The 72,089-nt window shown below is 37.8% G+C and overlaps 1 protein-coding gene across 1 annotated transcript; it reads right to left on the bottom strand.

Moving 5' to 3' along the window:
* Nucleotides 1-22,542: 22,542 nt before the first annotated feature.
* SLC10A2 (solute carrier family 10 member 2) lies at nucleotides 22,543-42,626 on the bottom strand. Its single transcript, XM_004458377.3, has 6 exons — nucleotides 42,091-42,626; nucleotides 35,337-35,455; nucleotides 30,047-30,135; nucleotides 28,792-28,967; nucleotides 27,736-27,893; nucleotides 22,543-25,002 (listed from the first exon to the last, which is right to left on the bottom strand). The coding sequence occupies exons 1-6, from the start codon at nucleotides 42,465-42,467 to the stop codon at nucleotides 24,941-24,943; spliced, it is 981 nt and encodes a 326-aa protein (XP_004458434.2). The 5' UTR covers nucleotides 42,468-42,626; the 3' UTR covers nucleotides 22,543-24,940.
* Nucleotides 42,627-72,089: the final 29,463 nt, after the last annotated feature.

The raw sequence follows: 72,089 nt of genomic DNA, 5'->3' as shown, positions 1-72,089 counted from the left end.
GAAGCAGGATGAATCAGATTGCTTTCAGTTTGGCTTACAAACAAACCAGCCAAAAGTCAGAGTGAAGGGTATATGCAGCAGTCAGGACATGAATGAGTGGGACCAGATCTCTGCTGTCACTCCCTTGCTCCCCAGAGAGGCCCACAAAAATCGGACACCTCTGCGAACATGCAAGGCGAGGAATCCCACCTTTTACCTAGGCTGGCAGCGGGAGGGGGTTACTTGGAAATGCTGTTTTTAGTCTTGGTCCTTTAGCTCTTTTTTGGCATACTTTTCAAATGCTTTTTAATTTCATCTTCTCCCTATTAGATGTTAGGGTTGCTCCATTCCCTCTCTGTGATCGTCCTTGAATGAACTTACACCATTTGACGAGTTCAGTGTTTCTTCCACCTATATATGACAAATACTCAAATCTATCTCTAGACTATATCTATAGCCTAGATGTCCTGGAGGACACCTCTACTTGAATATCCCATAGGAAATCTGAATTCTTCCAGTTCAGACTTAATCACTAAACTCAATACTCCTTAAGCATATTCTGTTTTAATGAATGTAACCATCATCTCCTCATTCTCTGAAGCCGGAAGTTTGGAAATCATTCAAGATTTTAAACTCTCCTTCCCCCACATATTTCTATTCAGTAATTAACTGAGTTCTCAGTATCTTATTTTCATAAATATCTTTCAAATATATCCACTCATTTCCAATTCTCACTGCCTCCTTAGTTCACCCTCTCTCTTTGCTTCTTGACAAGTCTTACTCTAATTTATCTTATATTGCTGCTGCAGTGGTTTTTGTAATATTCAAATTAAATTATGTGATCTCATTGTGTAAAATGCTACCATGACTCTCCATACCCTAAAGATAAGTCCAGATTTCTTTGTAGGACATCCTAGACCCTCCAGGGTAGGACTGCTATCTTCTCTATGCTTCATCATTCCCTGTAGCCCTCATATGCAACAAATGCTCCATCCAGGACAAATGAATCCCAGGTCCCTGGATGCAATATTTTTATCCTCACTTTCTAAGCTGTTTTTTCTTCTCTCTGTCTGAAATGTTCTTCTCCCTTTTCCCCCCTGGCAATCTTTCTCTTGTCTTTAAGACTCATCTCAGACAAGAAGCTTTTCCAGACCCCTCTAGGCTGGCATTTGTTTTCCCTCAGCACTCTTGAAATACTTCTTTCAAAGCATTGGTCCCCATATACTACAGGTGCTTGTTAATTTTTCTGTCTCCCTGGCTAGACTTTAATTGAGCTGCTGGAGAACAGGGATTGCTCTTTCAACTATTCATCCCTAGCCTTAAGTGTATTGTTTTGCACAAAGTAGGAGGAAAATAATGCTTTTTGAAAAGTGAGTTTATCTAATAAAATGTCATCCTGAGATATCATTTGCTGTTTTGCAACTGTGCCATTATTTAACATTTTGTTTTGTGATAAGGTTGTGTATCCAATTACATCAAAAGTCCATGTTAAAAATAATCAGTCATACTTCTTCCTGTTGTAAGTAAAGCAGCACTTGAATTTTCTTTCTGATGAATGCATGAATGTTAGGGGTGACAGAGAAAGAAGCAACTAGACAAAATCGAGAGCTAGCCTGAAGCCTCAGTGAGCCATTGACAGTTTCCTCTCCCATTCTCCCTGCAAATGAGGCTATGATAGAGGGAATTTTACCTCTATTTACTGTCCAGTCCATCTAGTGCTGATGCTGCGGATGAGTTACTAAGGCACTAAAAAGGTAGGCAACAAATGTAGGAGGGGGAGAAACAAAAGGACAGGCTAATAGATGCCTTGAATAATCAGGTATTGATTACAAAGAACACATATGAAGCAGTATAATTTCAGTAGAAGGAGTTGAACACAGATGAGGAGAGAGAGAGGGGTCTTCCTGCGGTATGTCAATCAGGCGTTATTTGGCTCAGTTTGAGCAAGTTGTTGAGAAGACTGTGGTGTTAAGAGGACAGGCTGCCTGTTGAGAAGGCTCCTGCAGGAAGCAATTGAAGCCATTTCCCAGAGCTCAGCCAACGCATATAACCCACATGGTGGGGACTATTCTCATAGAGCTTTCCAAATACAATTAGATGGGTCTGAAATAGAACTTCAAGCTCTCACAACACCCTGACATCAGGAAAGCATGAATAAATAAAACTACAAAATCAAAACACAATTCAAAAGGACTCCATGTGATAAAGCTTTTTTCAATAAACGCTGCTGAAAGAAAACTGTGTGATAAACTGTATCATTTCCATTTTCTTCTCAGGGATTTCATATCCATATAATTTTATGTAGAAAAATGTGATTAGTACTAAGCTCTTGCCATCATGACTCCTGAACTCCTGGTGGGTATTCACGGTGTTTCAAGCCATGGAAGGCTGCAGGGCATCCCATGCCAGGCTGTTTACATTTCCTGATTACCTTTGGTGGGCCAAGAAAGACTGCCACTCACCATCTTTGTCAGGGGACTGTCGTTTATATAAATTCTCTCTACATGGACTGGTTCCCTTGGGTTAAGATGTATTTCTAAGTTCAAGTTAAATTACAAATACAGTATCAGGGACAAACAGCACATTATTCCAATCACAGGTATAAGGCCTGTATTAAACATGCAAAATACCAGAAATCTGTTGGCTTTTATTTATTTATCCCCCCCCCACCCACCAGGTTGTCTGCTCTCTGTGTCCATTCGCTGTGTGTTCTTCTGTGACGGCTTCTATCCTTATCAGTGGCACCAGGAATCTGTGTTTCTTTTTGTTGCGTCATCTTGTTGGATCAACTCTCCGTGTGTGCGGCGCCATTCCTGGGCAGGCTGCATTTTCTTTTGTGCTGGACGGCTCTCCTTATGGGGCGCACTCCTTGTGTGTGGGGCTCCCCTATGTGGGGGACACCCCTGCGTGGCAGGGCACTCCTTGCGCACATCAGCACTGCGCATGGGCCAGCTCCACATGGGTCAAGGAGGCCAGGGATTTGAACTGTGAACCTCCCATGAGGTAGGCAGACACCCTATCCATTGGGCAAAGTCCGCTTCCCTGTTGGCTTTTATAAAGGGTATTTATTTGGGGTAAAAGCTTATAGTTACAAGGCCCAAAAGAGTCCAACTCAAGGTTTCTTTCTCACCAAAGAGGGTTGTTGATATCTGCAAGGGTTCAGGCTTCCTCTTCCTCTTAAGGCTCTGTGGTTCCAGCTTCTTCCAATTGCAGCTGTAGGCTGGAGAGCTCATTGCTTTCTGGACCTTCTTGGGGCTCTGGTCTCTTTAGCTGCAAACTATCAGGCGAATGACTTTGCTCTCAGCATCAAAACTAAGTTCTCTCCTCTGCCCCGCGTTTTAGTGTGTGTTCTCCTTGAGTGAGTGTCCATTTATATAGCCTACCAAGGGGACAGGGACTCAACCCTGAGTCACCCTAATGATATGGTCAAATCAAAGCCCTAATCTTGATTTAATCAAGTAAATGTAAAACCTTTGAATTTAATACAATCAAAAGATATCATGCTCAGGGGAACAGACTAGTTTACAAACATCCTTATCTTTTTGTGTTTATCAATGATCTTAAACTGCCACAAGACTTTAATGCAACTTTTCCTAAAATTTCTTTTACTGAATATTATTTCTGAGCATTGTTATGTAAACAAAAGCTTCTACGATTAAGTTGGCAAATATTAGGTAAAATAGAAACATTCTTCTTCTTGGCCTCTTCCTCTCCTTCCTCACTTTCTCCTTCGCCTTTTTTCTTTTTTTCTATTTTTTAAGCATAAAATTCCCCAAAGTGTTTGTAGAGTGAATTTCCAAGATGGGACTATAGGCAACAAAGTTTCCGTAGCTTATTTGAACATGAAAGCCTTTTTATTTGTGGGTTTGGAGAAACACTTTGGAAAATTCTTTTTCACATTTAGATTGTCACACTTGGCTATTGAGAAAGGAGCCTTTCAGAAGCCAAGGTTTTGATTTTGAGTGAGGCAGAGGTGCGGAGTGCCTGGCGGACTGGAGAAGGTATAGCTGAAGAGCTGGCTACAGCACGAAGGCAAGGGGAGTAGGGGAATCACAGAACAAATGCTGGAGGGCAAGTAAGGCAAGACTTCCTTAGCTCCCAAAAGCCAGAGGAAGGGGGAGGTGGGAGGAAACCAGCGTTTCAGCTTTGGTCTTGAGCGTAGCTCTGCAACTGCATGAGGAATCTGATCTGGAAATACCTTGGTAGGTAGGAGTTTGGGTGTTCTCCAAATCAAGTGGCCCCTTTGGAGAGTCATTTTGCCTTAAATTTGTTGAATGGTTTTAGGTCCAGAGTAGCCTTGCCTAGTTCACTTGGGATGGTTCCGGGTTCATAAGGTTGTTCCCAGGATTCTGGGCTGTGAAGACAAGCAGCACAACATAATGAAAAGATCATGTGCTTTCGAGTTAGAAAGGACAGAGCCTGAATCTTAGACATGCACTTAAATATGAGTTCTGCTACATACCTGATGGATGACGTTGTCTAAATTACTTTATCTCTCTGCCTTAGTGTTTTCCTTCTGTGAAATGTGAGTATATAAAATTCTCTATTGTTTCATCTGCCAGATAAAAGTGATATATACTAGATGACCTAAAAATTATTTCTACTTCTAAAATTCTGAGTTAGATGATTGGGTATATACATTTATATATATATGTGGGTGTGTGTGTATGATCAGTTCATCAAATATGATTTTTTAGTTATGAAGAAATACCTAAATAATTTTTTTTGGTCTGATGAATACAATATTTTCTTTTGCTTACCTTTCAGGCATATTTTGAGGGACTGTAGACATAAAAACACATACGGCCAAAAGGAAAGAAGGTCATTTATAAATTTGAGATCATCTCTATTAAAACATTTGAATAAATATGGGAAACTTTAAAATTTAAATACCTAAATTTTAAGTTTATTCTTTTAAGAACTAATTATATGGCCCAATGATGAAACTCTAGTTATGATTCCTGAAGTTCCTGATGGAAAATGTTTAGTTTGTCAAAGTCAGTTGTTCAACTGATCCTGAATGCTTATTAATAACAGATGTGTGTCTGGGCATATTAATTCTTATGCTGAAATGGCAATTTTATTTTTTTGCAGTGCTCCAGCCATTCACAAATGTTGTTTCATATACTCACACCAAACTTATGAGAGAAGTAAGGGAGTGTTTTGCAATTTATTCCTGTTTTGCTCCATGTGAAAGCAAGGGTGTAGAGCAGCAATTCTCTTGGAAACTGATGTTAGAGATAGGACTCAGATTTAAACCAAAACTGAACAGCTTTCTTCAGATTTCCTAATCTTCGATGGGCTAATCCATGAGTGCTCTATATTAATTATGAAGAAGATGATGATTATAATAATCATGTTTGCGCTTTTTTGAGAAATTTAATCTGCTTACTCCAGGTTCTCCTCTGTTTTTGTTTTGTTTTTTGTTTGTTTTAATAGATGAATTGAGAACCATATTTTGGGATATTGGTCACTCTTCCCTTTATTCTCAATCACTGGATACGGTTGTTTGAGCCTTAGAAATACCCATTAGATTCACCCTCTCCTCTCCACTGCCATTGTCATGTTTCTCATCATTGCCTTCACTGAATTAGGTATGGATGGTAGAAAGTGCTTCCCACCATGCTTCTTTGCTCTCAGCCTCATTCCCTTTTATTTCACCCTGCACTCCATTACCATTAAGATAATATTCCAAAGACACCCTTTCATTTTGCCACTTTCTTGAGGAGCCCCTTGCTGACTGCGTTCAGCCCACATCCCTCTGTCTGGCTTTTGAGGCTCTCAATATTTGGAGCTCCTTCGAGCTCCACAATCTCATTTCTGTTGCTCCTTGATGTGCACCCTCATCTCTAGTTTTCTCACTGTCGACATCCCTGATACTTTATCCAGTACTTTCTATCCGTATACTTTTTTTTAAGATTTTAAAATTTAATTATTTATTTATTTATCCCCCCCTTGCCGCTCGCTTGCTGTCTGCTCTCTGTGTCCACTTGCTGAGCACTCCTCTATGTCCGCTTATCTCCCTTTGCTGCACCATCCTGCTGTGCCAGTGCTCTGTGGGCGCAGGCTGTCAGCTCTCTGCAGGTGCGGGCCAGCCTGCCCTCATAAGTAGACCCCAGAAAGTGAACCCAGGGCCTCCCATATGGTAGATGGGAGCCCAATTGATTGAGCCACATCTGTTTCCCTACCCATATACTTTTATATCTGCCACCCAATGTCTCCCAATTCCTTACCTGTTTCTCCTGCTTCATGAATTTCCATGAAGTAGTGGAGAGCTTAATGCAATCCTCTTTCTTTATACTTAATCATAAACTAGGTAATTATGCAATAAATTATAGTCTATCCATTTAATAAATGGAGAAATTGAAATAAGAACTTAATTTCTGCATTCCATCTACCAGAATAGGCAATTCCTCTATATTTTTTTTCCAAGTATAAAGTGTTAATGAAAAGCTCTTGGCAAAGATAATACATTTGTTTGACAAAGCAGTATATCAGTTTTGTTTCGTGGTAACTGCAATGCATTGAACTTCTCCAGTGCTTGATCTTAGAATAGTTTGACCTCCCACACAGAAGATGAACTTTGAGGTTGCAGTCATAGGTGGGGGCAAAAGGGGTGTGAAATAATTTAATAGTGGAAACCCACCAAACACACCTGACCCCGATCAATCCAGACATTAGTACAAAGAAACCACTTACAAATTCTTTTAGAGTGATACCAAATCAGAAACATTTAATGTGCACTGAAAAAGTCACATTAAGAATCAAGTTCAGACAAGTAGAGGTGTGATATCTACAACCAGTGCCAAGTTAGAAAAGGGTTAGCTCTTTTAATGGCCAAATTAAACAAGACACAATTGAGATTAATTCATCCCTCTAGGTCCTTATAAACCTACACGTGAGAACTTTAGAAAACGAAGTTAGGATTGATTGTGTCTTATTTTGCTTGGCCATTTAATGGGCTAAACCTTTAGGAATTTGGCTGTAACTGGAGATATCACACTTTTAGTGTCTGACCTCCCCCCTCAACTTTTCTTATTTGTGTGTGTATATGTAGAATTAAAAAAAAAAAAAAGCTATGGTGTTACATTATTAAGTTTAATAAGAGTGAAACACAAAACCAAAATATGAAATGTGTTGAAATAAAAATGTAATTAGACTACTGGGGACATATTGCTTTCTTTCTGGTCTACTTTACATTCAAGGGTTAGATAGTACTGGGTAAGATCACTGATGAAGCTGCTTGGGGGAATTTCCAACCAAGCCTAACTGGCTGCTGACTCACATTCATAAGCAAGCATGCCTGCAAGGGGACATCTGAGTATTTGTGCATAATAAGGCACGTGTTGAAAGGGGCACAGTAGACAGAAAATGTAGTTACTGTAGTTAAGCCCAAAGAGGGCTTCTGTTCAATATCCTCAGTATTAATTCTATTGATGCTAATAGATTGTCAGTACCGAAGAGCTGGCAGTTCCTGAGGCTGTGTGCTTAGGTGGGAAAGAGGATGTTGAGAACATGATGAAAAAATTGCTTTCAAGAATGTTTTCCTACTAAGATGATCTGTGTCACCTGTCAGCAAGTTTCCTCTGCTTTGAATCTATAAATTTAAGTACCTACTCGCCAATGCAGTGCTGGCTGCATATATTATCAAGAAAAAAAAAAGGTTCGTGGCATTTAATTACTTGTAAATCTTTATTGCAATTCAGTAAAGAGGGCACCTCTACTCTCCTCACTAAAACTGAAGCCCCTTAAGCACCTAATTCTGAACCACTTATCTCAAGTGATCTCTTATTGAGATCCATTTATATAGAAAACTGTATTTTGGGGCCAGTAACCAAGTAATTCTACTTAAGCATTCCTTTAACAAGACATTCAGTTGAAAGGGACATGAAGCTTAATAAGCAAAGATGTATATTTACCCTTATATTTTTTGAATTTAGGTTCTGTACATTGCTGTCCTTTCCTTTTAAAATTTATGTTTCTCAGTATTGCTGTGCATATGTGGGAAATAGCCTTAATAGTTTTTCAAGGTCTGACTTAAGGTCTAATCCTGGGGATGATTATGACAAAAAAGTAATGAAAGAATATTTTCTACTATCAAGAATCAGGCAAGACTTGATGCACTGAACTCAGAAAGGGCACTATAAGTATATATATTTTAATTCTTACTCAGTTCTTCTCTTACTCTTATAGCTAATGGTAATTCTCTCAAAAATTTGTTGGCACTTTTTATTTGGCCGTTTCATGCTGAAGTAAATGTTGGCAGATGAACAAACAGCTTCTGTTCCAGCTTCCCTATGGTTCTGTTCCAGGTAAATCCCAGGATACTGGCATAATTTGAAAAGTTTATGCCCAGTTTCTACCATTTCTGGCCCAGGAGGCCTCTAGGAGAAGGCTGAGGACTGTAATTACTTGGATGGTCCATGCCCATTGGATGACTGACCTGGAAGTCACCTCTGTACAAACTTCCTGGATCTGTCTATTGCTGATGTTCCTTGTCAATGATTTGACCACTCTTTTTTGTTTTTTTCTTATGAAAGTGAGGCTTGCTTTGCTAAGCATCTGTTCTGTTAGTCCATATTCCTTTGTAAATGGCTCATGCTATTACATGACTAAGCCTTTGCTTTTCTCTTTCTGAGAACCCCACACAATTTTTCTTAGCATTGCTAATGGTGTTTATAACTTTGTAACTGACTTCTATTCATAACAACATTTGGTGGGCCAAAATTTACACTAATAGAGAATGATAATATATTGGAAAGACTCTTCATGTAGAGAAATTAGAAGCTAAAGGAAATTTTATGCAATCACCAAATTTTAATTATATAGATGCTCTATGCAAGGTGCATAATAAATGAATATTTATTGAGGGCATTCATATTTTAGAATAACATAGATCTTTTATGAGACTGGTTGGGATGCTCTTTATTAGAGTGGTCATCATGACTGAAATTATGTGTAAGAAGATTTTTTGGGGGGAGAAACAAGTCTATTTCTTGAATTTGTAAAGGGGACATGATTTAGTAGAGAAAGTGGAAAGAACATTCTAAGGAGGGATGTTTTAGTTTGCCAAAGGGCTGTGGGTGCAAGGTACCTGAAATGGATTGGCTTTTATAAAGGGGATTTATTTGGAGTAAAAGCCTACAGTTCCAAGGCCATGAAAAGTCTAAACCAAGGCACCATTAGGGATGTTTTCTCACCAAAGCCAGCTGCCACATGGCAAAGATGGCTGCTGATCTCTGCCGAGGTCTCTGCCTTCCCCTTCAGAATCTACCATCTCTTGGAGCCCAACTTTTGGAGCTCAGCTGTCAGCTATCAGGCATAGAGTTTGTCTCTTCTTGAGCTCCCTATATCATTCTCATCTCTTCTGCTTCCTTCCTGAGGTCAGCTGCAAGCTTTCAGGCATAAAGCAGGGCTCTTTCCTCTTGAGCTGCTTTGTGGGTCCAGTCTCTTCGAGGTTTCATGTTTAACTCCTCTCTCACATGGCAGGATCAAAAATGGCAGCTTCCTATTCCTGTGTCTGACTGTCTTTCTCGGTGTCTCCATTTTTATCAGACCCAACAAGAGGGCAGAAAATGAACATGAATCATGTCCCACTAATGTAGCCCAATCAAAAGCCCTAAAGTGATCTCCTCAAGTAATCTAATCAAAGAGCCCCCAACTGAATTTGATGCAATCAAAGGGTATGACATCCACAAGAATAGATTAGTTTAAAAACAAAATCTTTCTCTTTTTGGGAGTCATAAAATAATCTCAAACTGCCACATGGCAGGAAGATGACAAAAATAGTCAAATAGAAGTTAAAAAAGGAATAAATCATTTATGTATTTATAGCATAGAGGCTTGACTAGCTGATGTTAGCTAAGATAATATATTTGAGGTCTTGAAAAATGGGGAGTATTAAATAATGACTCTGAGGAGACACTGTTATTTCATACCTTTAAAGATCATGGCCAAAGAGTTAATTTGATCATATCAAATTGGTGAGATATTGATTTTAACCTCTTTCCTTTATGTTCAGACCAATTTTCTGGAGTGGCAAATGCTTCCCTTCTCTGATATGCTAATGAGATCCTTTAAATTAAGAATCATAATATAAAAGGCAGTCTACTGTACCCTAAAAGAAGACAAGCGATCTACTTCCAATTTTGAGAGCAGTGTTTGTTTGGTAAATAAATAATGTTTAGATGCATGGAGGTCCAGAGTCAGTTCACCTCCTGGCTATGAACACTTAATGTCCATACTCATAGTTGGTCATGACTTCCTCTTTCACTAAATATTCACTACTCTTTACATTTTGAAATTTCACTCTTAATCAATTCATAGAAGCTCAGAAGATTTTCTAAATAGAAACACTCCATCTGAACAGTGGTAAACAAAATGTTCAAGTCTGCATAATGGAAAACAAATTATGCATAGGAACTGCTTGCAATGACTTAAAAAGAAAAAAGAATTGACAATTTTAAACTTACTCCTGCTTCTTTAATTCTTTTTGGCATGTGAGAATCAGATAGTCACTCAAGCATGCAAATTTTAGCATACAAAAAACTTGACACTTGGCTGCTTAAGTAACTTTTTGGTAGACCTCTAAACTGCAGAATAGACTCAAAATCCCAAAAAACAAGAAATGTTGTTAGATTTGAAATAACTGAAGGTGGTTTTGCAATTTTTTACTAAAGCAAGTGTCATGAGGTTAAAGACTTTGACCAGGACTGCAATGAACCATAAAATCATCTCCAGAGCTCAGCATATTGTTCATAACGGAGGCTGTATGCCCATCAATTATAAAGTGATATTTGACAGTAAAGATCTTTGTGGTATCATTTATTTAGTTATTTTTATTTTTTTTAATGCTACATTAAAAAAAAATGAGGTCCCCACATACCCCCCAAGCCCCCTCACCCCACTCCTCCCATAACAACAACCTCCTCCATCATCATGGGACTTTCATTGCACTTGGTGAATACATCTCTGAGCACTGCTGCACCACATGGTCAAAGGTCCACATTTAGTTTACACTCTCCCCCAATCCACCCAGTGGGCCATGGGAGGACATACAATGTCCAGTAACTGTCCCTGCAGTACCACCCAGGACAACTCCAGGTCCTGACAATATTTGGGTTTTTAAGAGCAAACATAGATATTATAAATGTTGCACCTTTCCTTTGATTTTATTGCCTTCCCATATACTTTTCTTTTTATGAGTTTAGAATATCAACATCAGTACAGCGATAAGAGTCAGTACGTTTTATGCATTGAGTTAATACCACAGTTAAAATTTCCTAAAGAATTATCTTTCACCTGGTTTACAGCCGTTCCTCCAGTTACAGGAGCTAGGAGACTGTCTAGCACAGCCTCCACCACTGCCAACAGCACAACTCCTAACAGCAGATGATACCCACGTCTTACAGATGCAGTATCTGAGTCTGGTGGAGAGTAAATAACAAAGATAAGGTCACACTGTTACTGCTAGTCAGTGGCAAATCCATGATTTGGTCCCAGTTTTCTCTAAGTCTCTTTACCGCTGTGTTGTATTTATTAAACAGATATTTATTGAGTTTCCAGTTATTTCTTTCACTATGTATGATACTGCTAGTCTTGATGTTTGAGCCATAGAATCTAAGACATGGCCCTGCTCTTAAGTGGCTCATACCCTTGTCAGGGAGATGAGAGATGTTTGAACAAAAATTAAGCAAAACATAAGGCAGCAAATAAGATGTGAAGAACTTATCAGGCACTCTACACAGAAAAGTGAAAGAAGAAGTTAAAGGGATTGCTAGTCATTTTCATTAAGGTTTTGGCGCAAGTTATTTGTGGTTGAAATATAAACATGGGGTCAATCTACCCGGCAATACAAATCTATTTGAGGAGAGAGGACCTAGTATTTGCATGAATATTATCACCCCGTAGAGTTTCAGAAAAGACTGGTGAGACCCTCGAAGATTCCAAAGAGGAGGTGGGACTTGAGTGGGACCTTAAATGTTGGGTACAATATGGATAGGTCGAGAGGCAAGGGGAAGATGTTCCAGGACACAGACGTGGTTCACGTAAAGACATGGAATGGAGTATGCCTGAGGAGTGACTGTAAAATATCGAGTGGATTGGCTTTACTGGAGAATAGGTTTTCTGGGGAAGTTGTAGGAGATAAGACTGGAACCATATAATGACCCACAGTGAGCACCTGTCAGGGAAAGGAGGCGGAGTGCAGGGGAGGGAGAGGGCTCAAAGAATTCACTCACAGTACTTCCCGGGGCTGACTCTGCACGCATTTTAATGGTTTAGTCTAGAATCTTTCCGCATGCTCTTATTTCAATACTAAGCAACAAAATCAATTGAATACTGAAATAATTATCTGAAAAAACAGACACTAAAGACTGAGGAATTATTTCCGTAAACAGCGGCATATTTCCTGAGGAGAAAAATGTGAGTTATTTCCTTTATTATTTTTAATACTTTACTAAATGCCTGCCAGTCTTTGGAGGGTCAAAAATAAACTCTTATCTTCAGTCATTCCTCTTATCTTTGAAACTTATCCGATAAGAGCATTTTCAACTTTTGAGTTGCAGGAACAAGCATCCTTAATAAAATTATATGGTGCTTTCTTTGATATCTGATTTCTATCTGTGTTTATTGTCATTCTTTTGACATTACTATTACTAGATTTTAAAAAAAAACAGGTTGTGCAGATTTGTTATCCTTAAGTACACAGAAAACCTTCAAATGAAATAGATTTCTCTAGACATTTATTATATAAGAACAGGAGTTAGTGTGTATATATATTTTCCACATTCAACTGGGCTGCTAAAAAGCAGAGCTAGTAAGTGAATTTTGCACATTACAGGAAGTAATAATAAAAAATTAAAACATTCTCTTTCTAATTCTGATTTTTTACTTTTGTTCTATTTCATGGCTATAAACATAAACATTTAAGGAGCACTACTGATAAAGGTCCCCTTGAGTATATGATTCATGTTAATAAATAAATTGGTTTTATTAATTGGTTTGCTCTCCTTTAAAAGCCTATCATGTGTAGATTTTGTTCTATTTTAAGGTTTGTTTCCTTTTTTTCTTCACAGCAAGTCTAGAGAAGCATAAAGAGTTAGAGAAATAACTAGTCACTTAAATCACCATAGTCAGACAAGCTAACACCTTAAGACATGGTCTTTGTCCTCTAGGATTATGTAAATATAGCAGAAAAAAGATATGTGCAAAAATTAGTGAAGTGACATTGCAGGTTAGAATGCCAAAATTTATTATTATTGTGTAGGGACTATTATAGGAATTTAGAGAAGATGGGAGTTAATGAGGGACACATGTCATTCAAGATGTCTGTTCATGAAAGTAATGGGCAAATGCTGTGTGTGTGAAAAAGAGGGAGTGCTGCTTTTAGAGCTAGAGATACTGGCCTGGTTACAAGAAACTAGCCAGGAAAGAAGCTACTTGGGAAATAGTGGGTAAAAGTTGGAGTCAGATTGTAGACAGATTTGAAGCCAGGGCTGGGAGGTATTGGGACAGGAATGACTATGATGAACTCAATATCCAAGGCACATCATATGATAGGGCATTTAGGCATTATTTAATTCTTCCACTTGTTCGTTTAACAAATAGCAATTTACTCCTCATATTAGTTAGCTATCTTGCCAGGTGTTGGGTGTCCAGAATTTTAGAGGGAAGAAAAGACTGAGGGAAGGGAAACTATGAGGCAAATGTAGTTGTCCAGATATGAGAACGTGAGGGTCAGTATTGGAATATGGTGATGGAAATGAAGAGGAGAGGCTGCATTTAGGACGGTTTTTGAAGTAAGACCAAACTGGTCATTTTAGCTGACTGGCTTTAGAGGATAAGGGAGAAGGAAGAGTAGAAGATAACTCCAGGTTTTCAAGGCAGGCTGACTGGGAGAATGGCATTGCCATTAATAGAAAGAATGGACTTAGGTAATTGGATCCAATTTTAAAGTAAAGAGGACAGGTCCTGCTTTAAAGTGGTAGTGCCCTCTGTGCAATTAGAGATTGGAGACTGGAGCTTACATGAGAAGTCAGGGTTGGACATACAGATAGTAAAGTCAATCACATTGTAAAATAAAAGCCATTAATCTGTTTCATTTCCTGAGGGAATTACTAATTTACTCTAGTTGAAGATCATAGAGTCAAGAACTAAATGTTTATAGAGATGTTCACTGCTAATATGGGGATCATGGAAAGACAAAGAAAAGACTTAAGGAACAGAAAAATTGGAGGAAAATGAAAGAAGCAAGATATTTCATGTACCAAGATTTTTAACTATAAATATTCATGGATTTTTATTTAATATATATTATTGAGCATCTCCTAGATACTTGGCCCCTGTCCTCATAGAGGTGACATATTGGTGGAGGGAATACTATAGAGGTTGAAATACTACAATGCCTTGTATGAAGACACATAGGCATTTTAATAAACTGACATTCAATGTATTATGAAGATTCAGAATATGGGTATAATCCCCCAATAGTATAAAAGATATTTTTAAATGGAACATTCCCCCCCTTAGGTTTATGATTCAGTAATAATCCAATGACTATAAAATAGAGTAATAAAAAAAGAGATAAGATGAAGTGTGGCATGAACAGAACTTTAAGTGTACGACTGAGGTACATCATCATCATCAGGTATAGTACAGCTTCTTTACAAGTCTATAAAAGTGGTCAAGTCCTTGAAAAAGAGAGTTGTAGAAGGGGTGGGGCAAGGACTAGATACTTAAAGCATATTACCTTGGGAAATGAAGCTGCTGAATAGAAACTACTGGACATGGTCTTTTCTAAATTGTCAGACAAGAGTATAATAAACAAAGGGAAGCAAGCTCCAGTAAGACAGACAACACACACTTAAATTATAGTCAAAACATCTTTCCTTTAAATATGTGCCTTTGTAAGAATAGTGTTGTTTCTCATGTAACAAAGCCTTCTGCATAAACACCAGAATCCTGTTTGTACTAATTAGACACTTGAAACACATGTGTGCACATATACACACAGGCACAATGACACAGTTTGACTTTTTGTAGCTGCCATTATTAGTTACAAGTCTTTCCAAGAAATTCTTGATAATTCTATTAAGCGTTAAGTAAGAGCCCTAGAGAAATGCTTGTTTGTTCAGCAGGAAACATTTGCTATGAACAGTGAGACGTGATTACAAGTGACCTGCTGGTACCTATAAACAATGTGTATTTTGTGACTTAGGAAATATGTTGTTGGATTAATGATTTTTGGAAAGACGAGTACAAGAACACTTATTCCAGGTGACATGGAAAAGAAACATCAATACTTTGAGTCTTTTAAAGATCTATGAAACTTTAAAACTATCATTCAATGAGTATTTATCAAGTGTTAACTATCTGAGAGGCTGGGAGAAGGAGAAAGAAAACCAAACAGAAAGCCATTGGAGAGTCATAAATGAGAGTGCAGATAATAAAAACTATGAGAGTTTAGAGGAGGTAGAGAATAAGGACATAATCAAATCAGAAAATTAAATGATTTACATCATCTTAATTGACATGGTATATATCATGTGTAAGATAAAAGTGACTCCTTTAGAGATACCTGTTCATGCTGGACAGTGAATTTATTTTCATTTCCTTGCCTCTAATTTGGAGAGTATTTATAAAGGAGGCTGGATTTAGGAGCAACTTTAAACAGAGGTGCTTTTGAGTGACCTGGAGGAGGCAACAATGTTTGGCTTGGGGAAATTTCTCAGGCTCAAGAGTGAAATCTCTAGGCGAGGAAGAAGAGACCAAGTGTCCTAGTAAGAATGAAGGGGTGGGGTCCTGAAAAGTATGGGAAAAATATGTGGGGAATGTAGAGACCAAAGGTAGAAAAACTCTTCATAATGTTAGTGATTCATTCATAACCCATTGTGCCATGAAAATTAACACCTGGGCTATAAAAGATAATCATATCACTTTAGCATTTTGGAGACTATCATTTGACACAGTACATTAAAAAATCCCAGGAATAATGAATATGCTACTCAAGAATTCTAGCAAGGTCTAATGAATAAACATAACATTTAAGCACATTTCTGAGAACCTAGCCTAGATTCACTTGATAAACCAGATAAGCTTACTGTTAATGGGTTCGTTCTGGTTGGCTGAGTTAATAATGAGTGCTTAAAAACATGCCTAATGCATATTTACTCAATAGTCTTAGAATACTCTGAGTGATGACTTTGTGCACAGTTAGAAATCCAATATAATAAATATGTGTTTGGAAGCTTTAAAAACTATTATTATACATTAGAATTACATAATTTTTATTTTTATTTTTTGTCCTTTAAGCTCACTTCCCCACAACCTAATTGTATATGGCAGATCTTCATTTTCATTATAGCAGATAAATAATGCAATTATCCTTTAAAGAAATTTGCGTAGTTTGGGAAGAATTAATAAAAATTATTATAAGTTTGCTATATACAAAGTGAAATATTGGCAGTATCTACTCAGAAATAATAATTAACAGTCCTATATATTGCAACTTCTAGGTTTATTACTTTTAAAATAAGTCTATAGGGAAAGGTTTTTGGCATGAAAATAAGCAATATTTGTCATGAGCTGAGTCAGGGCCAACATACTCAATTTCAAAAGTATTTATTATGTTTCTTTTGTGATAATGAAAGATATGGCAAATTAAATATTATAGTCATTGCCTTTTTGGAATTTAGCATCTCGTTGCTCCCTAAGCAAAATTTTATATGAGGAACTTTGTCTTGATATTTCCCCCATCTCTTTAAGCTTCCTTTTCTCTACCACTGTTGCTTTCTCAGGTATTTGTATGTGTATATTTCCCTAGTGTAGTTATATTGATCACCAGGTCTGTAAATTAGGAATATTTTTAGTTGTAAGTAACAAATATCTGGGCAACAGTGGCTTAAATAACTTGGTGTTTATATTTCTCAGCTATCTGTATGTCTAGAAGTAAGCAGTTGGTTCAGTGGCTCAATGCTAGGACTGGCATCTGGATAATTCTTTGTGCATTCCCTCATGTCACTATTGCAGAACCAGGTGCTCATTTGTATTTCAGGCAGAAGGATGTGGGGGAAGGAGCAGTGCCATATACATTTATTACCTGTATAACAACATCAGTAACATTTACCGAAAGCTTTACCAGAATCTCCCAAGAGATTTCTGCATGTGTGTAATTGGCTAGAACCGTGTAACATGACTACCCTTTGGTGCAAGTAAAGAAGTGAGTGTTTAGTTGAGGTGGAAAAGGAGAAGGAGATTGGAAATGAGTGTTGGGTTAGCCAGTCAATAGCATTTGCCAAACCTGGGGAGCCTGTGCTTTACTGGTATAGGGGAAGAGACGCGTGGGCCAGTAAGGAAGAGAGAAGGTGCAAATGGTGCAAGCTGTAGGGTCATCCAAGCTTATTTTCTTCCCCCTTTATCCAGACCTGCATATTGACCCAAGCAGACCTATGGTAACTCTCGAGACTAGTATTCATGTTTCTTTATTTTCTCTTGATTTTATTTCACTTTCACATAGCATTGTAGAGAAAAAATTGAAAAAAGAACTCGCAGCCTCACTTCATTAAAAAAACACCCACAAAATTCTTTTTTATGCTTCCAATTTCTTTTTTTCTTTTTCAAATCAATTTTATTGGAGCATAGTCATAAACTGTACATCCATCTAAAGTACAGAATCTCTAATCTCTTTTTTTTTCTCTCTGGCTGTGTCATCATTTTTTTGGTGTGTTGCTTCGCCATTCAGGGGCCTGCGCCTTTCCGAGCCACTCAGGTCTGGGATGCCTTTTTTCTTTTTTTACCAGGAGGTCCCGGGACTGAGCTTGGTCCTCCAAATGGTAAACGGGAACTCAGTTGCTTGAGCCACGACAGCTTCCCCCTCTATTTTCTTTTTGATCCTTATTTCATGCAATTCAGTATAAATATAAGTAAACACTAATTTAGTTTTTCACTTAATACTATTTCATAACTTTTTCCTCTCAGTGTTTCTTTTTGTTTGTAATGAATGTATACTATTTTCGTTAACTCCTTAAAGATCCACGCTGGTAATACTAGCTTAGCAACTGTTTCAACATGTCAGTAATCATTGTATTTAAACATCATAAATGACTATTTTTAATCTGAAATAATCATAATATCGCTCTTATGTTCAGCACTATATTTCTGTGTGCATGTGCTTGTGTGTATGTATTTTGTTCCCAGACAAGATGAATATCCCTTAGAATTAGCCTTCCCTACCACCTTTATAACCAGACCAACCTGTAAATGCTGTCCTTAGCATGTCAATAGAGACTAGATCAGTGGAATTACAAGCAACGAAATTGCATAACTTCAGAAGAATTTTTAAAATCTATGTATACCTTGTACATTTGTAGATGATGTTATTTTCGGGACTTGGAGTTGTCCTAAATGGACTGGGGGAGAATGTAAACTACAATGTAAACTACAATCCTTGCGGTGCAGCAGTGCTCCAAAATGTGTTCACCAAATGCAGTGAATGTGCTACAATCATAAAAGAGGTTGTTGATGTGGGAGGAGTGGGGAGTGTGGGGTGTGGGGTATATGGGAACCTCTTATATTTTTTAATGTAACATTATTTGTGTTCTGTATGTCTTTGAAAAAAAACAATTAAAAAATAATTTAAAAAATGCAGAAAAAAGTATTCAACTACATACCTCAGAGATATAATATCCACTGCCCATTAAAAAAAAGTAGAAAAGTTCCGTCTTCATATTTGGGATTTTCACATTACATTTCCTTCTACTTAAATTCATATTTTAATTCTATTTTCACCATAGATTTTTTTATCCTAATATGCTATCCATAGAAGTCTTAAAAGTCCAGTATTCACCTATGGGTGAATATTATACATTTTTTCCTCTGTAGTTAACAGCATAGACCGTAGAGTTAGACTTCTTAAGCTCAAATCAAGTTTTGCCACTTACCAGGCAAGTGAGCTTGAGAGACTCACTTAACATCTCTGGACCTGTTTCTTCATGAGTAGAGGAAACAGTATTCCATGTCTCAGAGTTCTTGAGGGAACTTAATGAGTTCACATTTGTAAAGAACTTCAAATAAAACCTGGGACATAATTACAAGTGCTATATAAAAGTTCATGGCAATTGTGAGACTAAGACGAGGCTCAGCATTTATTCTACTTTTTTATAGATGTATAGTAAGTGCTGAGAATGGGTGGAATTTGTTATATTTCATCACTTAACTTTGAACTAAGTTACATGCTAGGACAATCACAAGGTGGTCTATCATCAATTTTTTTTTCAATGCAAGAGTTGATGACTTGTTAGGCTCCTCTTTCAGTTTTGTTGAAAGCAAAGGATTGGAAACACCTGTCTTTCAAATGATTTGTTTCTGTCATTGGAATCACTCACTTTTCAATCTCTGGGAAGTTTGCTACGAAAGGCTTTATTAGACCTATGAAATAGCTCCTGCTTAGACCTATTACTTTTTCACTTAGAGGCTCCAAATTAAACACAACATTCTTTGAAAGGATTGGGAAAATTAAAATATTGAATAAATTTCCTTACTACACCTTAGTCAATGCAATTGATAATCAGCTTTATTGAGATATAATGAAATTCACCAATTTTAAGTGTGTAAGTTTTGACAGATTTATGAAGTTGCATAACCACCACCACAATCATAATATAGACTATTTTTATCACCCCAAAAATTTCCATCAGGTTTCCTTGCAGTCAATCATCTCCCTGTATCCCTATCCCTGAAACTATTTTCTGTTATTATTGTTTTATTTCTAGTAACAATGGGCAAATACCCAGGAGTGAGATTGTTGGGTTATACAGTTATTGTGTGTTTAACTTTATAACATGCAACTTTTTAACATTTTTTAAACATTTTTTTCTTCATTTTTAAAAAAGTTTGAGATTACGTAAGAGTTACATAAAAAATACGGGGGTTTCCCATATACCTCACACCCTCTGCTGTTTACACTTTTCCCTGTTAACATCATCTTTCATTAGTGTGGTACATTTGTTACAATCGATGGGCACATATTGAAGCATTGTGACTAACCATGGCCTATAGTTTACATTATAGTTTATACTGTGCACCATACAGTTATAGGTTTTGACAAAATGCATAATGGCCTATATCCACCATTGCAATATCATGCAGAAAAATTCCAATGCCCCCCAAATGCCCCATGTTATACCTATTTTTCCCTCTCTCTCCCCTCAGAACCTCTGGTGACCACCATCTTTTTTCTCTTTTTTTAAAAGATTTATTTATTTCTCTCCCCTTCCCCTCCCCCCCGCACCGGTTGTCTGTTCTCTGTGTCCATTTGCTGCGTGTACTTCTTTATCCACTTCTGTTGTTGTCAGCAGCACAGGAATCTGTGTCTCTTTTTGTTGTGTCATCTTGTTGTGTCAGCTCTCCGTGTGAGTGGCACCATTCACTGGGCAGGCTGCACTTTCTTTTGTGCTGGGCGACTCTCCTTACGGGGCGCACTCCTTGCGCATGGGGCTCCCCTACGCAGGGGACACCCCTGCATGGCAGGGCACTCCTTGCGCACATCAGCACTCTTTGCGCGCATCAGCTTTGCACGTGGGCCAGCTCTACACGGGTCAAGGAGGCCCGGAGTTTGAACCGCAGACCTCCCATGTGGTAGACGGACGCCCTAACCACTGGGACAAGTCCGCTTCCTGACCACCATCTTTATATCAATGAAAAAAGTTCTTCCATTACTAGAATAATAATGTCTACTTTGGTCTGAGATGCATTTCCCCCTTATGTGTGTTCATTCTTCAGTTCTGAGGATTTTGGAATGGTGATACCTACTCTGCTTTCAATTGAGAGGTATCTTAAATTCCATGGGGGCAGAGGGATGAAACTGTATTACTCGCAGTTATAGATATTATTTTTTGGGATGGTCATTGTCTGTCTTCATCCTTTTGTTAGTTGTCCTGGGTGAGTTGATGAACTGGAAAGTAGGTGCTGGCTGCAACTCTGGTGAGATTCAGGGCTCAGCTGGCATATAAACAGACTGAACACTGAAGTCGCTGGGACATATATTAATGGATATAGTGCTTTCCGCAGTTTCTGGAGGAGGAAGGCAGCCTGCTGGTCCCTACTCCACTATCTTGGATCTCCCCTCCACTGCATTAGTTGTTTGAAAGTGGTTGTACAACCAGAAATGTATGAAAGTTGAAGTTCACACCTTTGTCAACTCTTTCTATTATCAGTATTTTTCATTTTAGCTATTTTAGTACCCATGTAGTGGTTTATTTTACAATTACCTAATTATTAGTGCTGTTGAGCATCTTTCCATGAAGTTATTTGCCATTGCAATGTACCATTTGCTTTAGTTGCCATTCTTTGGTGAAGTGTGAATGAATACTTTGCCCAGTCTTTCATTGGAGAGCTTGCTTTCTTATTGAGTTATAAAGTTCTTTATATACTCTACACCAACTGTTTTTATAAAGTGCTTTTATCTTATTACATGTTTGACAGTTATACATACATATTTAAAAATTTGGAGCTAAAGATTTGGCACATCCGATTCGTAGAAAATCCTCTTCATATTACCCAATTGGCAAAGCAAAGGCCCTTGTCCAACCAACCAGCAAGATTAGACTTTCTGTCAGAAAAAAATACCTTACTTCATATTTTTCAGTTCCAACAAATATGTTAATATGGGTCTCTGTGTTCACTGTCTCACTTCTGAATTACAATGCTAAGATAGACAAGGTTCAGAAACTTGTCATGTCTTTGTCATTTCTTGGGTGAAAAAAAATGTGTCCTCTTTCAGTTTTTCTATCAGTTGCCTTTGTGTGCTCTCACAGGATTACCCTCAAGAGTGCTGCATTCTTTGAAAATAGTTGGCAATAGAAGAGGCTTTGTTGTTAGCAGGAAATTGCCATCACTCCCAAACCACTTTATAATATTTCTGAATTTAAAAAATTCCAACAGAAGACAAAATACTACAATTCTGAAGCCTTAGATAAATATGTATACACTGGGAAGGATATATGAAGCCTTTCTCAGATACCCACATTTTAAATCATCCCTTTGTTTGTTGTTCAAAAGATTTCCCACCTTGGGTCATTGTAAAGTAAGATTAAGGATGGAACAGATCAGGCCTTCCTTTTGACAGGTGGGGAAACCTTGTTAATGAGAGGAGGTAGGAAAGGAGAACCACACTGGGGCAATTTTAAGACCATTTTGGGAAAGAATATAGGTGGAAAGAATACAGATGATGTACACACACACACACATACCTTTTTCATAGTAGGTTAGAAAGTACTGGTCTTAGTAATAAGTACATTTAATACTATTTTTATTATTTTAAATCAGCTGTTATTGTCCCACCATTTTTAAGAGTCTTCAATTAATGTTCTCCCAGCATTATTTTCCTGGGAAAACTTCATCACTTTCAGTGGGAGACCTAATTACTAGAGTATTTAATTAAGAGTTTCTTTCAGGTGTTTTTAAAAGAAAAATTTAATATCCGAGAAACTCCACCTTTTTTATATCCCTAGAATTGAACAGGAAGGGATCTTGACAGTTGTCACAAAAACTCAAATAGACCAGACGTTACAAAATTATTTTCATTTATTCAAGTCTTTAAAATAAAATATTCTTTTAATATGATACAGAGGCAATAAAATATATAATTTATTCAGCTTTTCAAACTCATTTGAAAATAGGGATCTGTCATTTTAAAAACTCAGCTATTTCTTCCTTCTAACGCGTTAGGGAAAAAAAAACACAACTCACAAGATATCATATCATGTAAGAAAGCCAAGTTCTGTCTCCTTCACATATCTTGATCAACAGGAAGGAAAAAAAAACCGCGTTTGCTGCAGCTGCTGGCATTCAGGCCCTTGACTTTGGATGTGTTGAAATTATGATGTGAATTCACAGTGCACCTGTCTATTTTCTGTTTGATGAGGAAATTGTAGGAGGTACTTAACAGATGAACTGAATGTCTTCCTTATACACCCTTGGAATCACATTCTTTGACACACCCTCAGAGGAAAATCCAAACTCCACACCCCCTTAAAAATGCCTCTTGTCTTTTAATATATTTAGCTAATGATAGAAAAATATGGGGACTTTATTCCACTGTAAATGTGTATCTTGTATAAAAAGGTATAAATGTTACAGCTCTTAAAAGCAGACTTCCTTTACCCCTATTAAAAGAGCTAAGAGCTCATTTCTTGTTCCTGTAATGCTTAGGTATACGTGTAGGATCTGAATTCAGATCACCCAAATGTGAAAAGTCCTTTGGAGTAAAAATATTTGAAAGGGAACTTATGAGGCCTCGAAAATGTCCAAATGGAAAGTGGAGTTAAACCACTACGAACTGAGTTAAGAACGTGCCCTTATCATGCTGCAGAATGAGGTAAAGGAAATTCATTTAATTGAGAATTCATTTAACTGATTGAGATTTTGTAATTGAGAACCCAAAACTTAACCCCTCATTTCCCACTTGCCATAAAATCCTGCTTCCATTGTCAAATCCTCCATGTTTGCTCTGGTTATATCTACTTACATGATCCAGGTAAACTCATCTGGCAATGCCCTGACTATTGGGCATGGGGACTTGCCCTCCTCTTCTTCAAATACTGTTTAATACTCACTTCCTAGATCCCTCTCTGACTTCATTCTGATCGTTACTTGCTGTTACATATCAATTTGACTTTGCTTATACGTTTGAGTTGTTTTCTGTTGTTTATGCTTTTCTATTTATTTTCCATTATCCCCTATTGAATTCATCCACTAAAGTAGTGGAATTCTTTTCCTCTTCCAGAGCCCTACTGTGGGTGTGTTCGTATGGCCAAAATAGCTGTCAAATTAGCTGATACAGACCATCCTCATACAGTCAAACCTTAAGGAAAGCCTCTCTGGGGTTTGAGTGGCTCATTGCCAAATTCAAACCATTTGACAGAATTCTGTTTTTCCTTGAAAGATATAGTGGGCACCATTGGACTCCTGAGGTAGAACAACAGATGTACACTATCTCTAATGAGTTATAGACCCGATTCCAATGTGGTTACTGAATTTTATTTAGTAGCTCCTCTCTGTTATTTCTGCTTGTGAATTGTAAACAGAGAAGACTATTTTTTAAAAATATAGGAACACAGATATTTGCCCATTATACTACAAAGTTACGTAAATAAATAGGTTGCAAAGTTTTCAAAATAATGATTAAAAGTCAGTGGAAGACTTTCACTTCAATCTTTTTACAATCATAAATACTGGAGAAAATCTTGATCACTTTACAATAATAATTCATTGCACCTATTTTATATAAAAATTTAGGTGCTCATCTCTGGGTTATGAGATTTTGGGGGAGAAGTGAGCTCAGGAACTATGAGGTCCTCAGTGTTACCTTTGTCAAGTTTAGTCTGAGAATATTTTCTTGTCATATTTCAATGACATGTTATTTTATATATATATATATATATATATATATATATATATATATTTACGTACTGGGGACTGGGGATTGAACCTGGAACCTCGCATGGGGGAAGCCAGTGCTCAACCCCTGAGCCACATCATCTTTACTGAGTTGGTTTTTCCATTTGTTTTGCTTGTTGTTGTTGTTTTTAGGAGGCACCGGTAACCGAACCCAGGACCTCCCATGTAGGAAGCAGGTACTCAAGTACTTGAGCCACATCTGCTCCATATCTGTCTGTCTATCTATCTATCTATCTATCTATCTATCTATCTATCTATCTATCTATCTATAACATTTGTTACATTAAAAAATTGGAGCACAAGTCAGTACTGAATCCAATATATGGATTCTACTGGAATAAAAAATTTCACTTCAACCTTTTCTGCTAACTATTTCACCAAAACAAATAATTAAATATAGTTATAGTTGAAGAATGTGCCTTAGAATTCTTCTGCTTTGTCCACTAGGTGCCTACTTTTCATCTGGTTGAATTCCTCCATTCATCTTATAGACTTGGACACCATTTTATTTTTGTTCTTCTGAAATTCTGGATGATTTTCCATAACATTTCTTGTATGCCAAATATACTAGAAAACAAGACATAGAATGTTAAGTAAATATGATAATGGTAAATTGCAAAAATTACTTTGGATAGTGATTATAATCTATGACTCATAAAGCAGTTTGTATTTTCTGTAGCCTGGAGGCTAATGAGAGAACGCAATCACTTAGTGAAATTATTCTTAGTTCTACGATTGCCCATGGAAAAGGGATGACTGAACTTCGGAAAGGCCCAGCATAAAACTTTTGGGTATATTTCCTCAGGGCAGTCACAGACCTTCTGCAGGCATTTGGCACTGTAGGCAGTATGCAGCAACAATAGCAAGCATTTATTCAGTACCTACCACATTCCAGGTGATATGCTAGTCTTCAACAAATGGACCACAGGTTAGGTACAATATCGAGGGCCATGGCTTAATGTTCCTATGTGGGAAGACTTGAGCTAAAGTTAACATTTCCTGGCTCTCTCTCTCCTGTCACTTACTGTTTCCCGTGGGGGAGGTGCTTTAGCTGATTGATGACCAGCTTTTCTCTGACCTGTGGAGTTAACTAGTCTCTGATAGCAGTCATTTCTCAGCTTATTTTTGAGGTCAGCTCACCTAGACAGGCTTTTCTCAGCAAGGGGAATCCCATAGGTTATGGGTGTGTTGTGTGTACATGTGTGAGGTAGTGGGGGAGGGCAGTAATTAACAAGCCCATTTGGTCTCAGATTCATGCCACATTTCCCAAGGAAGTTTTGAAAGTGCTATTTTTAAAAAAAATCTAAATCTCTCACTCTTTCTTCTACCATGCACTTAGTTCCAAACTCACCAGAGTAAGAGATGAGTCTTATTCATTGGACCCCTCAAATTCCAATATCTCACATATTAAACTGATATAATAATATTACCTACCTCATCTCGTAGGGGAGTTGCAAACATTAAATGAAATAAAACAGTAAAGTTCCCAGCATGTAGCATGGAGAAAAGTATGTCTTGGTAAATGTTAACTATCATTAAATACAGAACTGTGAGAGACAAGGTCCTATTTCAAAGATCTTAATATATTTAGAGAAATATCTCCTTTAGAGTGGTCCCTGCACTTCTTTTACTTATCAGTTTTTAAACTACTAGCTATATAATGAATTTAATTGAATTTGTGGTCAATTAAAAGATCCCAACACTTTTTTATTTTTAACTATCTTTGAGCTGGACTCCCTCAACTCTCACTTACATCATTGATTTTGTTTAACTGAGACATTTCTTATTTATCATCTTCCCTCCCTCCCTCCTTCCCTCTTTCCCTTCCTCTCTCCCTCCTTTCCTTCCTCTTTCTTTCTTGGTATGGTTGCTTGTTCCAAAAAAATATTTAGAACTCTAACCCTTGAGCAAGATATATTTCCAGGTATTGTAAACACTTAAAGATAATTTCCTTGTTTTCATACAAATTACTGAAGAAAATGGGGGAAAGGAAAAGATCACTACTAGTATCCCCCTTTATACCATTCCTTTGACTTGATTATCTATTAAACCCTTTGGGTTAGTTATTCAAGTAGTGAATCTACTTAATTATTCTATCAACTGGTCCACTTTCATTGCTTTGTCTAGTGAGATATCATTAGTAAATCATTTGGCAAAATCTCAACAAGCTCTAAATTGGTAGCTCTCTATCATACCAGAAAACAAGATTACTTGGCAATGGATTTCTGTCTCCTGGGCCAGTGGTAAGTGAGTGTAATATTTCCAATGGATACAGAGAGTCCTATTCTAGAAAAGAGAATTCATTTTCAAGAATTCCATTCAAGGCAGTAGTGCAGAGGATGATTAGCATCCAAGGGGATTTGACTACTTATTGGAGCTAGGCACAAAAGTCAACAAGAAAAACAAGAATGTGTCTCTGGGCATTTATAACTCTGTATTTTGTAACTTTATATTCCTCATTAAAATGCTTTGAAACTTTAAAAAACTAGTTTCTTTAACTAAAAATAGAATGAAAGAATAGAGGTCTTTGGGGAAAGTTTCAGCCAGATTAAGGCCATTCAGTGCTAATGGGAGAGGATCAAAGTTATATATTACATCAGATAAAATAAAACATTAATTAAGCTAGCTATCCCTAGAGGTTTAAATAAAGAACATCTTCGCTTTAACTGCTTCAATTATATGAGCATTTAAAAAATGTGTATGTGAACCATACACACATATGCACACAAACATAATCTGCTTTCTAATATAACTTAGCTTAATAAGTCCTAATTATACCAATGTCATGATACATCTACTATAATACAAAACAAAGAAGGCTATTGTTTTTTTTTTAGGTACTGGGGCCAGGCATTGAACCCTACACCTTGTATGTGGGATTCCGTCACTCAACCACTGAGCCACATCGCTCCCATAGAAGGCTGTTTTGATTCAGTTTTGGAAAACAACAAACAGTCCTGGGTTCCTGGAAGCTTTTGAGAAGGCACACAATAAAATGATCCTAATGAGTTAGTTAATATGTCTCCCGAATTACTGAGGAAAACAAAGTCAATGGAGAGAATCGAGCTCCATTACTTTTCACTTAAAAATAATTCTCACTAGACACTTTTAGTAAAATGACAATCTTTTCATCAGCAGTTGGGAAGTCATTATAATGTTATGGGTTTCTTAGCCTCTTTCTTTTTTTTCCTACAATTCACTTCCAGAAAAAGAGAATGAAAAAGAAAATGCTCTTTAAGCAATTCCAAGATTTCTCAAATATGAGTACCATAATGAAATGTGATTAGCATTATTCCTTACTTCCTAAGAATATTGCTGCGAAGGTGATCTGGAAAACGCTATAGATGAGTGGGAAGGTGAACATGTGATTCAGCTGCTCAGGGGTGAAGGAAAGCTGTACTATGGTTGAACACAGCTGAGTGTTCTGCATTCCGGTTTCCAAAGCGACTGTTCGGCACCTAAAAGAAATGTTAAGAGATTATGTGTTTATTGTTGCTGTTTTGGTTGTTTCTGTTATTGTTGAACATTAAAAGGAAATATAATGTGAATAAAATATGCATGTGAGAAACAGCCTCTTTTAAACTGGTGTTCCATAAACGGCCAAGGGGTTCATTCCAGCTTTTTCCATCAGGTCCTGGGTGACAGTGCAGTGCACAGAGCCGGGACTCAGAAGATACTCAAGATATTTGTTACAGTTATTTTATTGTTTTATTGGATTTGCTCTTCTGGTTAAATCCTGATAAAAAGTCTGCAAGGTAGGCATTATTGTCCTCATTCTATAGGTGAGAAAACTCAGAGAAAGAGTAAGTGTTTGGCCTGGAGTCCCACAGTTGGGAAGAAGTAGTATGGTTAGAATGCCAGCCCAGGACTGCCTGACTCAAATATCGTACTCCCTCTACCGCTGAACACTGCTTGTAAAGGCACCAGCTCCTACACCTGCTTTTCTCCCTGCTCAATGACTCAGATGGGATTTACTAACTTATCCAAGAAATACTAAACTGAGTTCCAATATTCAGCACATTTTGATGCGTTCCTTCTATTGGTGGCTGGAGGAACCTCCCACACCACAAGGCCAACCCAACTGCTTTTGTTAAAGTTACTCTGCCAGGAGCCTGAAGAAGCATGACAATGGAAGAGTGTGACCCTCACTGCATGGGGAATGGCCCAGAAGAATTGGAGAAAAAAGAAGAAGCAGTTGGTATTTTCTTTCTGGGGATTTGTATAATTGAGGAATGAATGAGCCTATTTAGAACAATCTACTTAGAAATAGAAAAAACACTTATTAAAAGTGAATGATTTTGAACCTGCCACCAGAATTGGCAGCTATTACAGAAGAAAATTCCCAAAACACCATACCTGTGCCAGGACTGACCAGCTATCCTAGCTAGAAGAAAACCCAAGGAGTAACCAGCCATAGGAAATATCGTTCCTATAATCCACAGTTTGGGATTGATGACCCAGGAACCTTGATACAGTACTCCTCCAATCACTGCTATGAGCACAATGAGGAATATTCCGGCGATTGAACCAATCTGGAAGAAAGGCACAAGGGAACAAAATTATGTAGCAAAACAAATCAAAATAAGCTTATTAGAGAAGAAGTCTAAGCAGTCTCTTTTCTACTTGCAGACATGACAATAGAGTTCTCTATGTACTTCCAGCCTACAGGCTTCAATCAGCCCATTGAAAAAGGTGGTGTTTGTCAAATTTTTAATTTTTAAGAAAAGAGTAGGACAGATAATGTCCAGGCTAGTAAGATGTTCAGCCAGCTTGGAGATGTTTTTTCTAGCTTGCAAACAAATTATCCTTATCAGAATGGAAGAAAACCCAGTAAAATTAGAGCTAGATGATATGGCTTCCAGATTCAACTCCTGCTTTGACCCCTTAGGTAAATCACGAAAATTCTCTGGATCTTAGATTCTTCATTTGTAATTGAGGATAAAGTCTTGCCCAACTACCTTTTATGATTGTTGTAATAATGAGAAAATGGATATAAAACTCTATAAAAGTAAAAAGACACATGTAAATTTAAGCCATTGTGGTTGTTTTCTCTTTTCACGTTATAAAAATAAAAAAATTGGTGAGTGTAACAATTTTTACCCAGAGAGAAAGAACATCATCTAGCTTGTTTTGCACACCCCTCCACCTTGCAGCAGCAGAATATATCTTTATTTCATTTCCACCTCCATTTCCATATCATCTAGCTAGAATATCATTGGTGGAAGGGGGTTGAATGATTACTAATTTATATATATATAGCACCTATTAGGGTCTAGGAACTAAAGTGACCATATGGGTATAGAAATAAGAAAGACATGGCCTATTTTCAAAGATAGTGTAATGGAATAAGAAGAAGGTGTTGTGGTGGTACAAAGTAGAGCAAAATCAAGAGATGTGTTTAAATGAGGTGTCTTGAAGGGTGGATAGAAATTTGCCCTGTGGATGGAAAAAGGAAGGGCAGTCTAGAAGAGTACACTGCATGTCTAAAACACATAATGAGAAAAATCACATAAGGAGAAAAATAAAGGTAGCAGTTGGAAAGACCACATAATTTCAGTGCTCATTGTGGAACATTTACCTGTTTAGCCTATACCATGGGATACTTACTTACCTTAAGTATGATCTTGGCTTTCTCAGGCCACTTATGATTAACAAACATTCCAATGGAAACAGGAACAACAAGAGCAACCAAAGAAGTTCCTAAAGGTAACAGAAGAGCAATTTGATTGACAGGCCACATAGCACAGAAAAGAGAAAAATAAAAGAAAAAGTTGCTGAAAGAGACAGTATTTCAGCCTCCCTTCTGTAATACACAAAACAGAATTTAAAACAATGCTATAGGGCGGCGGACTTGGCCCAGTGGTTTGGGCATCTGTCTACCACATGGGAGGTCTGCGGTTCAAACCCCGGGGCCTCCTTGACTCATGTGGAGCTGGCCCATGCGCAGTGCTGATGCGCGCAAGGAGTGCCCTGCCACGCAGGGGTGTCCCCCGTGTAGGGGAGCCCCACGCGCAAGGAGTGCACCCCGTAAGGAGAGCCACCCAGCGTGAAAGAAAGTGCAGCCTGCCTAAGAATGGCGCCACCCGCATAGAGAGCTGACACAAGACTCAACAAGAAAAGAGACACAGATTCCTGTGCCGCTGACAACAACAGAAGCGGACAAAGAAATAAGACGCAGCAAATAGCCACAGAGAACAGACAACTGGGGCGGGACAGGGCAGGGGGGAGGGGAGAGAAACAAATAAATAAATCTTTAAAAAAAAAACAAAAAAAAAAGCTAAAACTTCACCTGTTTCAGTAAATATTATTTAATATTATTTGTGCAGAACTGGTAATATTGATGATATAAATCCTTTCCCTGAGCCTGAGTTAATTTTTTTAGAGTTTCTTATGCTACCAGTCAATATCCTTTCGTTTAAGTTTGTCAGAAACTTGACTCATTTAGCCTTTGATCTTCCTATCCCAGGAAAAATACCTTGAGAAAGTCTGCAGATATGTGTGTTGGTGTGTGTTTTGTGCTGGTGTACAGAGATGATAAGTAACAAGTGTCTTTAACTTCAAGGTAGTACCAAAAAAAAAAACCAAAAAAAATATTCAAAATGAGCTCAAGATCTCCACGCATTCTGCAGGCTGATGACTTCTGATTAAGTCTGACTTCTGTTATTCAAATCTACAGCCTAGAGGTGAGAGAATAGGTTGAAAAAGCATGCTTTAAATTTTCCATGAGATAATGTATTGGCGACCTCTCAAGTCATTATAATTCTGTGCAGCCACGTGCTCACTCAGCCAGATAAAAGAGTCATATTTCAATTTCACCACGTTAAATTTACTGCTGTTCCCATGACATATGGTTTGTTTCTCTATATTATATAATACACATTTATCTAACGGCTCATTTTATATAATAAAGCACCAAGAACTTCTAGCTTCTCATGGGCTGTTTCTTTTTCAGACATTCTTTTAAAGCAGTATTGAGAAAATGGAATGGAATAATGAAATTCTGAGAGCTGATGTTGCTTATCTATTAGGGTGGAATAAACTAGGTCTGGAAAACAGGGTTTAGATTCCAAAGCTTTTAAATGTTTATTTAAAATAAATACAATAGTGCTGAAAACATAATTTCTTTGCAGCCTTCCCACCACCCCCACCCCACACCTCCCCCCCAGGCAATATAAGGGTCAACAACTACTTTTGCCCAGAAATTACTCAGTAGGATTAAATAATGGCTAAGGATACCAAAAGCAGGTAAAAAATAAAGGTGGGTAAGAGGGACTAAGGAGAAAATGGTTGAACAGAAGGTGTGAAGAAGAAAAGTTGATGGACATACTGGTAAAAGCCTCCAGATAAATCCCCTTTTGTGTATTCTTCCATCCTGCTGCTTTGGAAGGAGACTTTTTCCTCTGGGTCTCCAGACAATTCCCTAAATTAAGTGACCTTTGTAAGCCTTAAAGTAAAACTACCCTGAAGCAACCTGATCATATGTAGTAGCTTGAGTATAGGTGTATATGTTCTGCTTGGAATGTACGCATAGTTTTGGGGACTGTATTTTTAGTGAGTTGGATCTGTAAATAGGTAGTCCACCTCCTCTGTTTACCCCTTTTGTTTTGAGGAGTCTTATATCTTTGGGGCAGCAACCGACAACACCAGATAAACACCAGGACCATCTGGCAAAATCCAGGGGCATAATTGCTTTTCTTCTCCTAACCAGATGAGGCAAGACGAAGTTTTTCTGGGACTTGAAGTTGACTGGAAAAGATATTCCTTGCCCTTCTTCACAGTCAGAAAGTGTGGCTCACTGCCTGGATGGAGAGATGGGAGGCTCTCTACTCCACTATGGGCTAGGGATCTCTCTTATCCCCCAAGCTGTTTATTTTATGCATTCCTCATGGGTCTGTGCTTTCTTTGCAAAATGCCTGCCCATGTAGAGGAAAAAGCATCTGTTTTCTTCCATTTTGAAACCACAACTTGGTCATTAATCCAGTTTGCACAGCAGGTCTAGGAAGAATAAAAGGTAGAAAGCCAAAAGAGATTTAAAGAAAGTAGTGAATGGAGTCATGTTGAAGCCAGCTAGTAAGACAGGAAATCAATAGATGGATCTGGAACCTGGCAGAGAGTCCACCTGGACATCAGTAGCCCCAAGATGGCTGCTGGAAGACCTCCCCAAGATTCCTCTGGAAGTCAGGAGAAGCCTTGGATATTCCCCAAGGACTTTATCATTGGGCCTTCATGGGGGATTGATGGGGGGGGGCAGTAATTAATCAAAACAACAAACAAATTTTCCATTATCAAAGGGGTGGAATAATTAACAGTTCAAAAAGCAGGCACAAGGCTTGAATTTGTTCTCTTGCCTTTGCACCCATTCCTGCCTTCTGCACCCTGCTCTCGCCATTTTTCCTCGGCCATCATGGCCACACGAGTAAAACCTGGCCATTTATAATCTATAATGGGGAATTGTAATCTGTAGATCAGCCTGCTTGATCACTTCTCAGCTCCTTTCTCTCTACCTGGGACCCATTATCTGTTATTTCTCATCTCTCCGCGCCTGAATAAATTACTAGCCTAACTCACCTGACGTGCTCTTGAAATTCATTTCTGCAGCAGAGTCAAGAACCTAAACAAAATATGGTAATAATGTGGTGAAACCTAGATCTAGATAGCCTTGGAACTGAACTTTTCTTTTTCACAGAGTGTGGGAACTGTGCAATTATTTAACCCCTCCTAACTTTAGTTTTTCCAATTGTAAAATAGGTAGAATTGTGTCTACCTCAGGTGCTGGTGTGAGAATTAAATGATGAAATGGATACAAGTTCTTATTATATAACCACTCACTAATATGGGGTAGAAAGAAGTAGGTGCATCAACTTGCCAGTGTTATTTTAAGGGTACTGCCATACAGGCTGCCACTTTCCCCATCCAGATGCTAGTTGACGGGACCCAGCTGGTGTTTATAGAATCATCAGAGCTTGTTGGGTTCCTGGTAGAACCTGCACCTGCCCACAGAGCAGATTGGGTCAGTGGCTCTCTCCAGCTCCCTGGTGATCTTGGACAACTTCAACAATTACCCTGAGCCTCCATTTTCCCTTTTATAAAGTGGTGAAAATGTCCTGTGAAGCAGTTAGGTAGCTTGTTTTCTACATTAAAGGACAAGAAAACTGACAGCAAGAAGGTTAGGTTGGAGAATAGGCCTGGGCAAGCAGTAAGCAAAGTTTATCTTACTTTCATACACTTTTCTCATTTTTTTCCACCTCTTTTCTTTTTGCTCTTGACCTCTTTTATTATGACTTTCTTCTCCATTGAGGTGCTAACTGCTCTTTCTTACTCCTTTCAAAACTTATAAAAAAGGATGTGATATAAGTCATACCCACTCTGGCTAGAATTACTCAGTATTGCCATAGGGGGTCTTTTCCAGAAGGGAATGTGTATCAAAAGGAGACTATTTCAAGGTTTAAATTATTTTCTCAAAGAAGGAGTAATGTAGAATTCAAACTCCTCATTAGGGAGGTAAATTAATTGAGAGACCTATGAGCTACCCCACCCAAGCAAACTGAATTCTTTAACTCTCAGGAAGGTGTCCTCTGAGGCAGCAGCAGGAGAATTAAGGTGCAGGAGAAACAGAAGGTGGTCATAGAAGTTAGCTTCACTACCTATTCCAGGAGATTCTATCTGTTATAAAGGAGTTCTTCAGGGATCAGTAGGATTTTGTGCAGGAAAATCCTATGCTGAAAAGAATGTGTCAAGGAAGAGGACCACTTTTTTTGGTCTAATGGTCATGATAGGAGTGGGGAGAGAGCAAAGACTATCTGAAGATATTGCAATAAAGATTGTCTCCAATTAGTGTTCTGAAAGTTTGCTATAATTTAGACCGTGAATCACATTTTTATTACAGAAACAATCTTAGAAATAGAAGGGATTTTAGATGCCATCTAGGCCAGCTTCCCAAGGCTGCAGAAATCGCTTCTATAAACATTCTGATGAATCATCATCTAGCCTTTGCTTATATGCTCTGTTCAATGGGAAATTCACACCTTCCAGAGGTATCTGATCAGGGAGATAATTTGTTTCTGAGCTCAACTGAAAAAAAATTTAGTATGGAATGTACTTGGTGATTGGTACTGATGTATTATTTTACCAACATCTCATCTTTTATGATAATATTTATATAGAAAAATGCCTTGTTTTGGTAGGTCAGTAACTTTTCCTTGACCCCCATGCCCATGTTATACCAACAAGCTAATCTCCCACCATAATTGTTCTTCCAGAAACAGAAGAAAAACTCCTTTGGGATAGGATGAACATCCAGGAGTTGTAATATGTACAAACCAAGTCTAACTAGCAAATTTGGCTCCTGGGGCATGAAATAATAGACTGTGCCATTAAATCATCTTTTTTTTTTTTTAATCAAGATATTTTTGGCAGTTGAGTGTTATAAACAATGTGTTTCAACGGGTTTTTTCTTATCGCGACACTCATTATGGCATATTAGGTGCTCTGTTTTAAAATCATTAGTTGGCATTTCTCTGTAGTTCTTAAATTTGAGAGCCTGGGTGCAAAGTCATGTTACCATGAACTAGTTACACTGTGAAGGAAGGAAAAGACAGAACCTCCCGTGCACCAGGAATTTAAGCCTCCTCAGGTCCAGGGTGATGTGTATGGATGGGGGAGCCTCTTAATTTGGCCTTCCTCCCTAGTGATTTGAACTGAGGAAAACACAGTTTCCTCATGGGGTGAAGGTTTGGAATTTAGATTCTGCCAATACTTATTCAAATGCAGCAGTGGCTTATAATGGGGTCTTTATAGGACATAAACACTTGCTAGTGCTGAGCCTTGTTTGAGAATCTAGCAAGGGATAAGCAGAAAAGAGTAGGAGGGTAATATTGAAAAATGGCTGAGGAATGACTTACCTATGCTATCATAGGGAATTATGATGGTCCCAGTGTCGGTCCACATTTTGGTATAGATATAGAGACATAATGGCATCATTCCCAGGGCAAGCAGTGTGGAACATGTTGTCATGCTGACACTGAAAAGAAAGAGGCAAGTTGATCTGTCTACTTGTGTTTTCTAGTGAAGAGGCTTTTTCACATTTTTTTTTAGCTTATGACTACAAAGCCTGCAAAAAACTATCTCAACCAATGGCATCATCTGGTATAATGGGCATAAATATACATGGGCACAAGTTTTCACAGGGCTGTCTGTGGGCAAAATGGTGAGGGCTATGTTTGGTATCTTGCTGCTTTGCCTGGTATGCTCCCTCCCTCCCTGTTTGTTCTCATGCATCAGAGAAGGTATTTAAAAAAAGTATAAATACTGTACATTATTAAACAATGTACAAGGTGCCTAGATATGTCATCCTTCGAAACTCTGATCAGAGAACAACAAATCTATTTATACTAGCCCTGGTTTCAGTGGACTTTCTGTGGCTGAGCTGGTCTGAGTGGGCTCCTGTGCCCTAGGAGGAGAATGCATGCCTGAAGGAGGAGGCCTCAGAGTCCTTCCTGAAAGCAGACAAATTATAGTCCAAAGGGCCACAGCTTGAGAACAGAGGTGGAAGATGATTAAAACAAAACAAAAGAAAAGAAAACGCATAAGCAGGTGGATCTGAGAAAGCCACAAAGAAATTTACCAAACGTGTTCAGAAGAACCAGCGATTTCTAGTACTTCTCCTGAAAGCATTTGTATCTTAGTAAGCAGATTTAGCTGAGTAAGTGGGTTTTAGCTTTTGATCTGGAGGAATTAATATCAGATGATGCCATCTGCTGCCCTATTACAGGTGCTGGAAGAGAGATTTGGGGCAGAGGGTCTTCTTGGTCCGCCTCAAATTGCATCATGCACAGGGGCACCTTCTATGTCTGTGGAGGTCAAAAGCCTGGGCTCAGAAGTCTGATGGACAAGAGGACGTTGCTGCTTCCTGTGTGAACCTGGGCAATTTACTTGACTTCTCTGTGCCAGTTTCCTTATCTGTAAAATGAAGACAATAATAGTCGCCACTTTACGGTTTGTGAGGATTAAATGAGCCAGTGATGCCCAGTACTTAGAGAAATGCGGGACCCTCACTGAGAAATGATTACTATTACAGCCTTAAGGGTGTGTGTTTTATGTTCTTACATAACCTAGAATCAGGAAACTTAAATGTAAGTGCAATTTTCTTGAGACGCCTTCCTCATTAAGGGTAGTATTGAGAACTCTCCAAGCAGTGTTTTCTTAAATATCTTGTATACTTGAGGGAAAATGATATTTATTTACCCCTTCTTCCCCACCTCACAAAAATACCCCAAGCTAAGGAAAGTAGCTGAAGTTAAGAAGTTCTGTTTTAATGTATCTAAGCATGGTTTTTGCAAGGTGTAGTGTGTGCATGTGCAAGGGGGTGGGAGTCTATTAGGGGGCTTAACTTACCTAATAATGATTCTTTGCCAGGGATGACCTCACTTGAAATGTGTTTAAAAGATTTAGATAAAATACTTTATCAGTAGAGCTAAAACTATTGTCATAATAACCAGTGCTGGAGAGATATGTAAAACTCTTTCTAAAAAGTTCAGTCTGTATGGTCATAGGTTAACTCGTTTACCTACAAAATAGCATGTTAAAACAGAGTCCGATTTCCTGAAAAACACGTTAATTTGTTGTGAATAGTGCTTTGTAGTACTTTGTACTTATAATTAAAGTACTGAAGTTGGTAAATGATCTTCCCTCCCTTTCTTATCTCCCTCCCTTCCTTCACCATCCTTTCTTTTCTTTTAAAAAATACTTTAGAATGGATTTAAAGTTATTCCCATAATACAGTCACTTTTATTTGCATGCATCCAAAAGGCTTTCTAGAGTGGACGAAGGGAGGACAGACTTCGTTGCCCAGGTTGTTGTGAGGAAAAGGCTGAGGATGTTTTAAGTGGTGAGAACAACTTTTAGAGGCAAGTGTGTTTCTTTCCAATTTACTTGTGAAGCTTTCAGTGCTCATCTACTGATAAGACAATTTATGAGGTTGTGCCATAGTTTTGTGAGCGCAGTTTCTTAAGGACACAGTCTTGGAAAAGGAAATGGTTTAGATTTAGTGGAAGATCTTGACCAAGAGTTGCTGGACAAGAGAATGGGGGCTTGAAGTTGAACTAATACAAGAACAAAATCAAACCACTCAAAATGAGCTTAAAAACAATTCACAGGACAAGACCTTTAAGGAGCAATGCAGAGGAGTAAATTAGAAAAGAAAAAAATCCTTTCACATGAAAAAAACGTGAAGTCCATAAATGGCGAAGACGTGAAAAGTAGCAATACTACTGTGAATTTATATTGGAATGTGAGGAAATACTGGTGTATATGAAAATGAAACAATCCCTTGCCTTTAATTCTTGGCTTAATTGCTCTGAAGAAAGTTTTTGGAAATAACAGAAAGCAATAAATGAGAAGTCTGTGAATGTTGAGGAATTCACTGTAGTCAGTGAGGAGAAAGGCAAAACACTTGTAATTATATTAGAAGTGAAAATCAAGTTTGAAGAATCAAAGGAAGTATAGGTAGGTGGTGAATGAGATTAGAGAAGTGTTAACATACAGGAATAACATAGAGCTGGAGTTACTAGACTGGACAGGGGTGTGTGGCTAGGTCTGGGTTAGAATTCTGACTCTGGGGAAACGGACTTTGGCCCAGTGGTTAGGGCGTCCGTCTACCACATGGGAGGTCCGCGGTTCAAGCCCGGGCCTCCCTGACCCGTATGGAGCTGGCGCATGCGCAGTGCTGATGCGCGCAAGGAGTGCCGTGCCACACAGGGGTGTCCCCCGCGTAGCGGAACCCCACGCGCAAGGAGTGCACCCATGAGGAGAGCCGCCCAGCGCGAAGGAGGGAGCAGCCTGCCGAGGAATGGCGCCGCCCACACTTCCCGTGCCGCTGACGACAACAGAAGCGGACAAAGAAACAAGACGCAGCAAATAGACACAGAAAACAGACAACCGGGGGAGGGGAGAGGAATTAAATAAATAAAAATAAATCTTAAAAAAAAAAAAAAAAAGAATTCTGACTCTGACCTGCACTGACTCTATGGCCTGAGTTACATTTCTAAATCATATTACTATTTTTAAAATCATTAAATAAATCAATGCATGCAAAAGGCTTCCCACTGTTCACGGCATATAACAGTACTTAATAAATACTAGCTAGCAAAATAAAAATAAAACCTACATCAGAGAAACAATGTGTTATTGATTTGAGGGGAAATAAAGGAAAAAGCCAAATGGATTGAGTTAGGTCTGTCAGAGTTGTGAGGTGACGGACATTTATGTGGTGGAAATGGACAGGATTGCTTAGAATAGTGGTAAACTAAAGAGACAGAGATCTGGAACACTTCAAATAAAGGCTGGCACTGAACTGGGAGATGAAAAATGTATACTATTTAGCCAAAGTAGAAAAGGTGTTGTAGGAAAATCTAGTGAATAATAAAAAGTTGTAGAAAGTAGGTGGCAATGAAAAACTTGGAGAAACTAAGGAAAGGATGCACAAGCAGGGATTCCCCAAAGAAGAAGAATAAAATAAAGACAGAGGTGATCCCCTAAGGATTGCTTTTGGCTTGTAGCTTGGGAGAGGACAGACACAAAAGTGTGTGAGAAATCTCTTTGTCCCCTGGGCCATGGGCCCTGACCACCAGCAGATTTACCTGAAAACATCTTCACTTCTGCCTGAAACATTTTGTGTACAAGATGCCCACGGCCCAGCTATAACCTATGGGAAAATCTGTGAACAGATCAGATTTATAAACAATTTTCCAGCCTGGGACGGTCTGAGAAGTATCTGAAATATCATTTGCTGTATTTCAGTGAGCATGGATAGCTGTTTTCTTTTCTTCTCTTTTTTTAGGAGGTACCCCATGGGTTAAACCCAGGCTCTCTTACATGGGAAGCAGGTACTCAACCACTGAGCTATACCTGCTCCCCAGCTGTTTTTTTGTTTTTGTTTTTAATTCTTATTAAAATTAAAAAAAAATCTCTAGTTAGAGATTGCAAAATGCTTCCCAGGCTCAGAAGAAATCATGGAGTGAGGGAAATATTTTGGTTTCTTCTTCCAGTAACCACATGCATGAAAGATAAAACCAGGTGTTGTTTTGCTGACATTGTATGGTATTAATTTAATTATTGAAGATGTCTATTAGCATAAGCAGTCAGAACACTGCTATTGCTAGAATTCAAATGATGACGGAGAAGGTAAAGTTCCAAGAGTGCAGAGATGAAAATATAAATGTTAGGTAGGCTTGCATCTAAGTAAATTAGAGATTTCACTAATCTGAGACTCACTCCATAAGAAGAAAATATTCTGGAAAACTGGTTCCCTAGAGCTGAGGCTTTACTCCCTTAATTTGTTTTAAAAAAATATTTTAAAAAATTTTCCCTAATGTTTATAGTGTATAATGTGATCGATCATTTTACGCAACAGCATAATTTAACCTTCTTCCATGCTTCAGGGATATGGTGAGAAACATTATTATTAAACATACAGTGGTATCTTCAGGGCTTATTGGATTAATAGAGCTGTTTGTCCCTAAGACACTTTGTGAGTTATCAAGTTAGTTTGTAGGCATTTTGGTCTTCTCCTTTAAGTTTGGCATCTGGGGTCACTGCTCCTGCTGGACTCACGAGTACCTCTCTAGCACCCTGCTCCCTTCTTCTTTCTGATCATCTTTGTGCTGGGAAACAGCACGATAGAGCTTTAGAAATAGGAAAATAAGTCAGCCTGAGTGAAAGAAACTATCAGATTATGAAAACAAAACAAACAAAATAAAACAAAAGTGTATCAGATTAATTGGTATTTATTTTGGGTTTGCAAAGTATTGTTTTGGGCCTGGTTTGAGTTCTAGATAGGTGGGGTTGCTAGACTGGTGACTGTTGGACTGAAAAGGGATTGCAGTGCATACTTTGCAAGACAAGGGGAACCCGGAGGTATGTCCTCCATAATAAAAAAATTAAAGGCTATATGTCCTATTACAGGGCTTATTCTGATTTGTTGAGGGATTTATATAAACAGATTCAGCATGGTTTCATATTCTCCTTTTGAATTTTAATTTCTTAATCCTTTTGTTATTTACAGGAATTGTTGTACCCTGGTGGTAGAAGACAGGATTACATAATCATCACTCTTTCAAGAGAAATAAGATTTTCTTAAAACCACATAAAAATGTGACTTGGAGTTTTAGCTTAGGTTTTAAAGTTTTAGCCTGCAGAAAGGAATCCATTTTGGCAGCCATACAACCCAACGTCACACATTTAATTTTACCTACCATCACATATATAATTATATTGTACAAAATGATTGGTTACATAGGGGGCTGCATTATGTTGAGGGACCCAACTCTTCAGTTTTGTCAAAAACTCACAGATATTTTGTAAAAGCTGTTCAGTTGAGGTTTATATTCAATTTAGCTCATTCCTCTCAGTTTAATATGTGCTGACTTTTAGAATTCTCTCCTATGTGGGTCTACACCCAGATCAAACTCTACTGAGGTCTAAAAAGACCTTATTGCTATATTGTGGTTCACAGATTAACTCAACCTAACAGCACCTGGAATCCATTGGTCTTTTACTAGACTTTCCTTTAAAAAGCTATTGCAAGGTAGATACTGCATTTCCTTGTGTGAAAAAATAAGTAATGTGGTAGAATATAGGTTATATGACTTTTCTAAAGCTTCCCGAGAAATCTGCACCAGTTGAGATGAGACAGCAGGTTCCCAATTGCTCACTGGATATTTGATCCGCCCAGAATACAGCTTTACTTTTTGCAGTGGCTACATTTCTACACTTTGAACTTCTCTCTTCTGAATTTAGTAGTTGGTGATTAATGGAGCTGATTGCCTACTGTACAGTATTTAATAAGCACATGTTACATTAACACCTGGATGTTTTTCAGAAATGCATACATTTCACAGGAAATGAAGAATTGTGAGGTAAGGAAAAACAATTTGTCTACCCAACTTAGAGCATTAAAATTCTTGGTCTAGTCATATTAATGCTTTGTCTGATTTCTATTAGTTTTGTCCTAGTGCTAGTTCAGACTGGCACAGGATGAATTGGGCAAATATTGCAATTTAGATTACTCTGTGGGAAGCAGAGAAACCATTTTCTGTTTATTTTATAGTAAAGTCAGCATAAAAAAATAGAAGCTGCTGTAAGATTTTTTTTCTATTCTCTTTTAGAGCCAGAAGAGGTGAAACAAGTATAAGAATTCTTCTGTAGGTTTCATACCAAGAAAAAGCTTGTCTAAAGAATAAGCTGCCTTTGATGCAGTTGACTACTTTCCCACTATAGAGACTAGCGTTTAATGAACAATTTGATTCCATGATTGCACTCAGAACTCCTCGCTCCCACAATACCAACAAGGAAAACTTCCTCAGCTGCAGCTTGTGGCTTGGAAATGATTTCTTTTTTGGAAAACTTTGAATCTTTTTCCAGAAATAAACAGCAATTATCCAACACCCTCTTAACTGAGTTAGACTAAGGAAAACAAATACCAAATTCTGATAGCTAAGCAGTGTAGGAGGATGATGAGTGAACACACTTATCCTCACTGCTTAATTCTTTAATCATATGTTAGACCAATGGCAGATTGGATGGCGATTCAGAATGCCCCTGGCTCCCGTAAAGATCAAGCCAACGTGATTGCAGTCTTTTGAGGTTTGGATGTCTTACCTCAAGTCCATGTCGCCATCGGCCCAATAGGCCAAGATATTGGAAGAAGTTCCTCCGGGACAGCATCCTATGATGAGCACCACCACAGCCTGGATGGGGAGGATGTCGAAAGCCACAGACAGGATGAATCCAGTGAGAGGCATGATTCCAAACTGGCAGAGGAAGCCGACGCATATGCCCCACGGCCGCTTTATGTGTCCTAGAAATTTCTTGATATCTACATTGCAACCCATGGAGAACATCACCAAGGCCAACATGATGGTAAGGACGGTGCTCATGATGATACTTAGAATCTGGTTGAAATTGCTCTCAGGTAGCACACAGGAGTCTCCATCGCAAACTGTTGCATTTGCCAAACAGCCTGTCGAGTTATTCATTGCTGGGTCTCCTGCCTGGACCACCAAGCCCACGGAAGCACCGATCCCCCTGTCCCAGCTCTGCTGACAGGCAAGCTAAGTAATGCCTATTTCAACCATGTCAAACTTTTAAACCCTCCCGAAACACGTGTCACTTGGTGTCTCTTTCAAAAACCACCTCGGAAGAGCAATAAAAAATAATGCTAGTATGTCAGTTTCGAGAGGCAACATTACAACACAGCACAAATTATGAATCATAAAAGTTCAGCAAAATTATTGGTCCAGACAGAGAATTGTAATTAATCATTTATTGGCATGATAATGAACCGTGCCATATAAAAGAGCTGTGTTAATGTTTATTGCTGCGAAGGTTTATTTGATAATTTCAGTGAAGTGACACTTAACATCAGCTCAGAATAGATGTATTGCTCAAGTCAAGTCACTGGAGAGCTTATTGTTTCCTTCTAAATATGAGGAACTGGGACCCTGAAAATTGAGTGCCTTATGGTGAGCTATATAGCAAATAAAACAAAGAAGGCAGACCCTGAACTGGAACTCAACTCTCTAGTTTTCTCTAGTTCTGGTACTCAGTAAGTCTGACTCCTTATTTTGGTGTAAAGCTTCTATAAAGTATGTTTGAGTTTGAGAAACTTCTTGGGGCTTGATGCAATCCTATGGGAGAGTAATATTTAAGAGGATAGGATGTTTTCTCAGGTGTCTGGTAGAAAGTCTGACTTGTAGAAGCACCTTCGATTACTTACACACACAATCATGTATATGTTGCCATAGTAACAAAGTGCTTTATAGATAGAGACAATACAATTATTTAGAGGGATGAACCTTAGAGGGCTAGGTCAAAGTGACAGGATCTCTTTGTACCTGGAGTCAGGAATTGAAATTAGAAATTTCTAGTTTTGGAGGGAGTGTTCCTGTGGGAGGGTGATTTTTGTACATATCAGATAGTCATCCTCATTAGGGGTGGAACACTGTACTTAGGTGAAGAGGGAAGATAAAAACCAAGGTTGAGGACACTGTTTCTGTTCTCAGGAGTTTACAATCCCATCGTTGAGTCAGAACACAGAATACGAATAAAATCAAATATTCATATCATGACTCACAATTTATAGGACTTCTAATTTAGTAATTAATTGAATCCTCTTAAGTTAGGTGGGCTTCCACATCCCCACATAACTGATGAGAACTTGAAGGTTGAGGAGGTTAAGTGATCAAGTCATGGTTACCCAGCTAACAACTGGAAAATCATTTCTGTATCACCAGAAAATAGCCATGGTATTAGAGCAACACAACAGAACTGAGTTCCTTGAAATTCAGTGTGCAATTGAATCACCTGGGGGTCTTTTTAAAATGCAGAGTTCGGTTCTGTAAGTCTGGGGTGGGCCTGAGATGTCTGCATTGCTAACAAGTCCCAGGCGGTGCTGATGCTGCTGGTCCAGGGACCAGCACTTAAGAGTAGCAAGGCCTTAGAATACCTAGGTCAGAGTATTGTACCCAATTGTATGTAAGCTGGTGAAAACTAAGCTCACTGGTCACAGGTGAAAGCAGCATTGACAGAGCAACTCAAAATGGGAAATTAACCTGCTATTAATAGAGTAAACATAAGCTGTGGGCAGGGGAGTGGGCCATTGGGTAGAGGAATAAATAGTCTGTTGGGGGCCTAGGGATGATGTCCCTTTAATCTGGGATTGAGCTGCTGGGAAAACACCTGAGCCACCTCCTTAAAGGGTGGCAGTGATTAATTCTCATTGCTGATGAGACTTCCTTCCTAGGAATGCACCCCTTCAGCTGTCACGCTCCACTGTCTGCCTTCCTTGCATGGGTGGCCTAGCATTAGCTCTGGCTTGGCTGCCTGCCAATTTGTGGGAGGCTGTCCTGCCTCTCCCTACTCCCCCCCTCCCAAAGCTAAATGATTAACTAGGTTAATTCCCATAGGGAGTATCTCCTCCCACTCCTAGATGTGTGGTGATTTGGCCCTCCTCTGCCTGCCTCTTTCAAGCATCTTCTAGGACTGACCTCTGGCCCACTTTGCTCAGGTGCCAGCCAGCTCCAAGGCAGATGAGCCAAATGCTCCCCCTGCTGCTGCATCTAGGCATCTGTCAGTCTTGACCCTTCTTCCCCAAGACTAGGTAGGCAGAGTACAGAATAGCTATTCCTGACATATGTGGAGTGGTAACCAGCTTGCTCAGTCACCATCTTGGTTTACCTCAACCTCACTTGTGACATGAAACTCCAAAAGCTAACTGTATTAGTCAGGGTTTTTTGGATAAACAGAACCAACAGACTATAGATATAGATATAGATGCATATATTATATATATACCAATTATTTATTAAGGGATTTAGTATAAGGAATTGCCTCACATGATTGTGCAGGCTGGCAAGTCTGAATTCCACAGGGCATGCTGGAGGCTAAAGTTCTGGTAAAAATGATGTGGAATTTTTAAGTCAAAATCCTTAGGTTAGAAACTCAGAGAGGGGCTGAAGATACAGTCTTGCCGCAGAATTCTTTCTGATTTTTGGAGCCCTCAGTTCTCCCTCTAAAGATCTCTAACATATGAGGCCCACCCACATAATAGAGGGTAATCTCCTCTACTTAAAGTCCACTGATTGTAGATGCGAATCCCTTTTATGGAATACCGCCACAGAAACAACCAGGCTGGTATTTGACCTAACACCTAGACATGATAACCTAGCCAAATGGCACACAAAGGTAACCATCAATAGGCCCAGGAAATAACAGCAAATAGTTTCTGTTACTTCTCCCAGTCTGGTCTCCAAAGGAAAATTTTAGTCTTGTGGATTAGGAGAAAGGATTTGGATTTTGAAATTTCTCTTAAACTTCTGAAAGACTACAGGGCAAGGTGTTCAGAGCTCAAGATGGGCATATTTAGACACTCTCTGTAAGTAAAAACTGTTTTCTAGGGTGGCCATCATGGTTTGGGCCATATTTGTTGCTAGATTGGCCAGATGAAATCCATACTTAGCTTTCTGCCCACAGAGAAGAGAAAGTGAAGAGAGCAGAAAGCAGGTTGAGAACAAAGCTTTTCTCAAATTTCAGATGACTTGCTAAGGAGATTTGAGGCTCCCAGGGGCAGAATGCTTTGCATATAGACAACTTGCAAATGAGCATTCTGTTTGACTAGAGAGAGTGCTACAGTTCTGGTGAAAAAAAATCTGCCAATGCATTTCTAATTTTCACATTGTTTTTACATAAATTTGCACATTAGGCTCAAGAGGCCTTAAATTCAAGTATTGGAGTAATTCACAATTCATTAGTACCCTTAACTTCAGCTGCATTCAAATCCAGGCATCAGACCATGATAAATGGAAAATATTTAAATCTATAAAAATCATTCTCTTTAATTATAACAGATCTGGGGAATGGATGCACATCTGAGTGGGCAGCCAGGAGGTTGGGGCTTGATTTTCACTGTTATCTTTCTCAGTTTTTTTCTGCTCAGTTTGTTCATGCGCTGGGCTCCTACAGTGATCTTCACAAAAGCAGCAACAGATTTCTGCTCCTGGTCTCTTGAGTAGAGACAAAGAAGGTTGTGATTTAATTCGATTTCTCAGGTGCCCTTTGAAACCTCTACGTAGTCATTCCTGCAGTGGTTCCAGTCTCACAGTTTGGAGAAGTGAGAGTTTAATAGCTTTCCAATGTGTTTGCCCTGAAGTTCATGTGATAAAAGATGAGCTTTCTATTTTCTATTATGTATCGTCCGGAACGTTCTATTCAGATGAGAAAGTCATCTGGGATTTGACTGATGCTGTTAAATGGTTCCCTCTGATTGAAATGATCTCTCTCTCTTCTCTTTCCAGTACCTCCCTACTGACTGATCTTTTATGGAACCTGAAAGTCCCATTATTTGTAATTTTTGGAGACTCCAGTGACCCTCTTATAGGCAAAAATACTCTGGAATGAATGGCGCATGGATGACTGGATATCCATTCGTCATGTGAGGCTTTAAAGGAGAAAGACAAAGTTTTGGGTAAAGAAAAGTAATAGAAAGGGTCTAGAGCAGGGGCTCTTAATCAGGGGGAGAGGGGTCCATGGAAAGATATCAGGGGGTCCGTGAGCTTGAACTGAAAAAAAAATCAACTTATTATTTTATTTCTCTGACCGCTAATTGAAATTTAGCATTTCCTTCACTTATGAATGTATACAATGAATTACAGTAGTATTCATTTCATGTCATATTACAGTTGTTGCATATATCAAAAAATTGCTTGTGTTCATCCATACTTCAAAATTACAGTAGTTGCTAGACCAGGCACTAGTTGAGTGTCATAAAACTATTTACTGCTGCATTCTAAGAAGGGGTCTGTGGTTTTCACCTGACTGGCAAAGGGATCTGTGAAACAAAAAATGTTAAGAACCCCTGGTTTAGAATATTCCGAAAGGAAAAAAACACCAAGTTTGGAATCAGAAGATTAGGGGTCTAGATCTATTTCTTTTGAAAATACTTTGCAAACTGTGAAGGACTTTGTGAATGTACATGAAGTCTTATGAAAGTTGGGAAGATAGTATGATCACTTTAGAAATCTATTAAAGCTAAACTTACACACATTTTATGATCTGGTCATTTCAGTCCTAGATATATATCAAAGGAAATCCATAAACTGAGTTCTTCTAAAGACATGAACTAGAATGTTCACAGTAGCTCTATTCATAATAACTCCAAACTAGAAACTATTCAAGAATAGAATGGATAGAGATGTATTCACACAATGGAATTCTATACATCAAGTAGGATAAATGATCTGCCACGGTAAAGCTAAATGTTAAGTGAAAGAAGCCAACACTAAAAGAGCACGTACAAAAACACGCAAAGTTAATGTGTGGTGGTAGATGTCAGAATGGTTATTACCTTTGGAGTGTGGGAGAATGGAAACTGAAATGGTCACAAGTATGCTATACCTGAAAAATATATGGGGAAAAATATATGTCAAGGCAGGAGACAACACTGGGCTTGAAAAGAAGTTGTGCAATAACAACATAGGGAATAGAGGTTGAGAGTAGAAAAAGCAGGGGTTAGGGACTTGGAAGGTGGGAGTAGTGGGGTAGGTATTTGGCTTTCATCATTTTAACAAAGGTTGGTCCTGTTAACTATTCTATGACTCGGTATTTTTTAAATTGTAATCAAAACATTTTCTAAAAGTCTAAAATGTTCAACTTTACAAACCTTTAACAAAATACATTTTTGTTAATCAATCTTAGAAAACCTTCCAAGCAAAATCTTAGAAAACCTCATGAGAGAAGTCAGTCTTTGTAGCTTTTCTGGGCATTAGTTACTCATAGCCTTAAAGTAGAAAATTAATTCATGTATTTTGCTAGTTTCTCCTGTTGTCTCTTGCAAACTTGATAAAACTTATATTAGTCACATTTTTGACTTTGCATTTAGAATCTTGATGAACAGTAAATTTCTGGGAATCCATGACATACTTTGTAGTATATTGGATTATTGTTCTCAATTGATTGTTCCCTCCTTCCTTGTCATAGGATCATATAGTCACACTTGTTGAAAAATGACTTGCAGTGTTTCCCTGTTGAAAGAATATACCTCCCCACCCAATTGTTAAGCTTGGGTGTCAAGCCGTGCTTTGGCCAATTTGAGTAAAAATAATGGGTATACCACTTCCATGAGAAGCTTTTAAAGCCATTGTGTGTTTGCAGATATTTTCCCCTTTTCCTTTTGCCATGAGAACAGCAAGGCCTAGCTAGATACTGCTCCTTCAACTGGGTCCTGGAATGAGGAAACATAAGGAACAGAGCTACAGTTGCCCACAGCCAACATGAACTAGAAATAAACCTTTGTGCTGTAAACCACTGAGATTTTTTTTTGGCTGCTCTTAGTAATGTATTAGTTAGTGTTCTCTAGGGAAATAAAACTGTAGCAGTTTGATATTATTGATGAATTCCAAAAAGAAATATTGGATTACGTTTGTAAACTGATCTTTTCCTCTGGGCATATTAGATTATATTGGATTCAGAGGTTTGCTTGATTAAGTGATCAGGTAAACCTTTTGTGCCAGTAGGGCATTAAAAGACATGGCAAAGGACAGAGTTAGAGGGTTTTTGATGTTGGAGTTTTGATGTTGGAGTTTGATGCTGAAGCTTTAAGCTGGAACCCCAGGAAGTAAGCACACAGAGGAAAGAGAAGCAAGCCCCAGGAAGAGAGGAATCCAGGAAGCCTGAACCCTCACTGACGTCAGCAGCCATCTTGCTCCAACACATGAAAATAGACTTTGGTGAGGGAAGTTACTTATGCTTGATTTCTTTTAGCATTTGTTTGTAGTTTTCTGCATATCATCCTGTACTTCTTTGGTTAAATTGATTCCTAGTTATTTGAATCTTTTTTTGCTATTGTAAATGGAATTTCACCCCTGATTTCCCTTCAGATTGTTCAATTCTAGTGTACAGAAACATTACTGATTTTACATATTGGTCTTGCATCCTGCCAATTTGCTGAGCTCATTTATTAGCTCAAGTAGCTTTTTCACAGACATTTCAGAGTTTTCTAAATATAGGATCATGTCATCCACAAATAGAGTTTTACTTCCTCTTTTCCTATTTGGATGCCTTTCTTTTTCTTATCTAATGGCTCTAGCTAGAACTTCCAATGAAATATTCAATAACAATGGTGACTGTGCATCCCTGTCTTGCTCCCAGTCTTAGAGGAAAGCTTTCAACCTTTCTCATCAAATACAATGTTGGCTGTGGGTTTTTCATATATGCCTTTTATCATATTGAGGAATTTTCCTTCTCTTCCTATCTTTTGAAGTATTTTTATCAGGAAAGAATGCTGGGATTTATGGAATGACTTTTCTGTATTGATCAAGATGATCATTTTTTCCCCCTTCAATTTGTTTATGTGGTGTATTACATTAATTGATTTTCTTATGTTGAACCACCCTTGCATAACAGAAATAAATCCCACTTGGTTGTGGTGTATAAGTATTGATATGCTGTTGGATTCTATTTGAAAGTATTTTGTTGAAAATTTTTGCCTCTGTGCACATTAGAGAGATTGGTCTACAATTTTCTTTTCTTGTAGTGTCTTTATCTGGCTTTATTATCAGGTTGATGTTGGCTTTATAAAATGTTGCACAATTTTCCCTCCTCTTTGATTTTTTGGAAGAGTTTAACAGGATTGGTGTTAATTCTCAAAATGCTTGGTAGAATTCACCTGTGAAGCCATCTTGTCCTGGACTTTTCTTTGTTGGGAGATTAAAAAAAAAAAGATGTATGTATCTATCTATCTATCTATCTATCTATCTATCTATCTATCTATCTATCTATCTATCTATTTATTTATTTAATTTTTATTCACTTCTCTCCCCTCTCTCTCCCCCAGCTGTCTGCTCTCTGCATCTACCCACTGCGCATTCCTATCTGTCCGCTTCTGTTGTTGTCAGCTGCACGGGAATCTGTGTTTCTTTTTGTTGCATCATCTTGTTGTGTCAGCCCTCTGCATGCGCGGTGCCATTCCTGGGCAGGCTGCACTCTCTTTCGCGCTGGGCGGCTCTCCCCACGGGGCACACTCCCTGCACATGGGGCTCCCCCATGCGGGGGACACTCCTGTGTGGCACGGCACTCCCTGTGTGCATCAGCACTGTGCATGGGCCAGCTCCACATGGGTCAAGGAGGCCGGGGGCCTGAACCGCGGACCCCCCATGTGGCAGATGGACGCCTAAGCATTGGGCCAAGTCCGCTTCCCCGTGTTGGGAGACATTTGATGACTGATTCAATCTATTCTAATGTGATTGTTTTGTTACATTTTTGCATTTCTTGTTGCATCAGTATAGGCTGCTTGTGTATTTCATTTGTCCATTTAATCTAGGTTGTCTAGATTGTTAGCATATAGTTTCTCATTACATCCTCTTATTATTTTATTTCTGTGGGGTCAGTTGTAACTTTACCCCTTTCATTTCTGATTTTACTTTCATATTCTCTCTTTTTTGTTTGCTAGTCTAGCTGGGTGTTTGTCAATTTTATTGATCTCAAAAAAACAGCTTTTGCTTCTGTTGATTTTGTCTATTACTATTATTTTTTCTTGATTTCATTTATTTCTGCCCTAATCTTTACGATTTCTTTCCTTCTGCTTGCTTTGTGAATAGTTTGCTGTTGTTTTTCTAGTTTCTCCAGTTGTTCAGTAAGATCTTACATTTTAGCTCTTTCTCCTTTTAGATATAGGCATTTAGGACTATAAATTTCCCTTTCAGGATTGCCTTCACTGTACTCCTAGGTTCTGATAAGCTGTGTTCTCATTTTCATTTGTCTCAATATAGTTACTAATTTCACTTACAGTGTCTTCTTTGACCTATTGATTATTTAGGAGTGTGTTGTTCAGTCTCCACACATTTGCAAATTTACCTCTTTCCCATCTATTATTGATTTCCAGGTTCATTCCATTATGATCTGAAAAGGTGCTTTGTATAATTTCAATTTTTTAATATTTATTGAGACCTGCTTTGGCTTTGTGACCTAACATGTGATCTATCCTGGAGAAAGATCCATGAGCACTTGAGAAGAATGTATAACCCGCTAAGTTTGGGTGTAATGTTCTGTATAGGTCTATTAGGTCTAGCTCATTTATCATATTGTTCAAGTTCTCTGTTTTGTTGATTATCTACTGTTTAGGTGTTCCATCTAGTGATGTTAGTGGTGTGTTGAAGTCTCTAGTGATTATTATAGAGATGTTTATTTCTCCCTTCAGCTTTGCCAGAGTTTTTCTTATGTATTTTGGGCCCCCCCGGTTAGGTGCATAGATATTTATGACTATTATATTTTCCTGCTTGTTTGTCCCTTTTATTAATGTATAATGCCCTTCTGTATTTCTTATAACTCTTGCATTTAAAGTCTGTTTTGTCTGATATTAGTATAGCTACCACTGCTCTTTTTTGGTTACTATTGAATGAAGAATCTTTTTCCAACCTTCCTTTTTCAGCCATTTTGTATCTTGGTCTAAGGTGAGTCTCTTGTAAGCAACATATAGATGACTCACGTTTTTTTTATCCATTCTGTCAGGCTATATCTTTTGATTGGGGAGTTTAATCCATTTACATTCAATGATATTATTGTAAATGCATTATTTCCTTCCACTATTTTATCTTTTGGTTATCATATGTCATATCTTATTTACATCTGTCTTTTTACTCTTTTGGTTATCTTTTCTGCTATTCTTTCTTCAACACTGTTCTCTGAGTCTTTCTCTCCTGTCTTTTCTTTCAGGCTCTAAGATTTCCTTAATATTTCCTGCAAAAGTGGATTCTTTCTTACGAACTCTCTAGTTTCTCTTTGTGAATATTTTATACTCACCTTCATATTTGAAGGACAATTTTGCTTGATAAAGGATTCTTGGCTGGCAGTTTTTCTCTTTCAGTATCCTAATTGTATCATATCACTGTCTTCTTGCCTTCATGGTTTCTGATGAGAATTCCACACGCTATCTTACTGGGTGTCCCTTGTATGTGATGGTTTGCTTCTCCCTTGCTGCTCTCTGAATTTTCTCTTTATCTTAGACATTTAACATTCTGAGTATTACGTGTCTTGGAGTAGGTCTATTTGGATTTATTCTAATTGGGATATGCTGTGCTTCTTGGATATGTAACTGAGATTTTTTAAAAGATTTATTTTTTTATTGATCCCCTCCCCCCCACACACATGGCTTGCTTGCTGTCTGCTTTCTGTGTCCATTCGTTGCACATTCTTCTGTGTCTGTTTGTTTCCCTTTTGCTGGGTCATCTTGATGTGCCAACTCTCCTTGGGTGCATGGGCCATCAGTTCTCCATGGGTGTGCAGGCCAGCTTGACTTCACAAAGAGGCCCTGGGATGTGAACTCAGAACCTCCCATAAGGTAGATGGGAGCCCAATTGAGCCACAGCCACTTCCCTTGGACATGTAATTTTATTTCTTTTCTTAATGGAAACATTTCAGCCATTATTTCCTCAATAATCTTTCTTCCCTCTTTCCCTTCTCTTTTCCTCTGGAACTCCTATGACACATATATTGCTGTGTTTCATGTTATCATTCAACTTCCTGAGCCATAGCTAATTCCCCCCCCCTCCCATTCTTTTCTCTCTTCAATTTTGGATATTCTATCTTCTGTATCACTTATTATTTCTTCTATCTTTTGAGTCTCCTGTTGTATGCCTCTAATGTGTTTTTGATCTCACCTATTGTGTCTTTCATTCCCATGAGTTCTGTGACTTTTCTATTCAGGTTTTCAAATTCTTCTTTGTGGTCACTTAGTGTCTTCTTGATGTCCTTTATCTCTTTAACCATATTGTTTTTCAACTCATTAATTTGATTTTGGAAATTTGTTTGCATCTCAGTGACTAGTTGTCTCAAATCCTTCCCTAGCCTTTGGCATACAGGCTCAACTCTCTCAGAGCAATGGGTTGACCACCTGGCCTTCCCTAATCTTTGGGGGACAGGTCCACCCCTCTCAGACCTGTGGGGTGCTCACCTTAACTGTGCTAATCCTTGGGGAATGTGCTCCACCCTCTCTGTACCCCGGGGCCACAAAACTCTTCCAGGACATTGGACAGTAACATCCATCCTCTTCAATTGCTGGGGCAAACTCACCCTCTCTCTACGCATGGGTGAGGTTCCTCTCTTGGCCCAAGGTGATGTCCTAATTCCAGATCTCAGCTTCCATGGTTTTCCTGTTGAAGTCATTTCCCCTTCAATCTCTCGTTTCCATGTCCCTTTTATTCTAGGCAGACAGTGGTTTTGTTCATACAGTTTTCTCAAAAACCTGTTGGTTTAGCATGTAAGAAGCAGGGACCCAAGCCTTCAAACAATAAGACTTTCTGAGATAACTGCATTTTCAATCCTGACTTAGAAGCACCAAGTTTAGTTGAGTCCTTAAATGGGGAACTTTTATCTGGGAGCTTGATTTCCAGAGGCTTGGAATTTTCAGAAGCAGTTTCTGTTTCCTTTGTACCTGACAGTTCAGTTCTCAGCATCTCTCTCTCATCTAGCATTTTGCTATAAGCTGCAAGCAAAAGCCAAACTGCATTCTCTGGGTTTACTTTGGAGATTTCTTCAGCTAAATGCCCAGGCTCACCATTTTCAAATTCTGCCTTCCATAAAAAGCCAGGAGTTAATCTTGCTAGGTTCTCTGCAACTTTAAAGCATGGGTTGCCTTTCCTCCAGTTTCCAATAATAGTTTCATCATTTATTTTTAAGGGATCATAAAAAGTCTCTTTGGCATCCATATTGCTATCAGCAGTCTCTTCAAAGTACTGTAGGTCTTTTATTGCAGGCATCTCACAATTCCTCCAAAAAATACCCCTTAGCATTTATAAAACTGTTCCAGCATTTCAGTATTTGCAAAGGAACTTCCCCACTCCTTGGTACCAAATTCTGTATTAGTCAGCCAAAGGGGTGCTGATGCTAAATACCAGAAATCAATTGGTTTTTATAAAGGGCATTTATTTGGGGTAGGAGCTTACAGTTACCAGGTCATAAAGCATAAGTTACTTTCCTCAGCAAAGTCTATTTCCACGTGTTGAAGCAAGATGGCCGCCAATGTCTGTGAGGGTTCAGGCTTCCTGGGTTCCTCTGGGCTCAGCTCCTCTATTTTCTCCACAAGGTCAGCTGTAGACTATGAGGCTCTCTAGACTTTGCCTCTCTCCACAAGGGCAGCTGTAGACTATCAGGTAAATGGCTCTGTCTTTCTCCCTGGGGTTTCTGCCATTTCTAAGGAGCTGTCTCTATTTCCTCTGTGTGCTTCTCCTGGCTCAGGTCCTCTTTTCCCAGGGCTTGCTTCTCTTTCTTCTGTGTGCTTACTTCCTGGGGTTCCAGCTTAAGACTTCAGCATCAAACTCCAACATCAAAACTCCAGCCATGCCTTTTGTCTGTGAGTCCCCAACCACCAAGGGGTGAGGACTCAAACCCTTAGTGATGTGGTCCAATCAAAGCCCTAATCATAACTTAATCATGCCCAGGTACAGACCAGTTTACAAACATAATCCAATATCTCTTTTTGGAACTCATAACTATATCAAACTGCTACAAAGCATGAGAAATAGGCTTGGGGTAGAAAGGATAAGATGAGTCTTTATTTTTTGATACATTTTGAATACTTTTGGGACATTTAGGTAGGGATGTCTTGTTAAGCATTTATCTTTTAAATTTAACTTTACAATTTTAACAACTGATAAATATTATATTCAATTAATACAAAAAGGATCAAGGAAGAAGTAAAAAAAAAAAAAAGTACATATACATCCACCAGAAATAACTATTATTAATATTAACTGAGCATCAATGCCGATGTGCCCCTTTGGCGGTAAAAGAGAGGGAAGGATGATTTCTTTCTGCCTGCACAGCAAGAGACAGGCTTACAAAAATGGGATCATGTTATGCATATTATTTTAAAATTAAATGTATTAAGATTATTTTATATGATTTTAACTGAAAAGTGTAAAATAAAGGAATTATAAAACTTCAGATAAATATTGAGAAGATATGGAATGCATGGGATGCTGAATGCATTTAAAAACACATAATCAATCTAATACAATGCTGATTGACTCTAGCATAAAGGATGAGAAAATCAGCATTCTCACATTTCTTCCCTGCTTGACCTTTGTTAATTATTATATTTTGAGCACCTCTGTGAGCTAGGAACTGTTCTATAGACTTGGGATAAATCAGTGAACAGAATGGACAAATTCCTTACCTTTTGTAACTGGTAGTCTAGTGAGGAAAAGATAGAAAATAAGTAATAGAAATAAATATGATAATTTAGTAAATAAAAAATAAAAAATGGAAAAAGTAGAGTAAGAAGGATCAGGAGTGCCAGGTGTGGGAGTGAGAGTAGATGGTTGTGCTATTACATAACTTATTATGCAGATGAGATTTGAGAAAAGAGTTAGTCCATCAGATATCTGGGGTTAACCATTCCAGGTACAAGGAACAGCTAGATTAAATCCTTAAGGTATGCTGGATATTCCAGGATCAGTGAGGAGGCTGGCATGCCTGGAGTGGGGTTAGTGAAGAAGACAGTTATAGGAGAAGAGGACAGAAAGTTTACAGGGTAGAAGGGCAGATCAAGTAAGGCACTGTGGGCCAATATGAGGACTTTGGTTTTAAACTCTGAGTGACAAGAGAACCATTAATAGTTATATATATATATTTCATTATAATGATTGTAATATTTACATTCTGCTCCATAACTATACTTTCTGCAGCTGTTTAGTCTTTTTAAATGGATTTAGTGTTTATTATCAATCTTTTATGTTAGTGTTTTAGTTTGGTTTTTAGTTTTTAAATGCTGTGTGAAATCTGTGTGAAATGCTATGTGAAACACCCCAAAAAGTTAGTGAATTCAAACAACTATTACATTGTCTTTCATAACTCTGTGGTTGCCTGGGCTCAGCTGGGTGGAATTTTGAGTTCACATGCTGTCAGATAGGGTTACAGTCATCTGGAGTCTTGATTAGCCTGGAACACCTGGGATGACTCCCTCATGTGGCTGGCACTTGGCGCTGGCTGTTGTTTGGATGCTCATTTGGGGCCTTACAACTGGAATTCCCATACGTGGCCTCTCCATGGGGCTTGGGCTTCTGACAGCATGGTGCTTAGGTTCTGAGAGAAAGTATCCTAAGAATAAGAAGAAGCAAAAGTTGCCCGTCTCTTTAGAGGCAAGGCCTGGAACTGGCACAGAGTCATTTCTGCTGCATATTCAAGGTTCGAGAAATAAACTCCACCTTTCATTGGGGAGAAAGAAAAAAAACTTGTGGCCAATTTTAATTCATCACAGATGGCTTCTCTATTTTTGAATTCTTTTCAAAAAATTTTTTGGTTCTTCTTTCAATTTCGTGTATTCCATCAATTACTTTTATCTGGAAAGTCTTCTGGTGTTTATGTTCCCTGATATTTTCATGCTTGAAAATGTCTATCTTTTTGCCTTCAAATAACTACTTGAGTAGATAAAGTATTCTTGTTGAACATTATTTCCTCAGACCTTTATAGGCATAATATTATTGTCTTCTGGTGCTTAATGTTGCCAAGGAGAAGCCTGGGACTAGGTTAATTTCCCCCTCTTGTAAGTATTGTTTTTCCTGCCTGAATACCAGATGAATTCATTCTTTGCCTTTGCAGTTTAGAAACCCAATCAGAACATATCTCTGGGTTGACTGTACTATATCAACATATCTTAGAACACTTTATACTCTTTTCATGCTTAGATTCAAATACTCCTTTACGAGAAGATTTTCTTGTATTCTATCTTTGAATACTTTCCTTGTTTCATACTTTAGATTTTATATTTATGGGGAAATTATTTTATTTGTATACCTATGTTAGCCCTCCATTTCTGTTATCTACTTTCTACCTTTTAAAAACATCTTAAATATTCTGTCTGTTCATATGCCAGTTGAGCCCTGAATCTCAGCAGAGTTGTGGCCAGCACCTATTCTCCAGTTCATCAAATTTGCTCAGGACAACAAACAAAATTAACCCCCACCCCCAAAAACAAAGAATATCTACAACAGCAAGCAAAACAGTTCCTTCCATCTGTCCTATAAAAGCTAAGCCTCCTCTCAGTCTGAAGCAGGGTGAGCATCACCATCCCCAATTCCTCCAGATTGAGGAATGAACAAACACGGGGGGAATGCAGCCATGGACCAAAGTAGGCTTATTACTATTGCAGGAAAGGAAGAACTTGTAACATTGATATAAAGATAGTAGTTACCAAAAGTTCTGAAGAGGGGTGTAGGAAGAATAGATGGAACACAGGGCATTGGAATTGTTCTGCATGACATTGCAATGGCAGATACAGGCTCCTATGCATTTTGTCAAGACCTATAAAACTGTACAGTGCAAAGTGCAAATCATGGGGTGGGGGCAGTGGGGGCGAATGGGGACCTCATATTTTTTTAATGTAATATCTTTTAAAAAAATGAATAAATTAAGAATTTGGAAAAAAAAAGTGTAAATCATATGTAAACTATGGGCCTTTGATAGTAACAATGCTGCAATATGTGTTCAACTGTAACAAATGTACCACACTAATGAAAGATGTTGTCAATAGGGGAAAGTATGGGGGAGGGGGTTGGGTATATGGAAATCCCCTATACTCTTGATGTAACTTTAATCTAAAACTCCTTTAAAAATAAAGTTTATTATATATATATAAAATCTTTCTATCTTTCTTCTTCATTTATAGTGATTATCTCACTTTTCTATGTATGTTTGATTCCTTATGTAGTTTATATTTTTAAAATGATATTTTTGTACTCAATTGTTAACTTAGTTCTGCAATCTTTTTTTATCTAATTCTATATTTTTGACATTTAATCTGTGAAATTTTATTTTACCGAATTTATTTTCAGTTGTTCTAAAGTGGGAAGTACTCATAATGAATTTCCTTCTGTTCCTTGAATTTTGTTTTTTTCTCCAGAGTAGTTTCTTTATTTATGTCTTGCATGCACTGCACTGTACTTTCTTTTTTTCCCCTTTCTTTAATTTTCCTTTCCTTCCCTGTACATTCCTTTCTCTGGAGAATCCTGACTAATACAGTTGGTATATATGAGGTCAATATTCAGCAATCAAAAGCTTTTCTATTTAACAGAAGCAAACAGAATATAAATTTTTCAAATGTACCATTTCAATATAGAAATAATCAAATTCCCAAAAGATATGTAAGGGCTTATGCAGAATATTATAAAGCATTACTTGAGAGATATTAAATAAGATCTGATAAGGAGATCAACAAATCATGTTCATGGATTGTCTCATTAATACATGAGTGTGAATTGTTCTACACTTTTGCCAATATATGGAGTAGTCTGTCTTTTAAGTGTTATTCATTCTAGTGGAGATGCTGCAGTTTTAATCTGAACTACCCTGATGCATAATATTGTCGAGCACCTCTTACGTGCTTCTTGACTTTCGTGTATCTTCTTTTATGAAGTGTCAGCTCAAGTCTGGGAAAGAAAGAATGGAAGAAGCTGAGCTGAAATAGGAGCAGAGAGGGCAGTGGATGGGTCCAGGAAAAGAAGAAACACAGGTGATGCAGTCAAATCTTGTCAACATGATAACTGAACCACTGGGTAAATAGTATATTGATAATTACTGAAAAGAGTAATCTTTATTTACAAAATGACCTTAGCAGCTGTCCCTGGCTAAATAAATAAATCCAGGCCCTCTGAACTTAAGGGGCATGGCTCCCCGGAAATGCCAGGTATCATATACAACCCTATGAGGTATAAAAGGGAGATGATTCATAATTTGAATCACTGCTGTGGAAGATAAACCATCAAAATTTCATTGAAAACGTCATCTATTGCACTGAGTACATGTCTGATATAGGAAGAAAGGACAGGGGAGCATCCTTCAAAGTCCAGCCCTCTCTCCCTGCTTAATCTGAGCTTCTGATTGCCTGTAACCTTGAAAGTGTTAGTAAAGCCTGAGTCCATCCCTATAAACCTGTCAAATATGCATCCTACTCTATATGCTGCCTCTTCCACCGTTCTAAGGCCCTTTGGAAAAAATGTCCTCCAATACTTGTTTTATCTCCCGGGGTTTCAGTATTTCTTGTCTTATAATCTCTCTTATACCTTCAGGCAGATTTTAAAAAGTTTCTGTATCTTTTTTAGTTTCATGGGGACATGGGTCAAAGTTGCCCACTCTCTCATAACTTTGGTACTTATATGCTAATGAATTATCAAATATTTATTTAATTTCCCCCTTCTTTTTGACATCCTTTTGTTTATTCATGTATCTGTGGATTTATTTCTGTCAAGTAAGTAGTGAAACAGGAATTTATAATTCATGTGCAAGCTTTATTCTGAAAATAATGTGGTAGTGGGTTGAATTAGTAAGTATTGTTTTAAATATTGCCCTGTAGTTTATTGACTACTGCTTTCGGTCTTTCACTCTTACCATTGTACTTGAATTTCTTGCTCATGTAGTGACTAAATATCACAGGTAGGCTCCTCCTTAGATTTTAATATAGCCCATCCTCTTTATTTGACAGAAGTGGGCATTGCTATTATATGTTTCAAAGAATATTCCATTTCATTTCTTCAAACTACCTCTCTCATCCTCAAAGATTCCCTCTTCCAGGAAGCCTAATTTCAATCAAGAATTGACTGGCAGGAAGATTTGGGGATGACAACTTTCTACCCTTGTTATGTGTTGGTTGTTCTGACTTCATACTGAGTAATCTTCCAGTGACCTTGTTTATAAAATGTGTTAATATGTATGAACTACCATGAAATCCTTAACTCTCAAGTTCCTAAGAACAGACATTATAGAAGTAATAGGAATATTACATGTCATTCAATGCTACAGAGAACAAACATTTTATTTTTTATGCATTAAATGTTCTAAATGTTGTCACTATTTCCAACTCTTCTGGTATTTGCGGCATGTTAATTGAACTTAAATATAGAGTGGCTGGAGCTGATGATACTACGGGGAAAGTCATGTTTAAAAGCATTCTTGGGTTTGGTAAAATGTATACTTTCAAAAATCATGGAGTGCCAATTTCAGTAAGGACGCTGAAGGGTCACTATACACTCACACATGGGCTTGATTTTCCTATGGCATATCTTGTTTCCACAAACAGAAAATCTCACTGACTTGGAAGTCACCCATCAGAATGCCCTTCACTTTTTTTTTTAATCCCCCCACCTTGCAGCTTTTTTTGTTTGCTGTCTGCTTTTTGTGTCCATTTGCTGTGCATTCTTCTGTATCTGTATTTTATTTTTATTTATTTATTTCCGCCCCCCCTGCGGCTTGCTTGCTGTCTGCTCTCTGTGTCCATTCACTATGCGTTCTTCTGAGTTTTTGCTTATCTCCCTTTTTGTTGCGTCACCTTGCTGAGTCGGCACTCCACAGCGCTTGTGGGCTGGCAGCTCTCCTCAGTGTGTGGGCGAGCCTGCCTTCACAAGGAGGCCCCAGGACACGAACCCAGGACCTCCCATATGGTAGATGGAGCCCAACTGATTGAGCCACAGCTGCTTGCCTGCCCTTCACTTTTGGGGAGCACTTAACAGAAAGGGCAGAGCTTCTCAGATATGATTAAAACTCCAGAAATCTTTACCACATCTTGAGGAATATTATTCCAGAATTCTGGACAATCCAGAAAGTTGCTGAAGGCCCCCAAATTTTTAAGTATTTAACTATAATTTACTTCACTAAAGGTTATCTTAACATTTGATAATTATTGAGAATGTTTTGAATTTTTGTGTGGCAGAATACTTTTTAAAATATTGTTATTATTTTTGCTGTTAGAATTCTATCTTTATTCAAGAAGTTAACTAGTTTGGGGCTTCTATAACTCAGGAAATGGTAGGAGGATCACATTGTGAAGCAGGAACCAAAGTGAAGGCCCTGAAAAGGGGATGGTAGAGTGGACAGCCAGGTCTGATTGATATTATTTATGGCTCTGGCCTTTACCTTATTTTTCCAAAGCCAGTCTTAGGGCTACTCTCCTTTCCTTTGGCATGCTTTTCATTGGGCTCATCCTTTGGTGGCTTTTTAAAGAAATGGGCAACAAAGATTAAATTAGGTTCCTACTGGAACAGAGCTGAGAAGGCCCACTAAGTTGTTTTAGGTTACGGGCAGTAGAACACACACATATGCACATATAAATTTTGCCTTTACATAGAAGTTAGATACCAAATTAAACACATGATAGAGCTTAGCTGCTCATGGAGTATCTAAAGTATGCTTTCAGGTGGTAGAATTTTGGTGAGGTCCCCTTCTCTAAATGTCTTGTTTTCTGGTTTGTAAGCACAGAATGGCTGGAGTTTATTAGCTTTTCAAAGACTGACACATTAACCTATCTCCCAAGAGAATAATGTATGTACCACCGTGCCAAATTATTATTAATTTACAATGGGCAAAATTTATTTCCAGCAGCCTTAATCCTGATGCCTCTTTTGCAGTGTCAGGGTAACTTAGAGGTACTCAAAATTCTACTTGTTGATTTTAGAACAAGATTGTGGAAATAGTCTTGAGTGTTCTTTTTTCCAGGCTATGGAATATCTTGGAACACTCTCTGCTTTCCAGAATTCCCAAGTCTAGATTGATCAACCCTAGATTCAATATTGCTCTCGTTTGACTATACTCAATACAGACTGAAAAATTTCTTAGCTTGGACTTGCCTTTTGCTGACTCCTTGCTGAATATTCCCTTGAGTTAATACATTTTTCTTTCAGAATAATAATTTTATTGCTTAAGTCACATTTTCTTGAAACCAAGACAAGTTTTTATTCTGTTTTTAGGTTCTGCTTTTCCAGATTTTTATATAGAAACATTCTTTCCTTTAAGAGACTTTTGCAGTAAGCCTGTCTTTTCACTGACATAATTATTTCACCAATTAAATTTTCTGGGAAAAGCATAATTTTAGTTTTTAATGGACATTACCTAATTCTATAATTATATTCATATTAATGTACCTATAGATTTACTGATACATTTTCTATGAAATTTTATATAAAAAATATTTTTCCTTAAATATATCTACATCCTTTTCTCAAAAGAACTGAGGAAAAAGACCATTCCTTTGAAATAGACACCGGGTTTGGTTACTGACATAGGATTTCTTGAATGAAGTCTTGAAGTGGGAAGAATGAGCAGTATTCTATTTCCATTCTATTAAGTGAGAGTAAGTGAACAGGTTATAATCTTTGAAAGACTGTGCAAAGTAGTACCAAAAGGCATAGGTAAATCATGATAGTGGGAAGAGCAGTGGCAATTATCCCCAGTTATCTCTGTATAGTTTTAAGAGCCTCTGCTGGGGAACCAGAATTGCAAGAAGTAGCAATTTAAAAGAACACACAGCAAAATGGTAAAAAACCCAAAATGTTATAGATCACATGGCTTTTTCCTAACTCCAGACCAAGGTAAAGATCCTCCCTGTTCTTTTTCAGAGCTCTACAATCTTCTGGCTGATGGATTTATTTATTTATTTATTTATTTATTTATTTATTTATTTATTTATCCCCCCCCCCCCTTCCCTTTTCCCTGCCCTGCTGTGTTTGCTGTGTGATCTTCTGTATCTATTTCTCTCTCTCTTTTTTTTTTAATCACCAGGATTTGATCCTGGGGTATTCTGATATGGAGAGAGGTTCCCTGTCAGCTGTGCCACCTCAGTTCCTGGTTTCTGCTGTGCTTCACCTTGACTCTCCCTTTTGTCTTTCTTTTGTTATGTCATCCTCTAGCTGCATGACTCACTTGTGCAGGCACTGGCTCACCATGTAGGTATGCTTTCTCTTCTTCTTTTTCACCAGGAGGACCCAGGGATTGAACCTGGGTCCTCCCATATGGTAGATGGCAGCCCTATCACTTGAGCCACATCCGCTTCCCCCCGACTGATATTTAAACCTCTTCTTTACCTTATTCTCATTTCATACTAATTTTCTTGTTCATAGTTCTGAGTTCACTCACTTGTGCTTCCCCAAGGGCCCAAATTCTTTTTCTTAGGGTTGGTAGAGAAAGTGGGCGGACATTAATAGGGAGATGAAAAATTTGTTCATGATGACAGAGGTGGAAAATAAGTGCTTTCAAAGTTCCTTACCAATCTTGGCCCCCTTTTCTTTTCTTTGTTCATAAATCAGTGCCATTGATGATTTTTGTGTAGAAACAGAGGCTGCGAACTCCTAGATGATACTGTGTGCTTATCCCTACTTTGTCTGGAACTCTCCAGACTTTGTAGAGGATATTAAAGAATGCATGAATGGTTGGTTGAGCTAGATAAATTTTATAGTTCTCTCAAGCTCTGAGATTCTATTATTCCCCCAAATATTTTATTTCTGTTATAAACACAGACTTTTGTGACATGTTGACTCATGATACTCAAGATATCCCTGTCTGTTGACATTTAATATTTTTCTAAATGTCATGCTATTATCAATTATATATGAAATTCATATTAATTTATATGTATGCCAATTTACCCAGAGTAAGAGGAGTTGGTATATTTTGAGATACATCAACCTTTGGTTTATATGAATATTAAAAGTTTTTATAATAGTTCCTCATTTCTGTACTCTCTTCTGACTCTGAAAATAGCAGAGGCCATAGATGATATTTTGCAGTTAGCAGACTTAAAAAAAAAATCTTAATGGAATCTTAGATTTGGTATCAGTATGCCATCTAGGGAAAAAGAGGTATTTCCATATAATCTTATTTTTTATAATTAATTTTTTTTATTTTTGAAGAAGCTTTAGATTACATAAAAAATATAAGGAATTCCCGTATGCCCCACTCCCTCCCCCTCCCACATTTTCTCACATCAACTGCTTCCTTCTGTGATAAATTTGTTACAATTGATGAAACCATACTGAAGCATTGTTACTAACCATGGACTACAGTTTACATTTTAGTTTATACTTTGTCCCACAAAACTTTGTAAGTTATGACAAAATATACAATGGTCTGTACCTGTCACTGCAATGTCATACAAGACAAATACAATGTCATGAAAGTGCCCCATATTACACCTATTCTTCCCTTACCCATCCCTCAGAACCTCTGGCAGCCACCACCTTTACCTCAATGATAAGAGTTTTTCTATTTCTAGAATAATAAGTCTATAGTAGAATAATAATAAATCTACTTTAGTCCTTTGTTCACTCCCCAGTCTTGAGTATGTTGGGATGGTGATGCCCATTCTGCTTCTAATTGAGAGGGTGCTTAGATCCCATGGGGCAGATGGATGGAGTTATCTTTCTTGCAGTTGCTGACACTCTCTGTTCCTTGGGATGGGCATTGTCCATCATCATCTCCTTGTCAATTGTCCTAGGTGAGTTCATTGAACTGGAGAGTAGGTGTTGTAACTCTGCTGAAATTCAGGGCTCAACTGGCACATGGACAGACCAAAGATTTAAGTCTCTGGACATATACTTATCAAGTAGAGTGCTAATTATGGGTTCAAATAAAAGGGGCAGAAGAGTCATGTGTAGAGAACCTGTAAATGAGTCTAACAGTGAGCCAAAATAAGGCTCACTGACAGGGGACAGATTTCTGAGCTGTCTGCCCTGCTTATAGTTTCTGGATATCTCTCGAGCCCTCAGGAGGCCCGCTATTTGTGGCACTGTTTACTGTGTCAGTTAGTGAGATCTTGTTGGCATATGCATAAGTGGAACCTCTGGAATGACCTCCTGACTCACTTTGAAATCTCTTAGCCATAAAAACATATTTGTATTTACCATTTCCTCCTTTTGGTTAAGTTTTTTTTCCAGATGCATTGCTACCTGGTACTTCGTAGTAATCCCATGGTACCAGGAAGGCTCATTCCCAGGAGTCATGTCCCATGCCAGGGGGTCGGGGGATGGAGAAGGTAGTACGTTTCTATGCTGTGTTTGGCTTAGAGAGAGTTCACATTTGAGCAACAAGGAGGTTTTCATGAGGTAACTCTTATGTAATATATAATACTAGGTTAAGTTTCAATTTCACAAGAAAATGTTCATAAGTACATTCATAAATGTGAATGGCCTGGCATAATGATCTATCGTCCTTCACTAGACATTGCCTTACACTTGGGGGATTCTTTTTATGGGGGGGTGCAGATTTTTGATGTCTTATTAGAGAATGTAGCAGAACTCGTCAGCATGGGAATTCAATATTCTTTTGGTTATTATATGGATCTCCACCCACTGAGACAATGTCCCATGAACACTTGAACATATTCAGATGTCTTAGATGCATGCCCCAGGTGAATCCCTTCCCATGTGTCCCCACATCACTGACAACCCACACCAATGTTCTTCCCCCACCAGTACTGTGACCCTTCTATGATCCAAAACCTCTCCAAAAAGGAAGCAAACAAAATAACAAAATAAAATTAATAAGAAAATGAAATAATAATTAAAAACCAATAAAACACAAAAATAAAAAAATTTAGAATAAAAAATTAAAAATACTTTGACATTGTGTTTTTCATCACTATGTACATTGACATTTTCTTCCACATATTCCCCCATGTGTCTTATATTTTTTTATTTTATCTTCAAAGGAGCTTTAGGATATAGAAAAGTCATATAGAGAATACAGGTGATTCTCATATACCCAATTCCTTCTCCCTTCCCCCTCTCCTTTATTAATAACATTTTACATGAGGATGGTACATTTGTTACAATTGGTATACAAATATTGAAGCACTGCTACTAACCATAGTCAATGGTTTACATTATGGCTTACATTTTGGATTGTACAGTTTTATAGGTTTTGACCAAATTTGAAGTGACCTATATCTATTATTGCAAGATCATGCTGAACAATTCAAATGCCCTAAAAATGCCCTATGTTCCATCTATTCTATTCTTCCATACCCCTACCCTTGGAACCTATGGTAATCACTAAGTTTCAATTTTTGAAGAATAAGATTCATAGTTACTTGCAATAATATTGCGGGCTTGACATATTGGCCTGTTTTTTTTGTTTTTTTCTTTTTTGTTTTTTAATTAGGCATGCCTATGTTCTTGAGAGATTCTTGTCCCTCTAATTGAGAACATGGCAGGACTCCTCAGGATAGGAGTTTAATATTTTTTTTAGTGTGTGGGTCCCCAGCCACTGATATAATACACTGTGACAAGACGAACACTTAGATATTCCATAGAAGCTTGCCCCAGGTGCGCCCTATCCTGTATACTGCCCCCTGTCTGACACCCTACTTCAGTAACCTTCCCCTGCCACATTTGCCAAAAGAACATTGCCAACATTATAGATTTAACCACAGATCTGAAAATCCCCAGAGTTCATCTCTCCTTCCCTCAACCCTCTTCCCAGTCTCATGGATATTTTAACTCAACCCCCTCACCCTACTTCCCCTCACAGACCAGCACCACCAAACCCAATCATGCCACTGCACCGCTGTTACACCCATCCACTGCCCAACCACACTCTCCCACTGTATCATAGATTTTGCCCTTATGGGCATTAGCTCACTACTCTCTACTCCCTTTCTGTTTCCTGTAAACCTGTCTTCCAGACTCTAGCTCTGTGAGTCTGCTCAATTTGCTTAATTCATATCAATAGGGTCATGTAATACTTGTTCTTCAGTGCCTGGCTTACTTCACTCAACATAAGGTCTTCAGGATTTATCCATGTTATCCCATGTGTTAATACTGCATTACTTCTTACAGCAGAGTAATATTCCATTGTATGTATATACCACAGTTTGCTTATCCATTCTTTTGTTGATGGACATTTGCGTTGCTTCCAACTTTTGGCAATAATGAATGATGCCACTATAAACGTTGGTGTGCATGTATCTGTTTATGTCCATGCTTTCAATTCTTCTGGGTATATACCCAGCAGTGGGATTGGTGGATCATATGACAGTTCTATAGTTAGCTTCCTGAAGAACATGCCAAACTCCATGATAGCTGCACCATTCTGCATTCCTACCAGCCATGGCTAAGTGTTCCCTTTCCTCCACATCCTCTCCAACACTTGTAGTCCTCTGTTTTTTTTTTTTTTTTAATAGCTGCCAGTCTAACGGGTATAAGATAATATCTCATTGTAGTTTTTATTTGCATTTCCCTAATAGCTAGTGATGTTGAGCATCTTTTCATGTGCTTTTTAGCCAATTGTATTTCTTCTTTGGAGAAGTGCCTATTCAAATTTCTTGCCCATTTTAAAAAAATGGGTTGTTTGTCTTTTTATTTTTGAGATGTAGGATTTCTTTATATTAATATATGCTGGATATTAGGCCCCTATTGGATAGTTGGTTACCAAATACACTCTCCCATTGAGTAGGCTGCCTTTTCACTTCCTTGACAAAATCCATCTTTTTTCTTTCATTGCTCCTGCTTTGGGTGTAAAGTTTATGACACCATTTCCTACCATAAGATCTCATAGATGCTTCCCTACATTATCTTCTAGGAACTTTATGGGCTTGGCTCTTATATTTAGATCTTTGATCCATCTTGAGTTAATTTTTCTATAGGGCGTGAGATGGTGGACAATTCTCATTCTTTTGGATATGAGTATCCAGCGCTCTAAGCACCATTTTTGAAGAGGCCTTTCTCTCCCAGTTTAGTGGCCTTGGTAGCCTTGTTGAATACCAATTGACTGTATATTTGAGGATCTATATCAGAAGTCTCAATTTGATTCCATTGGTCAGTATGTCTATCCTTGTGCCAGTATCATGCAGTTTTGACTACTGTAGTTTTGTAATATGTTTTAAAGTCAGGTAGTGTGATTCCCTCAATTTCATTTTTCTTTTTCAATATGACTTTGGTTATTTGGGGCACCTTTCCCTTCCAAATAAATTTCATAGTTAACTTTTCCAATTCAGTAAAAAATACCACTGTAATTTTTATTGGGATTGTGTTAAATCTATGAATCAGTTTGGGGAGGACAGACATGTTAATGATGTTTACTCTTCCAATTCATCAACAAGGAATATTCTTCCATTTATTTAGGTCTTCTTTGATTTCCTTTAACAATGTTGTATAGTTTTCTGCATACAAGTCCTTTACATCTTTAGTTAAGTTTATTCCTAGGTATTTGATTCTTTTGGTTGCTATTATAAATGGAACTTTTTTTCTGGATTTCCTCCTCAGATTCTTCATTATTGGTGTACAGTAATGGTATTGATTTTTGTGTGTTGATTTTATATCCTGTCACTTTACTGAATTCATTTAATAGCTCTAAAAGCTTTGTTTTAGATTTCTCAAGGCTTTCTATGTATAAGTCCATTTCATCTGCAAATAGTGATGGATCCTTTCCAATTTGGATGCATTTTATATACTTTTCTTGCCTAAGTGCTCGAGCATGTACTCGTAACACCATGTTAAATAAGAGTGGTGACGTGAGCATCCTTGCCTTGTTCCTGATCTTAGAGGGAAAACTTTTAGCATTTCACCTTTGAATATGATGTTAGCTGTGGGTTTTTCATATATACCCTTTATCATGTTGAGAAAGTTTCATTCTATTCCTATCTTTTGAAGTGTTTTTATTAGGAAAGGATGTTAAATTTTGTCTAATACTTTTTCTGCATCAATAGAGATGATCATGTGATTTTTTTCATTTGATCTGTTATTGTGGTGTATTACATTGACTGATTTTCTTATGTTGAACTATCCTGGCATACTATGGATGAAACCCACTTGGTCATGGTATATAATTCATTTGATGTGTTGTTGAATATGATTGGCAAGTATTTTGTTGAAGATTTTAGCATCCAAGTTCATCAGAGAGATTTTGGTCTGCAGTTCTCCTTTCTTGTTGTGTCTTTATATGGCTTTGGTATTAGGGTGATGTTGACATCATAGAATGAGTTAGGCAACATTCCATCAACTTTTATTTTTTGGAAGAGTTTAAGCAGAACTGATGTTAGTTCTTTCTGGCATGCTTGGTAGAACTCACTTGTGAAGCCATCTGGTCCTGGGCTTTTTGTAGTTGAGAGGTTTTTGATGACTAATACAATCTTGTTACTTGTGATTTGTCTGTTGAGCTCATCAATTTCTTATTTCATCAATGTAGGCTGCTTGTGTGTTTTTAGAAATTTGTCCATTTCATCTATGTTACCCATCTTGTTGGTATACAGTTATTCAAAGTATCTTCTTATGATACTCTTTATTTTTGTGGGATCAGTGTTGATAGCCCCTTCCTCATTTCTTATTTTATGTATTTGCTTCTTCTCTTTTTTCTTTATTAGTCTAACTAAGGGTTTGTCAATTTTATTAATCTTCTCAAAGAACCAACTTTTGTTTTTGCTAATTTTTTTCTAGTGCTTTCTTATTTTCAAATTCATTTAGCTCTAATCTTTGTTATTTCCTTCTCTCTATTTGTTTTGGGATTAGTTTGTTGTTCTTTTTCTAATTCCTCCAGGTGTGATGTTAGGTCTTTGATTTTAGCTCTTTCTTATTTTATGATATAAATATTTATCAGTGTAAATTTCCCTCTCAGCATTGCTTTTGCTGCATTCTATAGGTTCTGATATGTTGTGTTGTCATTTTCATTCATAATTACTGATTTCTTTTGCAATTTCCTCCTTGACCTATTGATTGTTTATGGAAATTAAGAGTGTGTTAACTTCCATATCTTTGTGCCTAATCTGGTTCTCTGCCCCTTACTGATTACTAGCTTCATTCCATTGTGGTCAGAGAAATTACTTTGTATAATTTCAATCTTTCTGAATTCATCAAGAGCTGTTCTGTGATCTAATATGTGGTTTATCCTGGAGAATGATCCATGTGCACTTGAGAAGAATGTATTTGGGCATAATATTCTGTGTATGTCTATGAGATCTAGACTCTCTAACATATTATTCAAGGTCTCTGTTATTTTATTGATCCTCTGCCAAGATGTTCTGTCTAATGATAATAATGGTGTATTAAATTCCCCCACTATAATTATAGAGGCATCTATTTCTCCACTTAATTTTTCCAATGATTGCCTCATGTATTTTGAGGCTTCCTGGTTAGATACATAAAGGTTTATGATTGTTCTTTCTTCTTGATAGATTACCTCTTTCATTAATGTATAATGACCTTCTTTGTCTCTTACAATAGTTTTGCATTTAAAATCTATTTTGTCTGATATTAGTATAGCTACTTCCACTGTTTTTGGTTATTGTTTGCATGTAAAATTGTCTTCCAACCATTCACTTTCAACCTTCTTGCATCCCTGTGTCTAAGGTAAGTTTCTGATAGACAGCATATATTTGGGTCATAAGTTCACTTATTTTAACACCTTAATTTATTAGCAAAGATTATACTAAGCCAACTTTCCCTTAACTCCTTTAAGTGGGATGTAAACTCTGAGACCAAACCACAAGAGCCTCTTTCACTCATAGAAGAAAGATTTTTTTCTGAAGATGAAAATCTCTTCATAGGCACTGTCAGTTCTTTCTCTCTTTCCATATTAAAATGTTTTCTTTATTTTATTTTTAAATTTTTTATCTGATTGCTGAGTATCCCAGGTAGTTTAAATTTATACCATGACATATTTGCTAGAAATCGCAGCCATCGAGAAGTGGAAATAGGCAATATCCTCTTTAGAGAATGGGTGGTTGGAGTTCTTCCAAATTAATCACTCTGTATTAGGAAGCCTCATTCTAAGCAAATAGAAAAATACGCATTTTTAATACTCATCAAGTAGCCTTATACAGGACACATTTTGAAAGTCACTTAGACTTCATGGCATTCAACATACTTAAATTTGTATTTTTATGAGTCAGGCAATAAAGTTACAATACTCAATCCTAAGTATTAATACATCTCTCTATCTCATATTAGGTTTTCTCTAAATTTCCTGCCAAATGCTTAAGGATATTTTCACTTGTTTTAACTTCATAATAACTAACCTTAAGTTAAAGCAGTTATTTGAAAAAGCTTCTGTGATTCTTTTTTCTTCAGATCAATCAAATCTGCTCTTGTCCAGTATCAGGGATATGCATAGCTATTAGCCTCAGATCCAGACTCACTAGACTATAGCACAGACCAGAGATTTGGGCAGACTGCAAGGAGAGGGAAAAAATGAACCACCGTATATATGCTTTCATTATGTGAGATGGCACAGTTTTGCCTTCCATCTTCTCAACATTTCTTTCCTTGAATTTTATTTGAATCCATATGGTTCATTAGTGGATCATTAGAAACAGAAAACGGATTACTCTTTAAAAAATACAGTAGAAATTAACATTTAAACTGTTTGTAGAAAATTCCAGATCCTTACTTAATATTAATTTTTAAAGTCCCCTTTATTATAAAGTGGCAACATAGCATAGTGGTTAAGATTCTGGAGCCAGGCTATTGCATTTGAATCCCAGCTTCACCATTTGCTATTTGTGTGATTGGGGCAAGTTACAAAACTGTTTTGTGTCTTTGTTTCCTCTTTCATAAAATGGGAATATAAATAACACCTTCTTCATTGAGACAGAATGAAGAAGAAAGGACTGTGTAAAGCATATAAAACAACACCTGACACATTTAATATATTGGAAAAGTCACTTTTTTCACTTGGCTAAAGTGAAACAAACCAAACAGAGTCTTGTATCTAATGAGAAAAAGGGTTTTATTACAATAAAGCAAATATGAGTGTCTACTGTAAGTAAAGTACTACACTAGGGAGAGACTGAGAAGTAAAAGTGCGACTCCAACTGTTGATAGAAAGTCTGGTGAGTTAGGAGACTTGAGAGCTAGATAATCGGGAGTCTGATGAGGAAGCTCACATGGGGAGCTCCTGTGGTAACCTGTGCATGTTTTTCTCATGCCACTTGCTACCCTGTATGATTATTATTATTGGAAGCTGCCTTTTGACTAGGGACTCTTTGTTTTAGTCCCAGCTCTGAACACAGTTCTTGGAGGATTGTAGGGATTCACTACATATTTGTTCATTAAATGAGTAAATGTGTGAATTTCTTTGAAATAAAATGAATAGGGAAGCATTCACTGAGGAAATGAGATTTGACCTGGGCTTTGAATAACAGGACAATTTGCATAAAAGTAAGGTTAAAAAATAAAACACAGGATCTCCAGTTAAATTCGAATTTCAGGTAAATTTTTCAGTGTCAGAATGTCATGTGCAATATTTGTAACTTACATTACAATTATTCATTATCAATTTCAATTTCATATAAGCAATGAATAATTTTTAGTATGAGTATATCACAATTATTGCATATGACATACTTATACTAAAAC

This window comes from Dasypus novemcinctus, chromosome 15 (genome assembly GCF_030445035.2).
Source record: "Dasypus novemcinctus isolate mDasNov1 chromosome 15, mDasNov1.1.hap2, whole genome shotgun sequence".
NCBI lineage: Eukaryota > Metazoa > Chordata > Mammalia > Cingulata > Dasypodidae > Dasypus > Dasypus novemcinctus.
This window is presented reverse-complemented; position numbering and strand designations above follow the sequence as displayed.

Excerpts from the sequence above, each read along its gene's own strand:
- SLC10A2 (XM_004458377.3), bottom strand. The coding sequence starts at position 42,467 with ATGAATAACTCGACAGGCTGTTTGGCAAATGCAACAGTTTGCGATGGA. Across the intron at positions 35,456-42,090 it reads GATGGCGACATGGACTTGAG|TGTCAGCATGACAACATGTT; the intron begins GTAAGACATCCA and ends CTTTCTTTTCAG. Across the intron at positions 28,968-30,046 it reads AAGCCAAGATCATACTTAAG|ATTGGTTCAATCGCCGGAAT; the intron begins GTAAGTAAGTAT and ends CCTTTCTTCCAG.